Source organism: Miniopterus schreibersii (assembly GCF_964146895.1).
Source record: "Miniopterus schreibersii genome assembly, chromosome: 1".
NCBI lineage: Eukaryota > Metazoa > Chordata > Mammalia > Chiroptera > Miniopteridae > Miniopterus > Miniopterus schreibersii.
This window is the reverse complement of record NC_138101.1, coordinates 184,471,333-184,543,421: the sequence shown is the minus strand read 5'-3', so window position 1 is coordinate 184,543,421 and position 72,089 is coordinate 184,471,333. Positions and strand designations below refer to the sequence as shown.

General features: G+C 44.9%; 1 pseudogene across 1 annotated transcript; it reads left to right on the top strand.

Moving 5' to 3' along the window:
• Positions 1 to 44,059: 44,059 nt before the first annotated feature.
• Positions 44,060 to 47,421, top strand: LOC308552316 (cyclin-dependent kinase 1 pseudogene; annotated as a pseudogene). The gene is made up of 2 exons: positions 44,060 to 44,076; positions 46,795 to 47,421. The product of its transcript is annotated as a cyclin-dependent kinase 1 pseudogene (transcript).
• Positions 47,422 to 72,089: the final 24,668 nt, after the last annotated feature.

Sequence of the window (72,089 nt, the reverse complement as noted above, 5' to 3'; positions counted from 1 at the left end):
CTCTCACATCAGTGCCCCCCCTGAAAAAGGTGACAGGGATTAAGAAGTACAGATTGGCAGTTACAAAATAATCTTTGGGATCTGAAGTAAAGCATAGGAAATATAGTCAATAATATTGTAGTAACTATGTATGGGGCCAGGTGGGTACTAGACTTATCAAGGAGATCCCTTCATAAACTATATAAATGTCTAACCACTATGTTGTACAGTTGAAACTAATATAATATTGAATGTCAAATGTAATTGAAAAAATAAAATAGGGGGGGAAAAAACTATGACTCTACCATTAATTCATAAATCTTGCAAGTGGGCAAGATTAATGTTTCCAGACCATGGCTTGCAGAATATAAACCTGATGTGATGCTCCTTAAGAAAAAAAAAAAAAATAGCCTGGCCAGGCATGGCTCAGCGGTTGAGCATCGACCTAGGATCCAGGAGATCAGGGTTCGATTCCCGGTCAGGGCACATGCCTGGGTTGTGGGCTCAATAAATGACTCTCTCATCATTGATGTTTCTATCTCTTTCTCTCTCCCTCTCATTTCCTCTCTCTGAAACCAATAAAGATTTTTATTTTTTTTTAAATAGTTTTGTGGTCAAGGTCACAGAGGTTTGGGAAATACTGCATACTTCATGTGTACGTCACACTTGCTACCAGCGGGTCTGCAGATTCCTGCTGCGGCACTGTTCATATTGTTCAATGCTGCTCAGCCCAGTAGCAGGTGCCTTCAGGGTCCTCCTGTGCCCACTGTGATCTGTAAGTTTTCAGCCACTGAAACGCCAGCCATGTTCCATCCTCGCAGCAATAATTCTGTTTCTATCTGGGAAGGGGCCTGTTCTTTGGGACCTATTATCACTGAGCATAAATCTGCCTTCTTCAGTGCCTCTCCTCCTCCCTCCTTTCCAAATAATCAAGAGAGAGGCCACTAGGGCCTTCTCCCCTCAAGCCCAAGACCTGGAAAATGGCCCAACAGCAGAATCTCAGTTGTAGAGAGCGGGCCTGGCTCTGCAGAAACTGCATGGGACTGTCTCCCATGGGACTGTCTTTGCTTTGCATACAGAAGGACTTCAATAAAAGTTGGCTGAGAATCTGTGGATTTAGGCAGCAAAACCCAATTTTCACTCTCCAGTTTCACACAAGTCATATTGTCAGAGGGCGCACAGCCAGTGCTGAGAACGCCCTCATGGACTCTAAGGGAAACAGCCACAGAGAGCTATAGAAACTGTCCTTGTGGCTTCCCAGGAGCTCAAAAGCAAGCAGCAACGCAATAGGCTTACAACGTGCTTTATGTGTATAGCCCACTATTCGGCAAAACCTCTTGTAACTTAAAGCTAGAGCAGCAGCAGCACTGAATCCTGGGGCTCAAAGTGAGGGTGGGGGCAGGACAGAGACCAGTAGCCAAGGCCCAATAAAAATCATTTCTTTTCTTTTTTATAATTTTCTTTTCAATGTTGTAGCACAAAACACACTCACGGAATTGATTGTCCTATTAAAACTTGCAGTCATTCCTTGTAGCCCAGCAAAATGACAAATTAATAAATGCAATGAAGTGCATAAACTATTCATTTAGTAAATGACTATCTGGCTCCACTGGGGCTGGGTGAGCTGGGGTGACAGGCAGGGTGGCAGGGTGCGGGGCGGGCAGGGAGTGGGAGAAGATGCTGAGATTGATCAAGCTCTCTGGGGTCACTGAGGGGGAAGGTTTGAGAAACAAAAGTGTGAGGCATCTTAGAGGGTTTTTGACTTCCTTCCTACCCACCCTCGACCAAGAGAACCCACCTGATTTGCAAGCTTAAAAATGTTAGCATCTTTAACAATGAGTTCCCACTCATTCAATAATTAAGGAAACTGGGGGCAGAGCGATCAAGGGACTCACATACAATCACACCGGCAATTAGTGAAAGACTTGGGCCCAGGTGAATACAGAATTCCCTTCTCTGACAGAACTCTACCAAAGTATCTTACTGTCCAGTCCCCTCTTACCCAGTGGCCTCCACTGGGCCCCTGGTCTAGGGAACAGGATTAGGATGGGGGGAAGAGGCCAACAGGTAACAATAGGTATGTACAACAAACTCAGAGTAACCAACATTGTTGCCCAATGCGGCCATCCTTCCTACTTTCCAACCAGATACCAACCCACATAAGCTTCACAGCTGCCATTGTCAGAAATGGAGCACAGGATGAAAGAGTCATGTCCCCTCCAAGGTGAGTTCTTGGGACTCTAGACTGGTGAAATGAGGGACAGAAGTCTAGAGTACAGAACAGCCATCATTCTAACTTACTGCAGTATCCTGACCTCTTTTTCATGTTTCCCAACTTTCTAGCAATTTGAAAATTATTTCAGTTGACTCAGCTCCTTATTTAAATAGAATTACCTTTTGGGAAAGTTAAGTCTATCAGTAACACCTGAGTATGAATTCCTGTTACCCAATCAAACTGCCTAATCTGGAGTTAGGGTGGGGGGGTATCAGAGATTTTAGAACAAAGGCACTGGAGGAGGGCCTTGGTAACCAATTAATAATAGCATCTCTTAGCTAAACTGCTGCTTGCAGTATACTAAGGACACCAAGTAGAGTGGAAGATGTCTTTTCTAACTATGCATAAAGTCCAGAAGATATTTTTTAATTGATAAATATGACCAATAAAAAATATTTTAAATAAAAATAACTTCACTATGGAAAAAAACACTGTTAAAGGCAGTCAAAAGACAAATAATAAACAGCAAAAAAATTCCACTCATGTCATAGATAAAGAGCTTATCTTTCTAATATATAAAGAACTATCAGAATCTGTAAGAATAATGTACACTGAAAAATGAAAAAATAATATGAGAGAGTTCACAGAAAAGACAATGACTCTTAAACATATGAAAATCTGCTCAATCTCCATTGTGATTAAGATAAATGCAAATTAAAATACACTATAATGCCATTTTTCACCCACCGATTATATACTTTGTTGATGAAGCTGTACAGAAACAGGCACTCTCTTACTTCCTGGTAATGATATAAACTCATACAACCCCAGAGGAGGACAACTGAGTAAAATCCATCAAAATTATAAATAAATAAGCCCTATGGCTCTGCAATTCCACTCTGGGAATCTGTTCTATAAAGATGCTTACATATGTGCAAAATGACATGTGTACGAGGTTATTATTAATTGACACAATATTGAAGTAATAGCAAAGAGAAGAAACCCAAATCACCGCTGATAAAAATCGGTTGAATGGACTGTGATACATTCATGCTGTCAAATCTATGAAGCTATTGAAGAATGCTTTCTATTCATAAATATGAAAGGATCCCCAAGATACCTCACAAGGAGAAAGAAGCAGAAACTAGGTGCTATGTAATAACTTTGATTATGAAGCAGGGTAGGAGGCAGGGCATAAGAATCTTGATTCATGTTTATTTGCATAAACATAAAGAAGCCCTGGAGGCTTACCTAAGAAACTGATGACAGGTGGGTTAGAGTTGAAACTGGGGTGGACGTCCAGGGTGAGGGCAGGGGCAAGAAGATTTTGAACTACATAATATATTCGTTTTTTTAAAAAAATGAACTCACACACACACACCAAAAAAAGATACTAAGAAAATAAGACACAGATCCTACCTCAAAGAGCTCACAAAGTACCTGTCAGTGTTCATATAGATCCATACACAAAAAGATCTACTGTAGCTCTACTTAATAATGCCCTAGAAATAAGAACCCTTGTTTTAAACAGAAAATGAAATCATCAGACCCAGTCGCAGGCCCCAGTCCTGTCACATCTCACCTTGCCTACAGCCTCCCCTCCTCCCTCCCCAGTCAGCACCTCAGTGTCTGAATATAGGAAAGTCACCCCGGGAGTGAGGGTCCAGCCAGGTCTCCTCCGAGCTACACTGATCTGCCCATCTTTAGAAACACAGAACGTCAACATGGGCACCATGGATATGGGCCCACTGGCAACCAAGACCCCTGCCAGCCAAGCACCTTCTTCTGGCATCTTTACCATACATACCATGGGGATGGGCTGGAGGGAGGGGGACAGCATAGAGGGTGCTCTGAGTTCCAGGGAGGTCCCTTACCAAATCCACCTGCCCTAGTTCAGACCCCCCACCAAGCAGACCTGGAGACAGGAATTCAGGTACAGGTAGTTTATTGGGAGATATCCCAGGAAGCACAAAAAGGGCATGGAGAAGTAGAGCAGGGATGGGAGGGGTACCAGTTAAAGGTGTGTCAATGAATAGGTCACCACTGTGGGAAAACTGGGGCTCCATCCTAGCCGGGGGACCCTGGGAGAGACTTATAGAACACACAGCAGGGTTGGCCTGCAATGGGGGAGGTAGCTGGGAGACTGATCCACCAACTCCCCTCCCCCATTGGCTGCAGGACACCCTGAGGTGTGATTCCGACAGGATTTCCATCTTGCACAAGTGGGCAGTGTGCTCCTAGGCTTGAGCTGCCTTCGGGCAGAGACACACAGGAAGACATCCCGTCTAGGAGCTACATTAAAGTGACCTAAGGATGGGCCTAGGGGACTTGGCAACAAATCTTCGGCATCTGCTGCACCACACTACGCAGAGCTCAAGAGGCTGAACTTAAAAGAGGAAAGACCCCAGGGGCAATAACAATACTTTCATGTATGCCATAGTCTCACAGGGTTGGTGGGAGTCTGAAACCCTACGGGCACTTTGGAGGGCAGGTGGAAATATCTACTCTAGTTCAAAGTCCATAAACCCATTGGCCAACCCAAGCAACTGTTCACTGTTTCCTGATCCTTCCTCTCTTCCCTCAATAAAAATGTATGTGTGCCACACACTGGGGATACAAAGGTTAAAATGCCATGTTGCTATCCCCACTATGGGAACCTACTTTTCCACCCTCCACCACCCCCACCGAGGTTATCTGTTCTATGCCCCATGCCTTTCAAGTGTTGCCATTTAAAGGGGACCAGCAAGCAAGCTAAACGGAAGAAGTGAGCCCAAGTGATGAGCAGAATGGAGGAAATGGAAGGGCTGTGGCAACTTGAGAAAACAATCCCCCTCTAGAGATCTTTAAATGCAATTTTTAAAACAGCATTTTAAAAAAACACACCACTAGCCCAGCCAGGCGTGGCTCAGCGGTTGAGCGTCGACCTGGGATCCAGGCGATCGGGGCTCGATTCCCGGTCAGGGCACATGCCCCGATTGTGGGCTTGATCAATGACTCTCTCATCATTGATGTTTCTATCCCTCTCTCTCCCTCTCCTTTCCTCTCTCTGAAATCAATAAAGATATATTTTAAAAAAAAAAAAAGATTCTTAAAAAAAAAAACACACCACTATTCAAATTTCTATTCCGAGATAGACTAACAGGAGCAGATTTACCCTCCTGCCTGAAACAACCAAGAAATAAATATATATGTGTGTAAAAAAAATAATTTTCAAGACACTGCACATCAGATGAGGAAAGCCAGTGACACTTGAAAGACAGGACACAAATGAGGTGAGCCCTGAGAGGACCCAGCTCACTGCCTTGGAGAGTTTCCAGGCCATAATGCAAGTGGAACCCAACAGCCTCCCGAGTTGAAGAGGCAGCTGAGAATCCTAAGGCTACTGTCTGAAAGTCAGATTACCATGAAGGAGGGAGCCTGAGACAGAGAACTCTGGAGATCTGCAAAGGGTCCCCCTCAAGTTTTCATGCAAGTCAGGAAACCAACAGAGGCTGGGAGGAGAACCTCCCAAGAGCATGAGAGGAAACAGCACCCAGCAGCCACTCGGGGCTGGGAATAGTGCCTGTTCCCACCAGCCAGACTGCAAAGGCCCGGAACTCATAGGGCATTGACTAGAGTACTCAGAAGAGCCTTTTCACAGCAGTGGGAAGTAATTTGCCCTAAACTAAACTCTGCTCAGGTCCTACGTAACAAAATGTAAAAGCAGCACCCGAAGGAACCACACTATTTTCAAATAACTTGGCTGTATCCCTCTCAGAAGGCCCCTGTACTCTTTTGCTAGGGCTTCTATAACAGAGCACACAGAATGGGTGGCTGAACACTTATTGTCTCACGATTCTGGAGGCTGTATGTCCCAGATCCAGGTGTCAGCAGCGTTGGTTTCTTCTAGCTTCTCCCCTTAGCTTGTAGATGGCCTTCTTCCCGCCTTCACATGGTCTTCCTTCAACGTATGTCTATGTCCTGATCTCCTCTTTATTTTTATTATTAATTTATTTATTGAATTTATTGGGGTGACAGTGGTTAATGAAATTATATAAATTTCAGGTGTATCATTCTATAACACATCATCTGTATATTGTATTGTGTTCTCTTCTTATAAGGACACCAGTCATACTGGATTAGAGTCCACCCATGTGACCTCATTTTGAAGGAATTAGCTCTGTAAAGATCCTGTCTCCAAATGCAGTCACATTCTGAGGTACTGAGAGTTAGGACTTCAACATATGAATTCAGTGGTGGGAACACAGTTCAGCCGATTACTGCTCCTCCTGCCTCGCCCCTCTCCCATATATTTCCAGTGGCTGGAAGACCCAGGCTCCCTGCCAGTTCTGATCACCCTCACAGATCAAGTCAGAAGGAAGCAGGACTGCTCTCTCACACACCACCATCCACTCTGTTCAAAGCCCGCAGCCACTTCTCCCTCAATTCACTTAGCAATTCCCAGCCCCGATCACCAGAGGTTCTCACTCAAGTGACATGCTGGGCCCCAAGCTCACTGTCCCTCTCCCTTCAGATCCCAGTTAAGCACGTCTCCCTCCCTCTCCTCTGCCCAGTTCATTTCAGGATTACCACATTTAGAGAGCCAACATGACCTATTTAGGCTCTGACCCACTTACAACAGAAACACCAATCACAAGCACTGTCCAGGGGGAAAAAATAGATGGCCATAAATGTAACTGATTGTAAATAAAAAGGAGTGATACGAAAGCAGCCTTCACTGGTACCTACCGCTGATGCCACCGCAAAAGGTCCTGACAGGGAGCTGCCTTAGAAATCTGGGCAATACCCAGGGAGCCCCTTTGGCATCAAAGCACTGTGTAGGGTTTCCAGCCTTGTCAGTGGCCTGGAAATCAATGAAAGGAGACCCGTTTACCTCACTTTGCTCGAAGATGGGATGAGCATTTCCAAGTGCCTACAGGAAATGATTTCCTGCCAAGAGATGGAACCCATTACACAGGTGTGAAAATTTAGGAATCAGGAGGGATATTGGCTCAGCCTTCCCTGATCCACCCCAGACCAAGAATGAGTGGGACTGGCCTAGAGGCCTCGGGAACAGGGGATTGTGAAGTAAATAGAATATGGGTAGCAGTCTGACTCACAACAGTGGTTTCTTTCCTTTTCTCTGGGAATGGCCCATTTCCCGAGGGTAGCCGTCTTTGCTGTGTGACTTTTAACCTCTGGTCACAGTTTATCAGTCCCAGGAAAGACACCAAACCCAAGCCTGAGCCAATCAGATTCTCTATTTTGGAAATTTGAGACTTAAGGAGATGTGAGGCTAGAGATCAAAAACTCCTGATAAGGAGCCAACTGGAAACCCTGGGCAGGTCTGCTTCCTATCCTTCCAGAGGCCTGGATAGTCTCCTCTCTGGAAGGCTCTGGCAACCATCCCAGAATCCTCCCTATTAATTGTCCATTTGGCTTACGTTAGCCAGGGTTGGTTTCTATTAAATGCAAGAAAAAGAATCGAATGATCTAATTTCATTTTATTCGTCTTTTGGTCCCCAAACCAACCACAAAATTTCACATGGAGTAGATATTCAATAACTTTGTTTTAAATGTATGAAACCCCATTTCCCCCCGCCAATCAACTTCACATGAGATAAGATTAAGGATAAAGACAAAGTGTCCTGTGGTGGGCAGGAAAAGATTCTTTGGTGCCAACTTTTCCTGACACAGCAAACTATATAAAGACTCTGCTTCTGGTTTTCCCTGAAAGAGGAAGATACACTAAAAATTTTGAGCAGAAACAATTACCTGATGCCAGACACCCAGCAGGGTCAGAGCAGGGGAAGCTTGGGTCCTACTCCCTGCTGACCTGTGGGCAGCATCCTCAGGGCCCCAAGATCAGGCTGCAGGTGAGGGGCACTGCTGTCTTGCTGGAATCTGCTTACCCCCGTGGAACTTCATGCACACATACCCTCCCTGGTGCTCCTCGCATTTACCCATTCTCTCCATGAAGCTTCCACCCATTGGCATGGTTTAGTCTAAGACTTGGGATATCTGCCCAGACATCCACCCACCCATCCACTCAAGCGTTAGTATTCACTAAGCCCCCGGCTGTGCCTCTAGACTCTACAGATAGACGACTGTGCCAATCTCAACAGCACAATGGCTGGGACACCTCTAGGGTCACTGCAGGCCCACCACTCACCCCTAGACCTCTATAGTACCCTTCCATAGCCCTTGACCTCTCGCTTCTCCAGCCCAAACTCCACTACCCCAATACTACTACCCAAATTGCCAATTAAACCGTGTCACTTTCCTATTCGAAAATCTTCGATAAAGCCCAAACCCTTAGTTTGGCATTTAAGAACACCCACAACCTGAACCCAATCTATTTTTTAAATTTTTATCTTTGTTCTCCAAATGTATCTCCTGTGTGAAACCTCCACTGTCACCAAAGCAGCCCGTTCATCTGCCTCAATGCTGAGCAGATGGGTGTAAGCCTGGAGCTGCTGGAAGCCATGCTGCCAAAAAGGGGGTGGGGGGGCGGGAGGGGCAAGGGGGGCAGGACAGAGAAAGCAGGACTGAGCAGTGGAGAGAAAGAATCCTGATAACATCGCTCCAGACTCAAGATCCAGCCTCAAGTGAGATCTATATCTCGACTTTTTGGCTATAAAATCTTATTTTTTTTTTTCTTGAGCCTTCTCCCCACACACACACACGACTGAAAAATTACTAATATACCCATTTACCTCTCACGGCCCATTCTTAGCTCCTGACCCCTCCTCAAAGGACATGGCAATGGCTCTCATTTCCAACGTCCTAAAATATTATGGGCTGTGTTACTCAAGAGAGCTTTTCTGTGAACAGTCTAGTGACAGCTATTTCTTGACCCCTTTATACGGGTGGCGGACTCTTGTTAGTACCAATCCCTTTTCACCCACCCCTTCCAACCCAACTTGCCAAAACCAACACCTGGTTCAGTGATCAAGGAGAGGTATAGGAACTGGGGGAGCAGAGACTGATTCAAGCTCCCCTTTCAGAAGCCACTCTGGCTGAACCTTGGACAGCTTCCAGCAACCAGTCTGGTCAAGTTGTCTGCCCACCAGGACCAGCCAGGGGAAGGAGGTGAAAGGAGGTTTCTGAACAGGTGGAGGAAGAGAGAGGAGAGGTGAAAGTCAGGGGAAGAGAAAGCCATAGTCTCATACAGGCTGTGACTGCTGATGGACACCTCCTGTGAGCTGACACAGGCTCTGAATGCGATCTGCACGCTGGCTAGGAGCCGGCCACCTGAGGACACACTGCACCTTACGCTGGCTGTGCCCGTCCTCCCACTTAACCCTGGGTTGCTTTTGAGACAAACCTGCAAGGAAGCCCTCACAGGTCCCCTGGGGAAGCTGCCTGCAGAAGTCGGCTCCACCCCTTCTCAGGGCACAGGCACCTCGCCCCACTTCAGCCTCAGCAACTCCACATACCTGTCTTAGTTTCTAAGGTTTTGGGTTGTATTTTTTGTTGTTGCTTTTTTAAAACCATTTTAACCATTTTTAAATGTACAATTCAGTGATAGGAAGTACCTACACATTTGCGCAACCATCATGACCATCTATCTCCAGAACTTTGCTGTCTGGCAAAACCAAAACTCTGTCCCATTAAACAATAGCTCCCCATTCCCATCTCCCTGGCTCCTGGCAGCCACCTTTCCGTCTCCGTGAATGTGGCAACTCTGGGAACCTCGTAAGTGGAATCATACAGTATTTGTCTTTTTCTGAGTAGCTTATTTCTCTTAGTACAATGTCTTGAAGGTTCATCTGTGTTGCAGCATGTGTCCAAGTTTTCTCCCTTTTCAGGGATGAGTAATATTTCATTGTATGGAAATGTTTTGTCTACCCATCATCCCTTGACTGACACTTGGGTTGCTTCCACCTTTCGGCCGCTGGGAAGAATGGTGCTAGGAATGTGTGTGTACACAAATTTGTGTCCCTGCTTTCAATTATTTGGGTATATACCTAGAAGTGGGATTGTTGGATCACATGGTAATTCTATGCTTGATTTTTTGAGGAACCTCAATACTGTTTTCCACAGTGGCTGTACCATTTTACATTCCAGCCAAGAGTGTACAGGATTCCAATTTCTCCACATCCTCACCAACACTTGTTATTTTCTGGTGTGTGTGTGTGTTTAATAACAGCGATCCAAATGGATGTGCTTAAGAAATAAAATTTTTCAAAGCCATGGAGAGTATGGTTGGAAACCACTGCTCTAAAAAATTCACCACTCTGTTATCTTCCTGCGCTGAAGAACTCAGTGGTCTGTTATCTTCCTGAGCCTCCCGCGATCCTGTCTATCCTCCACCTACTCTTTGACCCAGCAGACCGAGGCTGAGTGAGCTTTTCTTCCCACTGCCTACTCTGCACCCCCCCAGGTGGATTATGCCAGGGCCCCAGCTCCATCCCCTCTGAGCTTTGGATCCAGCCTGCCCCTCATGCCCCTGAGGCCCCTGCTGGTATGCCACTTAGGGGACATGCCTTCAGGAAGCTCCATACAGCACCTTCAGTAGGTCCTGCGGCCTCACTGAGCTAGGAGTTCCCTGGACGGGAAGGTGGCAGCCTGGTGTAGGACCCGCTCCTCTGAGAGAGGAGGCCTCAGCATTTGAGGACGCCTCCTCTCCCCGGCAGGTGCTGCAGGCGATCATCAGGTCATCTCAAGAGCCAAGGCAGCACCAGGTCAGGAAAAGAGTATTTGAGTCCAGAAATCTCTTCCTCAAAACCAGTCCACACTGCTAACCAGTTGTGTGACCTTGGGACTTGTGAAAGGCTGAATACTGCACCCCCAACCCCCAAGGAAATCCATGGCCTAATCCCCAGAACCTGTGAATGTGTTACTTTGCATGGTAAAAGGGACTTTACAAGAGTTTCCTGCACTGTCCTGGTGGGCCCGATGTAATCACAAGGGTGCTCATGAGAAGGAGACAGGAGCTCAGAAAGAGAGGACGACATGACAACAGAAGCAGAGGCTGCAATGGTGCAGCCACAAGCCAAGGAGTGTGGACATCTCCAGAAGCTGGAAGAGGCAAGGGACAAATTCTCCCCCAGAACCTCCAGAAGGAAACAAACCTGTGGACACCTTGATTTTAACTCTATAAGACTTATTTCAAATGGTGATGGAAGGAGACTTGACTTGGGGTGGTGAAAACACAATACAATATAAAGATGATGTATTATAGAGTTGTATACCTGAAACCTATATAATTTTATTAACCAATGTCACACCAATAAATTCAATAAAAAAGTTTAAAAAAAAACAAACTTATTTCAGACTTCTGATGCCCGTACCTATAAGAGGATAATGTGTGTTCCTTTAAGCCATGTGTGTTATGGTCATTTGTTACAGCTGCAATTGGAAACTAATACAGGACACGTCTCTGGAGCCCAGCTTCTTTATCTGTAAAATGAAGGGCTTTGGACTAAATACTTTTTAACTTGACTTTCTAACTCTTCTGATGAAAAACCAACTAAAATGATAGTTATGTGCCAAGCTCTGTTCTAAGTCCTTTATATGCATTACCTCTTTAAATCTCAAAGCTATAAATCTATAAGATATTAAGATTCTGGTCACCCATTACAACATGTGGGTTTTTCCCCACGCCAGCAAGCAATTCTCTGATGCCAGCTGGATGTCCTACACTTCAACTCCACTCTGGCACTACCTACCTGGAGATAACATTAGATCCCACAGACTGAGAGCTCAGTCCTACAATCCAGCCTTCCCCACCCCACCCCACACTACTTCAGACACCAGTTCACTGGCAAGTCAAGGTTGTCACCTGTACTTCTGACCAACCAGCTATAGATTGGAAGTTCCCACTACTCCCTCTTTGGGTTCAATTAATTTTCTAGGGTGGCTCACAGAACTCAGAGAAGCATTTAACTTATCAGATTACTGGTTTATTATGAGAAGATTTAACTCAGGAATAGCCAGACAGAAGAAATTCATAGGACAAGGTATGGGGAAAGTGCGCAAAGCTTCGATGCTCTCTCCAGGTGCACCATCCCCCAGCACCTCCACGTGTTCACCAATCCAGAAACTCTACAAACCCCATCCTTTGGGTTCTATGGGGACTTCATTACATAGGCCTGATTAATTAACTCTTTGGCCATTGGTGATTGATTCAACCACCAGCCCCTCCTCATCCTTTGCAAAAGTCACCTCATTAACATAACAAAAGACACCTATAGCTCTCATTACTTAGGAAATTCCAGGGGTTTAGGGACCTGTGTGCCAGAAATGGGATGAAAACCAAATACATATTTTTTATTATAAATCACAATATCACAGGTATTAAGAATTAGCATTCCCTCAGAGATCAAGGAGACAATCAAAGCCCAGAGAGGTAAAGTCCAAGGTCGCACAGTTGTAAGCGGCAGAGACAGAGCCAGGAATTGAATCCAAAGAGTCTGGCACCAAAGAAGCTGTGCTCTTAACCACCAAGTGAGCCAATAGTGACGTCCTGTTTACAAAGGAAGAAGTCCAAGACCCATGTCACAATGACATGGCTAGACAGTAGCACATCTAAATCTTCTAAAGCCAGGCTGTTCTCTCACTCAATTGCCAAATTTCCAAAGCACATTTGGACAAAAATGAGGACAGAAGGATCCAACTGCCTTCATATTCCTAGAATCCAATTCTTGTTCAGACACCCAATCTTTGCCTTCCACAGTCTAGCCTTAAATCCTCGGCTCTGTAAATGGAGTGAAATAAATTGACTACATCAATGGGTTTTCTCCGTCTCTTTCTCCCAACCTCACCAACTCAGTCTTAGGTCTGCCACCATAAATTACTGGCAATTCAAAAAATGGTTCCTGAGAAATGGCGTGATAGATGTGTAAATTTCCATCTCCTCCATACATGTCTTACTTTCCAGAGGGAAAAAAATCTTTATTGGTATTAGCACATTTATGAGTTTAAATAAAAATAAATACATCTCTATTGACTGTAGTGATTATGCTCAGTTTCATGCAATGTAAGTGCCTCAAATAAAAATAGATTGGTTGGAGGGAATATGCATCAGTTCCAATAATGATGCCGCAGTTTCCATAGCGTGTGTGTTTCAGTTAATGTTCCCCAGGCTCGAGGAGGGGAAGCACATTGCTGCACAGATCTTTTAGGCTCCATTTTCTGTCTAAATGCTTCGTGTAGGTGTGAATGTTTATTAGTGTCATGAAATGCATCTGGCAGGCAAAGGCTGGCCTTCTCAGAAGAGACCAGAGTGTAATTGCTGAAGATGGGCCAGACGGAGTGGAAAGTGCAAATCCTGTGGCTTGAGAGCCCAGTACCAACCCATCAAATGTGCACGCAGCACCTACTGTATGCCTACCACCTGAGCAAGACTGAATATTTAGAATTATTTATTAAAGCCTCACTCCAGAATGGAATTGCACCTTATGAGAAAGAGAGCACCTTTCCGTTCTGGCCATCACTGATTCTCTCAGGATAAACACATGGGTCTTGGCATCAGGCTACCCAGCTTCATAATTTAAACAGTAAACAAACACTTATAGGATATCAACTGTATACAGAATGCATTCTAGGTGCTAAGGCTACAGCACTGAGTCTGTCCTCCTATGAAGCTCACATTCTGTAGAAGGCAGGTTTTACTCCTACTAAGACCCACCTCCTGCACCTCGGGTTCTTTATCAGTAGGATGGGGATAACAGCACCTGCTTCATAGGGTTGTTTGGATACTTAAATGAGAAAATTCATCTAATGCATTTAGCACAGGGGTTGGCACACAGTTGTGCTGAATGTGAGTTACTAGCACTATCCGTGTCAGTATGGACACCTTGTACGCACCATTCCAGATCCTTTGGTCTCATCTCTTATTCTAGCTGCTGCTGCAGCAAACAGCTCAGTGTGGCCCCAACAGGTTCACACAGGTGCAGCCTGACATCCCATTCACCTTAGGTCCATGTCCAGGACTTCTCACTTCTCACCTAAGGCTCCTCTGTTCATGCCAAGTCCAAAGCCTTGGCACCTATGTACATGTACCCTGGGACTACAATGGAGTTAGCCTGGAGTTAGTGGGGATAACTTTTAACTATGATGCTGTGTCTTCAACTGCATCCCCCAAAAAATGTATTGAAGTCCTAACTCCCTGTGACATAGAAATATATATGCTCCCATTTCTCAGCACACATGTCCTAAAACTCCGGCAATCTCCTAAATCATAAATGTCTGTCATATGCTAATGAGATGACTGGAGGCTGGGGGCTCCTGGGTAGCCTCAGAATGGAGGCTTCTTGCCAGGGAAACCAACCAAGTGACTAGAGGGTTGGAACTTTCAGCCCCACCCACTCACCCCAGACATCAAAGGAGGGGAGAGGGGCTGGAGGTTGAGTAAATGGCCAATGATTTAATCAGCTTTGCCTAAGCTGATGAAACCTTCATAAATATCCAGAAAGTACTGGCTTCCGGGTTGGTGGACACGTGGAGGTGCTGAGAGGCATACCCCTTCTCTCTTACCTTGCATCTTTTCCATCTGGATATCCATGAGCTGTATCCTTTTATAATAAACTGGTGACCTAGTAAGTAAATTGTTTCCTGAGTTCTGTGAGCCATTCTAGCAAATTATTGAACCTGAGAAGAAAGTTAAGGGAACCTTCAATTCATAGCCAGTCTATCAAAAGTGCAGGTGACAACTTGGACCGGTGATTGGCATCTGAAAGGGCGGGGAGAGGTCTTAACCTGTGGGATCTGACGCTATTCCCAGATAGACAGTGTCAGAATTGAGTTAAATTTTAGAACATCCATCTGGTGTTGGAGAATTGCTTGATATGGGGGTGGGGGCACCACACACTGGTTCAGAAGTAAAGTATTGAGGCTAGTTCTGTGAGCAGAGGGAGAAATATAGAATTTTCTCCCCTCTGCCTGTGACCTTATTTGGAAGTAGGGTCTTAGCAGATGTGACTAAGTTAGGATAAGGTCATGCTTGATTAGGGTGGTTCCTAAATTCAATAACTGGTATCCTTACAGGGAGAGAAGCACTTGGAAACACACACACACAGGGAAGATAGCCAGGAAACAGTAGAGGCAGGAATTACAATGATGCTGCTACAAACCAAGGAGCCCAAGGACTGCCAACAACCACTGGAAGCGAGGAAGAGGCGAGGAAGGGTCCTCCCCTAGCACCTTCAGAGGGAGCACGGCCCTGCCAGCAACTTGATTTCAGACTTCCAGGCTCCCGAACTGTGAGAACACATTTCCGTGGTGGTGGTCATTTATTTTGGCAGCGCAAGGAAACCAATACACCTGGGGTGTAGAAGTGGATGGATAGATGCTTCTTCCTCTCCCACCTTGGGCAGGTGATCCCAGGACATGTTTCATATGGCCTCTCAGAGTCATTTATCTGTCACCTCATCCCCCATAGCTGTGGTCACCTCCATGATGCATCCTGGCTGGGACTCTCCCTCCCTCTTGCTTTGCTGTTCCCATCTCTCACTCCTGCCCCCTGGGGTCACCCCACCATGAAGGACTCCCTCAGAAGCCATTTGTCTCAGGCTCTGCTTTCTGGGAAACCCAGGGTAAGACAGCTGGTACCTGGTACATAGTTGACATTTAATAAATGTTTGACTAAGCCAATGAATAAAGATATGAATGAAGACCCGATCCTGCCCTCGAGAGCCTTTCAAACAAATTGTCATCATAAAACAAACACAGTATAAGAAAATAAAGAATAGGGCCATTCGGATGAGAAAAAGAAGAACCTGAAATTCCCAGCTGTTGGACGCAGCACAGACAGTGAGGAGCGGCCACATCTAATGTTTTCTATGGCTTTCCTCTCTGTCCCTTCCACATGCTGGTCAGGGTTCTTAAATGCAAACAATTAAGAAGAAAACTAATTTAAGAAGAAAAAGAATTTATTCAAGGGTACAAGGGGCCTCACAGGATTTCCAAGGGGGCCAGTCTCTGAAGAACAGTATCTAATCGCATCCTGTTTCTCTGGGGACTACAAAGCCGGGAGGGAAACATCAGCCACAAACCAGATCCTGCCGGAGGGGCAAACCAATCCCTGGCTGCAAGCTGAGAAACCCAGGAACTCCACAGAGCAGCCCTGTCCTAGTCCTGGGGGAGATCACTCTAATCCACAGGGGAGCCAAGTAGAGGGAACTCACCCAAACCTCACGCCTCTGGGCCCCGTTAGAACTCCGACCCACAGGGCAAGCTGATTGCAGTCTCTTTGCTAGAGCTTTCAGGTGTGACAAGAGAGCCCAAGCTCCCCTAACTGGTAAGCAGCTGAGCCAGGATTCCAGCCCAGGGCCCGGGGCCTTGATGCTCAGTGTGGTTGGTGGACAACCAGCGACAGCATCACTGGGCTTGTTAGAAACACTAAATGTGAGGCTCCACCCCAATCAATTTAATATAAGAGATAAAGAAAGAAATCTGGGGCTCCAACCAAGAGCTGCTGAGTCAAACCCAAGGTTTAACAGGTTCCCCAGGTGATCTCAGTGCACATTTGCAGTTTGAGAAGCACTGGTCTGTCCCCTTCCTCCACTCTGGTGGTTCCGACATCTAGCTAAAATCATTAGAACCCCCGAGAGAACATTATAGAAATTAAGATTCTCAGGCCCCAACCCAGACAAGCTTATTTAATAGGCTTGGAGTGGGACCCAGGGCACTGTGTTGTTATTTTTATTGTTAAGTTCCTTGGAGGGCCCTGTGATGAGCTAGTTGTGGGAACTGCCAACCTCCAGTGTACAGGTGCTCTTGCCCCTCAGTAACAGTCCTCAGTCAGCACTGTGGGAACCTTAGGACAACAAGGAGACCCATGCCGGTTCCTGCCCAACCCCTGCAGAGAGTCAGAGTTTTCGAGGTCTGGACAGAGCCATCTTAAGACTGCAGGGGGCCCCAGGTGTTCTGACTGTGGGGGCATCACCCCACCTCATCAGGAGCATATTAAAAGCCACCCGCATCCCACACTGAATATAAATGACAAGTAACTACGTGTGAGTGAATTGACTTGTGGTTGACAAGTTGACAGCTACATTTTCTAGACATATAATTAAGCATTTACTAATTTTGACTTAGCAATTTTCTTCTTACATATTGTGGCCAGTATTTTTCCTCCTCGGGGCTCATTTGTCTGCATGGGCCCCTGAAGAGCTGATAAGCTTCTGCACGCCCCATGCCTGAAGCACTGAATGGACATAATGGTGGTGAGCCTGGGATGAACTCAGGACTCCACGCTTCAACAAGAACTCCAGGGTGACTCTGGTGAGGGGGTCCTCGCACCAGACCTTGACCACAGTTGGACCACTGGCCTTCAGAGAAGTGAGGGCAGGTCTCCAGGGCAAGCCTGCATCGGATTGGCTGGCTGGAAGAAAAAAACATCTGAACTGGGGGGAGGAGGAGGGAGGGCCAGAGCTCTGCTGACTGCCTGGAACACCCCACGATTCCAGAGGAGCCCCCTGACCTGGGCATATCCCAACAAGGATCACCTAACACAGAGGACGTGGCATGCAGCCGGCTCTGCAACTGCCATACTGGTCAGCATTGCTCAGCCTCTGTCCCCAGGGCTCCAGCGGCCCCACACCGAGAAAAACCAGCTGAACTTGAAAGGACCAGGGGAGTATTACAAAGTGCATAAGCAGTTTGGAAGCAGACAGTTGTAGGAAATTGGATTATTTAGTTTGGAAAAGAGAAGGCCAGATGACCCATGATGGTCTCCAGGCAAATGGTGAATGACAGTGTGGGCATCAGGCCTCCCCACTAAGCCTGGGCATCTGGGCTTGGCGGGCAGCCCAGCGGCAGGCCTGCCAGAGTGGCTTTGTGGGCCCGAGGATCTTCCTGGGGATCTCGCAATCCACAGAGACCCAGGGCTGGGAAGCAGGGGTCAATCTAGGCGGGAGCTCAGACCTATTCCCAGCCAGTCCTCATGGGAATCAGGTCTGGAGCCGGAGGGTGGGGAAATGCTGGAAATTAAAAGTGAAAAGAGACATCTCAAGAGAAAACCTGAGATCAAAGCAGATGCAGAACTGCTTTAGGACACTACCTCCCATTGGAGTGTGACCTCAAAAGTACATTCAAAGGAATTATCTGCCTTCACCCTTCTCCTGCCAACCCAGGCTTCAGCACAGACTCGGGGACTTCAGAGGAAGGATGGACAGGCCTGAAGAGAGATCAGGAGAAAGGTGGTGATGTCCCCTGGCAAACAGTGAGGGGAGGGTGCCTGGTGAGGGGCTTGGGAACCAGAGCAGCAGCTGCAGAGCCCTAAGGCTGTGGGCCAGTTCTGACACATCACTCAAGACCCCTGCTCCCAGGCACTGCCAGATGTGTCAGGGATAGAGGCACTTTGTGGGGCTGACTCCCAGGTAAGCAGGTAGGTTCAAGAGCCAGGAAACAGTTCATGACTGCCATGTGACCCTTCAGCACTCCTGTAGCTGTGAGGCCTGGGAAATAGGCTGCCAGAGTGAACAGTGAGTGGTGGTGACCAGATGGCCATCACAAGATCAAAAAGGAGCTTATAGGCACTGACCTTGACCCTCCCCTGAATGGCAGAGGCCCTGGGCACCACCTCCAAGAGCACAGTCACAGATCCTACAGACGTGAAGGAAACCAAGAGAGAAAGGAAGCCACGGACACCCCAGTGACAGCTAAAAACCCAGCTGGGTGATTATTGTACATTAAGTCAACTAATCCTTCCCATCCCTCCAAAGACAGGCACTGTTATCCTCTTTTTCAGGGGAGAAAAGAGCACAGAGAGGTTTCAGCTCTTGCTCAAGGTCACAGAGCCAATACATCAAGAAGCTTGTGTTTGAACCCACTTTGGTCTCACTCCAGAGCACAGGTCTCAATCCGTGCAGCTCTGGAGACAGCACTAATGAGAAAGATGGAAGCGGGTCCTGCTGTGAACACCTGGCTCTGCGGCTGTAGGAGCTGCATCTGTAAAGCTCTCACAATGTGGTAGCAGGAGAAACTCATTCTCTGGTATATTGCCCATGCTGAGTGCCACAGAGATCAGGAGACAAGCACACTCTACGCGCCGCTCTACCCACAGCCTGCTCAGCGCCAAGGACCCATTGCCTACCTCCCTCTTCCAGACACTGCCTCAGGGGACTCAGGAGCCCTAGTGTCCAAAGGGTTAGCTCTGCCTGCTACCCAGAGAACAGGCAGGGCCCCCAATGACACCAGACCCCTGCCCTCCACTCTGCACCATTCTGCACCCCCTTCCCACCCCAACACACACACTACCAACCAGTGACCTCACATTTGGCTTCTGCAGTCACACTGGCTCTAGGACCGCAGGGCCCTGCAGCCATAGGGACAGATGTTCCCCTCACACGTGGCTGGACTTGGATCTGGGCGGTAATAGACAAGCATCATTGACCAGGGTGGATGGGCAGCTGCAGAGAGTGAGGCGGCACCAGCTCCCACCCCTACCCCGTCTCCATTTGCAGAACAGTTGCCACCTCCCTTTCATGGCCAGGGAGGGCAAGGGCACCTCAGGATAGGTGTGGACAGCTGTGTCCTCCCTCCCCACCCACCCCCTGCCACTGCTCTCAGGCTGAGCACCAGGCCAGGACACCCAGAAAGCAACAGAGCCACAGCCTAGCACCTCGCATGCCCCTGTAGTTTCTCTCCCCTTCCTTCCCCTCGTCAAACTTCCCCCAGTGCTTAGTGTTCTGTGACAAAATGACCCTTCTCTTACTGCATTGTCATTAGTGCTGAATGGATTTATAATTATGGTTTGGGAAACACACCGAAAAAGTTACAGAAAGGGGCCTGGAGAATGACGTCAGGACGTGCAGTGGCCAGCCCTGAATGCAAGGACTACACCTGATTTTTATTTTCTTTCTTTCTAAATGGACTCTATTTGCCTTGTACCATTTACATGCTTTATTTATTTAGAGACAGTTGGCATGTCATGGCCATGGGTCCTCTTTGCATGTTGAGAATCAGGTCCACCATGTAGGTAGTTCACAAAGATGAACACCACGTGCCACCGCGTGCCTCTGATTACCTAGGGATGGGGGTGTCCTCGGGCCTGAAGCAAGAATTAACTAGAAAGTACCACAGGAGTGTATGGAAAAGGAAAGACTCTGAGACCCATGGAAACAATCTAGCTGGAGTTGGGTCAGAAATCTGTATGTGGTAAACTCGATGTGCTTACATCTTACACTGTGTGAATTTGTCCCCTTGGTTTCCTGTAAATGCCCTGAAAAATCTTGAATCTCTGCATCTTTCGGCTGCACTTGGACTAAGAAAAAAGTTTTGCCTGCACTGGGGCCTGACCTTTAAACAGGGAAGACCATGTCCCTGGAATCCCTGTTTCAGTGACCATGGGAATCTCACTCCCCAAGGACAATGGAAACTCAAGGGGACCTTGAGTTACAGGATCCTTCCCTCCTTGCAAGGCTCTCCTGACGATGCGGAAACATTTGCTTTCATTTCAGTAATGATTATTGAACTAGGATGGTTTTAATAAGGAATATGACTCATTTATGTGAGTACACACACACATACACACACACCCCAGCTTCATTCAAACCACCTGACCACTCTCTCTCTCAGGAATATTCCTCAGTCACCCAAAGTTAGGGCTCCCCCATAGCCCCCCTCCTGGGGGCACCTTCCACGTGGTTGTTTCCATGAATGTCACCTCTTTGACAGCCACAGACCTGAGGTCCACCGTCTTCAGCCTGCTCCCTGGTTGTAAGTAAAGTATAAATGAAATAGAGCCCTGTCCATTCACTTACAAGTTGTCTATGGCTGCTTGCATGCTACAACAGTGGAGGTGATTAACTGCAACAGGGACTATATGGCCTGCAAAACAACAGAGACTATATGGCCCTACAAGTTTGCTCACAGCCCAACTCCTGGAAATCAAGGTGGGCTTGGAAGCTTCCCTTGGCTGCAGGGGACCTGTTAGCAAGGTGTTAGTTCTCTGTCAGGTTCCCTAATCGCACAGTACACATGCATGCACATACATGTACAAAACTACATAAGAAGACACAGAATACCTTCAAATTCCTTATGTAATAGTTATAAGTCCATAGGCCAGAATTATACTACATTTTGCTATCACCCATCATTTTCAAGATCCTCAAGTTAGGCTCTAATTTTTTTTAAGTGAGTGTATTTTGTAAACTGATCCTGTAGACAGGATCCAAGATACCCTGTCACAAATGGGCACACACCCTGCCCCTGCAGACAGATAACCCCCCAGGAGGAGGGGGACTTTTTTAAGGAAGAAGCAGGCAGATGAGTGGGATGAAACAAGCAACAGGGGTTCTGGAGGATTCCAGACCAGACACACTCCTAAATATTTTTCCTTCCCATGAAACGCTTTGCATGTTATCTATCTTTCTGCAAACCTTCCCCTTTTTTCAATATTGTTTAATTTTGCTCAATAAGCTGCTAATATACTTTTAATACCTGCTAATCTCCCTTTTTTAAAGAGGTTATTGGCCCTGCAAATCTGTAAATCGCTTCTTTTCCCAGCTGAGGGCTGAGAAACAGAACTCTGTGGTACCACATTTTCTCAGGTCTGAGAAACTCTTAGTTCTACAAGTCAACATTGATTTAATAACCTCTCTTGGGGAAAGACGAAGCAAAACACTACACCTAAAGTAAATATATTGATTGTAAGACACGACATGATTTTAGACACATTACAATGGGGGGGGGGGTCTTAAAATAGAGGAGAAAATAGAAAAAATGACAACAGCAACAATACTAACAATTTATTGAGCAACTACTATGTTCCAAGGACTGTGCTAGGTGCTTTTCCTCATTGAATCCCTACCCCCTTGTAAAGTAAAGATTATTGTCCCATTTTACAGATAAAGAAACTGAAACTCTGGGAGCCTCACTACCTAGAACAGTTGAGCCCCAGAGTACCAAAGGCAGAGCAGCAGAGGCCCACCCTTTTCAGCTCTCACCACACCAAGCTTTGGCCACACGGTTCCACCAGGATCTCAGCCAGAAACCAAGTCCCTAAACTGAGGCAGCCAATCCCTTTTTCCAAAGGGAGAGGCTAAAAGCACAGACACTCCCTGATGCCTGAGCCATCCTTACCCCTACGCATTCCAGAGTCTCCCTGTTCAATAAAATATTTAAGAAAATGCACTCACGTGATGATTATTAAAACTAGGATTGGAAGAAGCAGGTGTCAGCAAGACACAGTAAGACTGTGGGGAATGTGGTCATAGCCCTCTCCCCTCAAGAGGAAGATGGCAGCCCTAGCCGGTTTGGCTCAGTGGTTAGAGCATCAGCCCACAGACTGAAGGGTCTCGGGTTAGATTCCAGTCAAGGGCATGTACCTCAGTTGCAGGTTCGATCCCCAGCCCCAGTCAGGATGAGTGCAGGAGGCAACCAATCGATCTCTCTCTCTCTTCCTTCCACTCTTTCTGAAAAGCAGTGGAAAAAATATCCTCGAGTGAGGATTTAAAAAAAAAAAAAAAAAAAAGGAAGGTGGCAAACAACACCCATCCCCCAGAGCAGTCCCCTCTGCAGACACCACCCAGTCTACACCCATCCCTCCCCCTTCCTCCGCAAGCTCCCTGCTAGTCACTAGGCTTTCTCTAATGCCACCTCCCCCACAGTCCTCTGGAGCTAGAAATTAGCTCCAGTTGGTCTCCTAATTGCAAGTGTCAAGCAGGTATCCGATCAATCCAGCCACAGGCAGGCAGAGAAGGGATCAATTCCAGCCCTGCCAATGTCCCCAGCTTTTCATCCACATAGCCCAAACGCAATGTCATAAGACCCGTGGTGGCAGGGAAAGGCCGGTGCTTGAAGAAGGCTTACAGTTGCCCCTTGAGTTATTGATACAAAACCTCCTGGGACTTACCCCATCCACTAATTGACCGCCTCCCCTCCCCTTACAGCCTCAGGAAAGAGGCACCACAGGGAGGGGAACAATCCCAAGGGCCTTTAAACAAGCTTATCATTGTGCCCATTACCACACTGGTTTCCCAGGTAAGGAAGAAATCGCCTGCCAGGTACTCAGGAAGTGGCCGAGCTTAAGCTCAAGTCCAGTTCTGCCCAACTCCTAGCCTCTTCCAATTTAGTTAAAACATCACTTATTGGGCACCTACTGCATGCCTGCTTTGCACCAAGCCCTGGGCAGGGAGTGCAGGAATAGGGAAATGCTTCTGCGTAGTACCGACCACTGAGAAACATTGGTCTACTGCTCCACTAGATCCTACCCCTGTCTGCATATTTAGAATCACTGGGAGAGGATACTTTAAAATAAGGATTCCTAGCCCCCATTCCAGAAGATTCTATTTCTGTAGGTTCAAGAAGAGACCCAGGAAATCTATAGTTTAGGGGGGAATTTTGTTTCCTTCATATATATATAACATTTACTTAAATGATGAGGTTGCGTGAGTGAAATTTAGTTTGAATGGGAGGGGGTCAATAGTTATCAAATGAAATTTTTCTAATTCAGCTAAAGGTGCCCCTGGTGCTGAAAGTACAGCCAGGTTTGGGACTTCGATACTACACAGGGCTGCCTCCAGCATTTCTTTCAAATTGATGCCCACTTTGAGGAGGAATGGCAGTGGAGCAGGGAGAATGTAGCTGGCAAGTTCATTCACACTGAGATTTCAGAGGCTTAGTAACATGCCACTCTCCCAAGATACTCCCATTTTAAAATAGAATCTCATGGAGAAATCACTGTTACCCCAATGGAATGAATCCCTAATGGTAAAATATAGGCACCAGTGGAGCTGTTTTGAGGCAGGAGAGTCTCTCAGCTTCTAATAGAACAGCAGCTGCACAGGAAGGAAACCAGGGCCTGAACGAGTTCTATGAGGCCTTGTCCAGAGCTGGGGGTGGGGCCAGTCGCTTCATCACTGCCAGGAGATGCTGTTTACGGTTCAGCTTTATCGAGTTTCAGAGAGGGTAAGGCCCAGTGATTTATAGGCCAACCACCGGGTGGCAGCTGGGCCTTCAGCAAGGCCAGCCAGCTCAGGGCTGCCTCAACCAAAACACTTGCTAATCTTCAAATCAACCAGCGAAGTCTGAGCCCTCCACTTTGAGGGTCAGAGGAGTTTCCCATTCCCATCCCCAGTTCTCCCACCTGTGTGCAGGGGAGTGTTAAATAAAGCAGAACTCGCTGGCCAACAGGGCCAGTGCTGAGCTGAGGATACTTTGCAAAAAAGGTGATACAAGGCCGACCTCGGAGCACCACACACGCACAGAGACACCTGCCCTAAGAGGGAACTTGCAGAGGAGGCCTGGGAGGCAGGGCTGCAGAGCACAGCGCCCCAGCCAGGGCTCAGGAGGCCGAGGCATGCGGGAAGAAGGCCCACTCAGAAGTTAAAGAAGCCAGCCCTCAGCCTTTGACCTTGCCCTTCACTAACTGGGAAATGTCCTGAACTTGCCCGACTCCATTCCCTTGCCTGTAAAATGGAGATACCATCCATGGTCGTTTTAAAAGTCACGAGAACGTAAGTGCAGGACACATAGCAGACAGGCAGTGAATAGTCATTGGTGTGGATACTGAAAACTGGGCGGCCATCGTATTCTTCACTCTCACTCTCACCAACACCGAAGAGTCCTTCGGGACAAGTTGTTGGCACCCACTACCTCGAGCAGCCAGGCTTGGTGACAGATACACCGAACCCTGCCTCGCTTCGCCCTCCCTCACCTCTTCCCTCACCCCCTCAGGGAACTCGCTTCTGGTGCTAGTGGCTTCCCCTTTCTTGCTCCCTCTCTTTTACTCTTTTCTCTCCAGAGACCCTCCCTTCTCATTCCCGGGTAAGGGGAATTCCTTCTCCCCCTTCCCCCAATACCTAAGATCATTCCCGGCTCACTCTGTATAGCTCGCACACAAAGCATAAGTGAAACCGATAAAGAATAGAGGACTATCTAGTTCCATCGGGGGGTTTTGCTTTTTAAATGTTCAGTCTACTTATATTAAAAATGGAAAAAACACTTAAGGAGCCAAGATAGGCTCAGACAGCTTGGAGATCAGAAACAAGTAGAATTAAGAAGGAAAAAAAAAATACTTATCCCATTAAGAATGACCCAGAAGAAATAAATGAGTTCAGCAAGATTGCAGGATAAAAGATCAATAAACAAAAATCAATTGTATTTCTATATACTTGCAATGAACAATCTAAAAATGAAATTAATAAAACAATTCCATTTACAATGACATTAAAAATAATAAAATACTTAGGAATATACTCTAAAAATGTGCAAAGTTTATACTCTGAAAACTACAAAACATTGCTGAAATCAATTAAAGACCTAAAAAAATGGAAAGCCATTCCATGTTCATGGCGAAGATAATATTATTAAGATTATATTATTAAGCCATCCCATGTTCATGGCTAAGATAATATTGTTAAGAAAATGTTGTTAAAATGGACCCCCAGATTTAATATAACCCCATCAAAATCCCAGCTGCCTTTTTTGCAGAAGCTGGCAAATTTATCCTAAAATTTACATGAAAGTTCAAGGGACTCAAATAGTCAAAACAAAACAAAGGCCGAACAAAGTTGGAGAACTCACACTTCCCGATTTTAAAAGTCACTTCAAAGTGATACTAATCAAGATGGCATGGCGCTGGCATACGGAGATATAGATCGACGGAGTAAAATTGAGAGCCCAGAAATAAACTTTTTTATGTCTGACTTAATAGGTGTGTGATTCATGTTAGCTCCTCAGAGGTCCTCCTACCCATTCCCTGCTCACCATGCCCTTGGGGATTCGTCTCCATGTGTGGCTCCTCCAGAGCACTTGGCCAGAGCATTTCTTGACTGAATGAACAGGGAGTTTCAGTTTCAGTTTCAGTTTCAAGGGAATTTTTTTCTCATAAAAGGGAAAATAAGGAGGGAAATCAAACAGAGCAAAACACACCAAGGAAGACTGATCCTGAGCCAGGACTGTGAGGCCCCACATTAACTTCCTTTGCACAAAAAAAGTGAGGTGCTAGCCAACCCATGGGCCTGAATCACCCAACACTGGTTCTAGAAGTCAGCTCAAAAAGTCTGAACCTTCTAAAACCCAGGAATGCAGCCCCCAAATTTATGCTTCTAAATCAGTGAGGACCATTTCGGCTGCAAGGAGTAGAAATATGACAACAGGGGCTTAAACTTTGGGGACAGTTATTACTTACTAGACAAGACGCAGAGGCAGGCAGCCCCAGGGTAAGTACCCCAGCTCAGCTATGTCCCTGGTATCTAGTTCCATAAACCCTCTGCCGTCCTCATTACAGTACATTCCCCCCATCGTTGCAACATTGCTGCCACGCTCCAAGCATCTTATCACACAACAGCTTCCAAAGAGTATTCAAAAAAAGAGAGAACGGCAAAAAGGGCTTTTTTTCTTTGAAACTCCTTCCTTATCAGAAAGAAAACATCTTGCCTAGAAACCCCCAACAGTCTTATTTTTGCAGCTCATTGGCCAAAACTTGGTCACTACAGACTATCCAACAAGGAAGAAGAGTTGGAATTCGCCTACCCTAGTCCCAGTGTAAGCACCTTCCTAGGTTCACTTGGTCTCTCTTGCTCAAGGACAGGGCTCTGACCACCAATTCCTTCAACTCATCTCCTGAGAGGACCAGGCCAGCTTACCCTCCCTGAAGGCGATGGCTGGGCCTTAATGTGGCCCCACCACACCCCCCAGCAGCTCCGGCTCCCAGGCCTGGCCTGAGAGGACCATGGACACTATGGCTCCTGCCACTATATTGTGTTTATTTACGGTGTGCTGATATCAAAGGTTGTTCTTACTATGGACCATGAGCAAAAAAAACACACATTTAAAAGCACCTGCCTCTCCTCACTTACTTCACCTAAAACCAGGAGCTGTGGAGACACGTACTGAAAAAAGGTTCCAGACCACCCACGGGTAATAAATGTGAGAGACACAGAGAAATGGACAGCTCTAGGTCTCACTCCTTACATGGAAGTTCATATAATTACACACTTCTTTCACAGAGCATTGAGTTCACTGAGAAAAATCAATCTGTTCTCTTGTTTCTTGCCTGTTTTTAAACCCTTTTGACCTGTCTCAGCAGGGGCCCCTGGCCCTGCCAGCCTCCCTGGAGAAGTGTGGAGGGCACAGGGCCGGCTGGCGGCCAAGGTCAGGCCCTGCCCACAAATCATGCTCTGGCCATGCTTCAGGCAAATTTCCACCTGGTACTCAGAGAGCTGAAACCTTAGATTAATCCTGAACCTGTCAGTTTCCATCATGTTCACAAGGGAGAGAGCCTCGGGGAGATGAATGCCCTGCACCGTGTTCTGACTCAGCTCACACTGCCCGTCTGCCCGAGGCCCCATGTGCTGCCCTTTCTCAGTCTGGTTCCCTCCCGCACCCTTTCTTTCTTGACTCTTTCGAATGCTCCTCCTCACTTCTCTTGTCTCCCTCTAGCAACTCCCTCCTTTGCTACTCCCTAGAGGGTAAGAGCATGAGCTCCGGGGTCAGACAGCTGGAGGTTCAAGCCCTGGGCCACCACCATTTACTTGCTGGGTTACCTAGGCAAGTTGCTTGGTCTCCTGGTGACTTGGTTTCCCTATCTGCATCACAGTAATACTGCCTCTCCCAGGGGCACTGTGAGGATTACATGAAATATTAATATAGTTAAAGTGTTCTGAGCCGTTACAGAGCGCCTGTCACTGGTCTAGATTTACAGCTGACCTCAACAGACAGGTAAAAGGCTTAAGATGGTGTCTGGAATATATAGGTGCACAGTAAATGCTAACTATGGTTATGACATTATTATTATTCAGAGGCCCTCCACCCAGTTCCCCTTGCCATGTGGGCCCTTGGGAATTCATTCATTCCTTCCTGCATTCACTCAGCGGTTGTCTGCTACCAGTCTACTCTCAGGGTGGCCCTAGGCTGGAATAAGGGAGGCGCTGTGCCATAGAGGAGCTTGCAGACTAGCCAAGGCTCCCCCTTCTTTTGTTGGGCTGATTGATAACTGTTAAAGCCTAATCAGAATTAAAGTGTGTTGATGGAGCTATATCATTACTCAGCGTGACAGTATTGTGATAACTGCATCTCCAAACAAGAACCAGCACAGGCCACTCTCCACAGAGCTATCAATGAATCCTGTTGGGGGCACCCCAAACCTGTGGGTGGCACAGAGTGAGATTTCTTCATCCCATTGACATGGCCTCTCTCCTGTATCCCAGGAGAGGGGGAGAAATAAAGAGAGGGGGTCCTAGGCAGGGCAGACAATACCCGGCTAGAAGGCAAAGGCCTGAGAGGGAGAGCTCTTTGCCATTCCCTGTGGCTTCATAAGAGTCCCTCGGGTCTCTGTTTACTAATCTCTGGAATGGGTGCAGCAATTTCCCCTACCTTCTTCCTGGAACATCATGATCATTAAAAGAAATGTTAGGTAAGACAGGGCTTTGAAATGTCCCAGTGCAGTGTCCCTGGAAGGGATGAGTGATATCCATCCGTGTTACTTTTCAATACAGGGCAGGTGAGCAGAAGGCAGAGGTTGCAAACTGCAGGCCCCATGCAGCCCGCAGCTGTGTTGTCCTTGGCCTGTGCTCTGTGTGGTGTGTTTTTTAATGTGGATTTGTTGCCAGCATTTAAAAACCAGTACATTTCACATAAAAATCCAGATTTCTGGCTTGTCCTGAAACAATCCGGTAACAATTAGCCACAGCTGAAGAGCATCTGCCCCTTCAGCCAGGACCAAGAGGGAGCTCAGTCCACCAAAAACTGCAGCCCCACCCTAAACACACACACACACACACACACACACACACGAGCCTCCCCCTAATTAAACACACACAGAGATCTCCCCCTAAATACATACACACAGGCCTCCCTCCCAAACACACACACACACACACACACACACCCTTAGCTACCTGGACCAGTGTGAGACCTTAACCTTTGAAGACCATCAGACCTGGAGGATAATTTCAGCACTACCCACTTACTCACCCTGTGACCCTGAAAATGACTTCACCCCACTGAGCCTCAGTTTCCTATTCTGCTAAATAAGCATTCATTTATTCAACAAATATTTATCCAACGCCTGTTTTAGGCCAGGCGTTCAGCAAACAAGAGAAACAACACAGACATGAAATACACAAGTGAAAAAATATGCAAACAAGATAATTTTCCAATTACAATCAGTGCCACCAAAGAAGTTAAACATGGCAAGGCTCTAGAGTTGGGGCACAGTGGGGGGTTGTAGGGGCCCCTTCAGCTAAGGTGATCACGAAAGGCCTCACTGAATTGCAGGGGGAAGTTACTGTACTCACTGCCTAAGGCTGTTTTGGGGGATTAAATGTGACATATTTAATACCTGGTGAGGCTGCTGCTTGCTGGGTCTGGTTAGGAGGCCGAAGAAAGGGAAAGGGAGAGTGGGGGAGGGGCAGCTCCCCAGTGCAGGTGGGACCCAGGCCTCCCCACCCCCACCCAGCAGCCCTGCTGCTGGAAGCGCTGCTTTCAAAGCCCCTGCAATTATCCCATCTATAAATACCGCCTGTGTGCAGAGAGGGGTTGAGACATAGGCAGGAGAAATTAACCCTTGAGTGGGCCTCCCTCGAGTCTCCCGACAGTTTCCCCTCCCGCTTCCCCTCACCTGCACCTCTGAGCCCCTGCTCACCAGCGGCTGAATGAATGTTTGGCACAAGCAGCCACTCCACCTCGAGGGGGAAGGGATTCGAAGGAGGCGGTGGGCATCTGCCTTCTTGGCGGGGTTTATTCTACAAGCCTGGGATGCTCACAGAGCACCACCGCTCCTCTTGGAACCCAGGCAGGGCCACTCTAGAGGCCTCCCTCTAAGGGCATGTCTGTCTCTAGTGTCGCTCTCCCTGGGAAAGGGAACCATTTGGTGCAAGCCTAGGATTGGGTTACATTGGAGAAAGTCTTTGTTTAAATTAAAGCCGTGGTTAGGTTTCCAATTTGTTCGATGTTACAGGAGCGCCTTCTAGACACCCCTTCTCCCTGGTTCCCAGCTCACTGGCCTTCTCCGGGTTCCAGAGCATCCTGGCTTCCTCCCACCTCAGGGCAATTCTGTTCCCACTGTGAGAAAAGCAGTCCCGTGACAGTGAACATGTGCTTCTCATTCAGATCACGGCAGCCCTCCATGGTACCCCGGACTCCATCAGACCCCTTCATTCAGCTTGATATTCTTGTGATTTGTTTATCTGTCCCCTTCCCCTACACACTATGAGTTATTGATATTGTCACATCCATATACCAAACCCAGTGCCTGGAACCCAGTTGTTCCTCAAATACTGGTGAATAAGTGAGCAGGTGAGTGAGTGAGTAAATGAATGTGTTAACACCATGAGATGTGCAGAAGACCATAAAACATTTCCAGGATGTCAGCACAAGGGGTCCAGGGTGGTGCCTGCCTTGTCCACACTGTCCCCGGCACTTTGACCAGTGTCTGGCATGGGTTATGTGCTCAGTGAATATCCAGTGATTGGGTTGAGTGAGTGACAGTTCCTGCCACCAGGGGCTCATAACGGGGTATTACAGCCCAGCGAGGGGCTTTTCAGCAACACTGCAGCACAACTCGATTTTTTTCCAGCAAAACTACCACTATAAACATTACAAAATAAACTGTAAAGTTGGTGTTTAAAACACACTCAATTAATTTTAACCATTGGTATGAAGGGAATCACAACAGGTGAATTATGATCTGCAGTAAGTGGTGTGAGGGAGGGTTAGTGCCACCTGAATACTCTCCTAGAGGAGGCAGGACTAGACGTGGGCCAGATTTGTATGTGGAGGCAGAGGTAGAGGCCGGGAGAGGGCTCCCCTCCTTAATTTAGTCAACAAATCTTAAAACAAGACAACACAGGAATGCTCCAAGAGGAGTGCCTGGCCCATGGCAGCCCTCAATCAGACCTGGTGGTCACTAGCTATTATCACACAGGAAGCCCCTGATGCAGGTCTAGACCATGGCATGCAATGGTGGAGAAGATCCCAGCTCTCCTGGAAACCTCATTCTAGCATAAGGACAAATAAGTAAATTAAGATAATTTCAGAAGAGCAGAACCACTATAGAGAAAATAAAATGACTGAGGCTAACATTAGACTGGCTGCTCAGGAAAGCCTCTGTAAGCGGGTGAGGTGAGATTGAAACTGAGAAGGAGCCAGCCACTGAAGAACCAGATGGGAGATAGGAGGGGAACACCGGACAGACAGGGTATTCTGGGCCAAGGGACAAGCTGCGCCACTCATGCAAAGGCACTACCTAGCTAGAACAGCTAGGACACCATAAACACAAAGACCAGTATGGCTGGACTGCCAGAGAGCATGATATAAAGACTGATCCCCAGACTCTCACTCAAAATTCTCTTCGGGACTGCACGTTTGTGTCTCCACCCCACGCCCACGCCCACGCCCACCCCCACCCCCAGCTGTTACCTAGAGGGGCTATCAGTTTCCTGTAGCAGGGCAAACTGAGGAAAAGCTAGATAAAGTTAAATAGCTCTCTCTATTGCAGGTTTCCAAGAACTTTTAACATGCTAATTACTCAACATGGGGATGCAGAATGCACAGTCTCCCAAACTTATGTGACAAGGGAGGAAAAGCGCCTCACAGGACTATGCTCTAAGGAAGTCCCTTCTGGAAGAGCTGCATCTACACTGGACCCTGCAATCACACCCTTCCGGGCCCTCCTGGGGAAGGCCAACTGCTTCACAAGTTTCTGAACCAAATCCAATGCTTTCTGGGAGAGGACACGATTGCTAAAGAATATAGGGTGTCCTCAAGCTAGAAGTCAAACCCAACTCCTCAAACCCATTCTGCATCTTTAACTGGACTCATTCACCCTCCCATGAAGAAAGAACTTCTGGTGCTCCAGGCCTGGGCAAGGCAACAGTCAAGGGGCCTCGCCTTCTGCTCCCCACCTCTGCTCTGGCCTCCTCCCTCCTTCCAGTGCTTATCCGCTGCAGGTATTGTGACCACCCCCTACCATTTGGCCCCAGGCCAGGAGGGAGGCTGGGCACTCTGAGGGAGGCACGTGCTTTCTTGCAGAGAAGAGATCTTTGCATTGTCTTCAAGCAAAGGGGAGCTCTAGCCCTTAATAGGGAGGAAGGGGTCATTCCTGCAGGCTCAAGGGTGTAGGGAAGGCTGCGGATTCAAGATTTTCAGATACACCAACTGGAAGTCCCCACCCCTTGTGTCAGAGTCCCATTCTTTCCTAACCAGGGCCCTGACCTTGGTTAAACTCAACCTAAGCACTTGCTTTCTTTGAACCCAGCTCTTCTGATGATTGAGTCCTGGAGGAGCTGAGAGGCTGAGATGACCTTTTCGGGTTATCCCGGCTTGGGGGCGGGGCCAGAGCTCTGTACCCTATATTTTGTCAGTCATGGGATGGAAGCCACCCAGAAATGGGTGTGGTTCTTTGAACCTGAGGCCATCAAATGCGGCTGACCTGCGAAGAGGGCTCTAGGCCACAGCACTCCCAGCAGATGGCGAATCAACCTTTCAGTCCTGCGGGAAAGCTCCGAGTGGTGCATCACCCTCCCAAATAAACTATCTGCACCCAAGTCCGTGTTTCAGGCTTTATTCTCAGTGAAACTGAGACAAAACCAACTAGTACCAGTTGGAATGTTTAGTTCACTCATAAGGGAGAATAAATTCCCATTGTCCACTAAGTTGTTATTTAGGAAACGAAGGAAATAAGAGCTTTTCTATGGGGGGGGGGGGGGCTTTCTAGTCTCTGGAAATATCTGAATGAAGCCTTAATGATTTTCTTCTCTATTTCTTTTCCAAGAAAGTCCTTTATTTCACCCAGCTTGAACCTAGTGTTCAGGGCGGGCGTTCTGAGCCCCCAAACACTGAACACCATCAGCCTCTGTGAGCAACACTCTGGGCGTCCAGCAGGGAGCTTCAACATTCTGGTGGAAAGCGCTGTACCAAGTGTGAAAACAGAGCGAGGCTGGGCTGGTGATCCTGCCCTGACAGAGGTCTGGGCTTGGAGCAGAGCCACACCGGGAGGGCAAGTTCAACTCAGCTGTGCCCAATAGTTGCCTCCTCCTCTGCCTTCCTAAACACCTTTCCAGAATGCAACCTATCTCAGGGCAACACAAGAGCATAGGGAGAACTCTCAGAGCTTCAAGCAGCTTGGAAATGAGGAGAGAATTGGTTACATTGCAAAGCAAAGGCAGGCCTAGGAGGACAGCAGGCTGTTAAGAGATGATAAATGACCTGGGGGCAGGAAAAGGCACATTTTCTGGGATGGCCTCATGTATAGCATAGTTCTAGCCAGAGCTCCTCCACTGGGCTGAAGGGCTGCCTCGGCCCCACACAGCATCCTCAGCCAAGGCCTCCAGCAGCTACACGTCAGCAGCTACACGGGCCGGCCTCACCCTTGTCCCCAACATGTACCCTAACCCGCCCTCTTCCTTTACCGAAGCCACTCTCTCTTTATATTAATGAACAGATCTGTTGGAACCGTGAGTGAGGAATGGTATAAAAACCATTGCCGTTGGCATCAGACTCACCAAAGGTCTAATCTCATTACCACCTACCCCTCTGGGCCCTCGGGCAACTTCTTCTGTGTGCCTTGCTTTTCTCATTTGTAAATTGTAATTACTACTTCCTAATTTATAAGGTGGCTGTGAGGATTAAATGAGATAATAAGGTTGAAACTTGCCCAAGGTACTTAATAAAATCTGCTTCCTCCTCCCACAGTCAGATGACTTGCATTGCCCTAACCTGTACTGAGAGCTACTGTAATACAACACATGACACTGATCAAAGAACTTAAAATCTGTAAGCTCCACAAAGGCAGGGACCATGTCTCTCTTTTCCTAAACCCTCTCCTGAGGATATGTTTTTACTGACTTTAGAGGAAAGGAGAAAGAGAGGGAGAAAGAAAAAAAAAAATGATGTGAGGATCATTGATCAGTTGTCTCCCATACACACCCCAACTGGGAATTGAACTTGCAACCTGGGCATGTGCCCTGATTAGGAATCGAACCCACAACCTTTTGGTGTATGAGATGATGTTCCAACCAACTGAGCCACCTGCCAAGGCAGGACTATGTCTCTTTCATTCACCATGTATACCCAACGTGTAGCACAGAGCCTGACACATGAAGGTACAGGAATATTTGTTGATTGAATAATGGATGAATTGTGCCAACCTGAATCTTAAAACCTTAGAATTTGAAGAAGCCCTAAAACAGCATCTAGTCCAGGGGGGCAAATCATTTCCTTGCTTGCTCACCCCAAGTGATATGTAGTTAATTCCTAGAGCACTATGTTGAGAAGGATGCTGTGGCCACACAGCAATTAGCAATATCTGCCAAAAGTCTGAAAGGGGGTGAAGCATCACTAGTGCCTATACTTGCACTTTTTGGTTCAAACCAACATCATTTTACAGATGAGGAAATGGGAATCAAAGATCACATAGCCTGTTAGTGGCAGACTTGGACAGAAACATCAACTCTGGATGTGAGCAGCAGAGAAACCAAGGCTGGCAATAGCCTGATTTACATGATAATGGCAGCAAGTTGGGAACAAAAAGCCAGAGAGACTGCACAGCCTTTCCTTCCAGCCACTGTCCCAGGATAAACATTTCTCCTCAGCCCCCATTAGCAGAGGTGCAAGCAGTAATCCAGAAGAAATGCTGATGGATGGCACAGACTGAGAAATGCCACTTAGTCCCAGAGACCAAACTCCCGGTGAATTCCCTCTTAACCATGCTGTGTCCCTTTAGGCCACTTGAGTCCTGCATCCGATTCTCTCCGCTTCATTTTTGGTAAGTAGCAGCCCCTCCCTCTTCCTCAGCCTCCCGGGCTCCTCAGTCGCAACATTTACCTTAGATTTGAATAATGGATGAGCTGTGCCAACCTGAATCTCTCAAAATCACTGCTTGGGAGAAGCAGAGAAGAGTAATTAGCAAATTCAGCATTCTGGTAACCTTTCTATAGGGAAGGATAATCGTTTGTTAGCTTAAGTAAATCCCATGCCTTCATTAGCTGTCTGTCGTTGACCAAAGGAAAAGCAACAATGGGCTCCCTTACTGCACCTGGCTCTGTAAGATGCTTGTGAGACAAGTCAAAATAAACTATGGGGCTGTGAAAAAGAAGAATCTCTTACCCTTTGGGACAGCATGGATGGAACTGGAGAGTATTATGCCAAGCGAAATAAGCCAGACAGAGAAAGACAAATATCATATGATCTCATTTATATGTAGAATCTAATGAACAAAATAAACTGGCAAGCAAAATAGGCCCAGAGGGCATGAATTCATGGAACAGACTGACAGCTGTCAGAGGGGAGGAGGGTGGGAGCGACAGGAAAAGATTAACCAAAGAACACATAGTATATATGCATAGCCCAGGGACACCGACAATGGTGTGGGGAAGGCCTAGGGTGGGGCGGGGGCGGGGTGGAGGGAAGTAAAGCGGGGGATGGGGAACATCTGTAATACTGTCAACAATAAGCAATAAATAATAAATAAATATTTTTTAATCTAAAGCTGAAGACTCCCAAGGAAGTGATGCATAACTTCCCACTCCATAGTGTGGGCTGTACATAGTGACTTCCTCCTAAACAGTACAGTACAAAAAGAGGCAAAAATACCAAGAATAACAACTTTACATTGGGGAAAACCTGGCAAATGCTGCAAAGGTATTAAGAGTCATCTCTAAATCTGCCCAGGTGGGTGGCACTGGTAACACTTCTGGGGACAGGACTTGTCCACATTCTCCCTCCCTCTGAAATGACTTTCTCATTGAGCAGCCAGCTGGCCTCTCTTCCCACCCTTTTGGTCTGAGTTCTGCCCTCTGAAATCTACAAGAAAATTCTGGAGCCAAGACTCTCTTCTCCAGCATAGCCCTCAAACGTTTGAGTTATGCTTTATCAAACCCAAAGAGACCTGCAAGCATCTTCCAGTCCCAAACCTTCATTTTCAAGACCAGGAAACTCAGACCCATGGGGCAGGAAATTGATCCAGTCACACAGGCACTGAAACCCAAGTTTAAAGCCCCTTTCTTTGTAGCACAGCTGCTCTTAAGAAGAGGGTTGACATGTGTACCTGGTTTGCTCTCTAGTGTCCACATCGCCATTTCTTTCACCACTCATGGTAATTCGGGACATCCAGATTCTGCAAGACCCTCCCAGGAAGACTGTCATCAGCTGTGAATGTCTCTCTTGCCCTCTCCGTAGTCCTTTCCAGAAACAGTCAGGGTTAGGGAAATTAAAGAAACCAATATCCCCTCTCCTCCTAACAGCTCATGTCCCAGATTGAGTAGAATGCTCCAGATGAGAAAGAACCAATGTCACTCTGTGGCACAGGGCTCCAAATAAATAAGCACCCTTCCAGCACAGCTTTCTTAAGCAAGCTTCGCATATACACTGGCTAATTGTCACAGGCATGTGGCATGGATCCTCATGCAGCCTTTAGCCAACTGAAAGGTCAAGGTCAAAGTGACCATTACTCTATGGCTCTACTACACCTTCCTATCTCTTCCAAAAAGCTTTTACCGACTGGGGAGGGATAAGAGAAGGTGCCAGGTGAAAAATAATAGTCACTGATACTGCACAGGTGTGTTATATAAATTACTCAATGACTCATTCAATTGGCATTTATTGAGGGCCATGATGTGCCAGGAACTGGGCAAAGAACTGAGAATACCAAGCTCATAGAAAGGCATTCATGTCAACAACAAATTACAGAACCATGTAACAAACAATGAAAGTGTGACATGAAGAGGTAGCACCAGTAGTTGTCATTATTCAGAAAAATAAAAAGACAGCAACCCTTTGTAAGTTACCCTGCTTTTTCCTTTTTCTTAACTTTTGCTCTGTGAAATCCAAAAATCCATGACCAACTGCTTAAATAGAGAAAGTGCAGGAAAGGAAAGAGGGAGGGGCCAAGAAAGGCAGGTAAACAATTAGGAAGTAATGAAGAGTCTGCGAAAGTACCTATCGACAACAAATAGGCTAGGGAATACTTGGAAAATGGAACACATACAAAATCAGCAAATTGTAAGCGTCCACATTACTTAGTCTTTGGGGAAAATACACTAACACTGACATTTTTGAAAAGTGCTGGAGAACAGCCCAACTGGCCACGGCTCAGCGGTTGAGCATCGACCAGGATCCAGGAGATGGAGGTTCGATTCCCAGTCAGGGCACATGCCGGGGTTGTGGGCTCAGTTGCCAGTCGGGGGCGTGCAGGAGGCAGCCGATCAATGACTCTCTCTGGTCATTGATGTTTCTCTCTCTCCCTCTCCCTTCCTCTCTCTGAAATCAATAAAGACTTTTTTTTTAAAGTGATGGAGAACAGAGGAACAAAAGGAATGGGGGATGTAGGTAGAGGTATCCACCTTCCTAAGTCAGAAAAAACAAGAGCCCTAAATGGTTTGAGAAGATTATCATTAGCATTCAGAAGAAACAATGGAATAGACTTTAAAATGCTTAAATAGCTCTGGCTGGGTGGCTCAATTGGTTGGAGTGTCGTCCTGTTCACCAAAAGGTGGTGGGATGATTCCCGGGCAGGGCACATACCCAGGTTGCAGGTTCAATCCCAGTCAGGGTACATACAGGAGGCAGCCAATCAATGTTTCTGTCTCATTGATGTTTCTCACTCTCTCTCTCTCTCCCCCTCCCTCTCTCTCAGATCAATGTTTTTTAAAATGTTTAAACAACAAAGATAAGTAGAGGCCACGTGGACCACCAGGTTATAGAGCAGAGACACAGCTGCCGTTTTGAACCAGGAGGCAGAAACCACGAGTGTCAAAGCCCAGAGACACCCACTAAACAGCAGCAAGGGTTATTAATGTTACTATTAAGAGTTCCTCTGGCCTTTCCCTTTCTCTTCCTTGACCTGAAGTAGTATCACATGTGGCATTTAAATGCAAGCCTTGACGAGAACCAAGCTGGTGGCTAAGAAAGTTTCCCGAGGATTCTGTCATTGCCATTTGCCAGAGAAAACCAAGAGTGACCAGAGAAAGGGCAGCAAATGGAGCTCAGGCCAGTCTGTTGCAAAGGGCACCTCTGTCTAGAGTCCATACACTTCTTTTTTTTTCTCATACACTTCTAAACACACATCAGGACACACTCCACCACCCTCTCCTTCATTTACGCTGCAGCCACCCTTCATCCACCCTTGCCAGCCACCAAAAACTCAGGAATCTGGACTGAATGCCAGTCAAGGCCTCCCCAGTGTCGAAATGGGCCCAAGAGCCATCAGCCCTGTCAGGAAAAGGAGTGGTTGCTCCTTGTATCTGGGTGGGTGGAGGGTGCAGGGAAGATCAAGACCATCCCCACAAGAGGCACTAGTCAACCTTAGGCAAAGTGTTAAAAGAAAAACAAGAGACCTTAAAGAAGAGATAGCATTTTCTCAGCGAAGTCTAAACTTTGCCAAAGAGGCACAAGGTCCTTGACACAGTTACTTTTAGGCCACAGCTCTGGTTCACGCAGCCCTGAGAAAATTGGAGCTTCATGCAAGAGTGGTCCCTAGGCCCTGGGAAGACGTGTGTGTATACACCTGTGTATTAGCCTTAATTTAAGTGTATTTCTTTATTATTGGTCACTGTCAAAAGAAATTTTTGAAAATCATTGCTGTCAAGTAAACATCAAAGCTCTAGTCAAACTAATCATTCATTCATTTACTCACTCATTCAAAAATATGCATTGAGCACCTACTATATGCCAAGCCTCTGAGAATACAGTGCTAATAGTCACAGTAGCAAGAATTTCCACAGTTCTTGTTCTACTCTTGGCTCGCTCCTAAATTCCTTACATACGCTAAAGAACTTGGCCATCACAACAAGCTTATGAGCCAGGTTCCGTTATTACAAACATCCCATTCAGATGGGTAACTTGCCCAAGGTCACATAGCTAGTTAGTGGCAGAGCTGGCATTTGGCATGCAGTCTAGCTGCAGAGTCCCTGCTCTTATCCGTGAAGCAAAAGTGGCCAAGGGCTTCCCCTGTTACTCCAGAGACATCCTTGTTAGAGCAATGGATTGTCTTAATCCGAGGCCACCTCAGACTGGAGCCAGGTTACTAGTTCCCCTGGTCTAAATTTATTGTGCCAGCTATTCGAATGGAGGCTTATACTCTGGCTTCCTGAGAAAGTGCTGCTCAGACTGTCCATCCCCCTTGACATTTCTCACAACACAAATCAAGAAATCAATGGACTGGCATTTTCTTGATATAAATTATGTGCCTCAATGGCAACACAGGGATGACAACAATATCTACCTCAGAGGATTGTTGTAAGGAATTTCTTTTATATCTAGCTCATAAGATTGCTGTAAGGAATTTTTAAAATATTCTGTATTTCAATCCTCACCCAAGAACATGCCTAGAGAGGAAGGAGAAAGAGAAGCATTGATGTGAGAGAGAAACATCGATTGGTTGCCTTCCATACGTTCCCCAAGTAGGGATCAAATCCACAACCCAGATATATGCCAAGGTATGTGTACTGACCAGGAATCGAACCAGCAACCTTTCAATGCATAGGACGATGCCCAACCAATTGAGCCCTTCCAGCCGGGCTGTTGGAAGGATTTCATGAAATAGTATACGTAAAGTGTTTACCCAATGCCTAGTATATACTAAGTGCTATTAAATGTTAGCTAACTATTATTTACTGAGCACTAAGTAGTATCAAATTTATCATCCAGTGGGAGAGACCGTGCAAGCAAGACCATGCCTACAGACGGCTGTACAGGGGTAGAGGAGTTCAGGGAAGAGGAACTGCACTCAGCAGGAAACTGCAGAAAAAAGACATCCTGAGGTGAGTCTTGAATATTGAACCAGTGGGTGAAGAAGGGAGGAAAGGATGTTCCATCTGGACGGAGGGAACAACTTGGCAAAGACACAGAGGACTTTCGTGTGCAAAGTAGACAGGGATAAATAAAGGTATGTCAACACAGTTTCCCCTTACGCAGCCATGCCCATGGGCAATGTCACTCAAAATGTCTCCAGCAAAAATTCCTGCAGCTCAAGTTTTTCCAAAGTTGTTTCAGGTGTTGAAATATACATGTGACATAGTTTTATAGACTCACTTCTAGGCAGGTAAAAATGTCAGCCCTAAAATAAACTTAAAGGAAAGAAATCAGTCCCTAAATGCATTAGAAGTGGGGCTCTTTCCCATCAGACTGGGCATGCTGAAGAGACGTGGTTCTCAAAGTGAGGTTCCCGAGCCTGGGAATCTGTTAGAATTGCAGATTTGGGGCCTCACCCAGACCAACTGAATTAAAAATTCATGGAGGTGGGGCCCAGACCTCTGTGTTTGAGAACCATGCTGTAGAGAAACTTCCCAAGAAGAAAGCAAGGATAAAAGCCACAGCAGTGCAGGCAACAACAGCTCGGATGAAGCTCTGTGTTCACTGCACCGAACGCTGGGCACCGTCTTAACAAAGCAGCTAAAGAGCTCGGCTTCTGTAAACCCACAACCCTGGCTTTGAACCCCGGCTTTGGTACAGGATGGCTGCCACTTCCCTTAACCTATGCACCCTCATTTGCAAAACAGGATAGTATTTCCTCCCTCTTAAGATTGTCCCAGGACTCAGTGAGATGTGATGGTACCTATAAGGCCCTTAGCACAGAGCAGTTCCCTGAAAGCCAAAATGCTGGAGGGAAAACTCAACCAAAGCCACCCTCTCGAGGAGTGTTAACATCTCCATGAGTTCTAACAGCCTCTGGATCAGCAGTCTCCAAGCTGGGGTACACATGTTCTTGTGGGTACAAGCAAACTTGGCTTGAGGGCATGGATAGATTTATGAGGATCGATTTCAGAATCCTCAGTTTTCCTTCAGATTCTCCCAAAACTGATCTGCCTGCAGCTGGGGCAGCAGGCAAACTCTCTTCCCCTAGCTTCTTTCTTTCCTCCTCCCACTTAACCCAAAGAAAGACACAGTTTTCTCTCCTCTTAAAGCTTAATACGATGTGTCCTGGAGTACAGACTTCCAGGGCTCCAAACAGCAACATCAACAGAAATGCTGAGGTTGCCTGTGTGTCTAATGAGCGGGTAAGAAATCCACTTGCAACTGAACTCAAATGACTGTTTACAAGTTCTTTTCCAGGTCAGGTGGTTTCCAATAACCAAAGGAGTACCTAATTGAGCTGTCAGCTAACACAGCGTTAAAAATCATTTTTTATGATAAATCACTATGAGATTTTTAATATATGGCTTAGCTCAAATAGTTGAACTCAATTCGAATGTAACAATAATCCTTACATTTCCATTTACTTATATGAACAATGTTTTCAGCGCTTGTGTCTGTTTTAAATTGAGGTATAATTGAGATATAACATTACATTAGTTTCATTTCAATGTAATGATTCAGTACTTCTATATATTGTGAAATGATCACCACAATAAGTCTAGTTAATATCCATCAGCACTTATGTCTTAATAAACAAAAAATAGGCTTGCAATTGATGCCAAACTTAGTCTCATTCTAGCAATAAGTGATATTCACCCATAGATACACGAAATAATTTTTTAAATCCCATCCATCTCATAGCAGATGCATTTCCAATGAATTTCACTTCTGTGTTTAATAATTATATATCAAAATGTAAAATATATTTAGGTTGTTTTTCTCAGTTGTATAATAATTTTAATAATTCAATCCAGAAGAAATGTTTCAGTACTTAAACCCTTTTAGTCACGTAAATGTTTTAAAATGCTATTTCCATTTATAAGTATGTTTTTGTTGCACAAAAGTATGATACAGAAATCAATAAAAAACTTTCAAGCATAAAAATATATTACATTAGGAAAAATTCTGTGGGGAATGTGGAATAAAAATATAAGTTCAAGGAGCAAAGGAATGATGCTAAATTCTGACTACTAAAGCAAAGCTTATTTTTGTAGTTTTAAACGGAAGGTAATCATATCAAATCACTATCACATTTAGATTTCATTGGGAACTTTTTAAAAAGCAGTAAAAAGGTTTATTTTTAATGTCAGTATTTACGATATGCCAAAAATTATATTCTTTGCAACTTTGTAAAGTTATAATGAAAATTGCAGGTATCAACTTTAAAATGTACAAGGGGGCCCTGGCCAGTGTGCTCAGTGGTTAGAGTGTAGGCCTACGCACCAAAGAGTCTAGAGTTCCATTCCTGGTCAAAGGCACACACCTTGGTTGCAGGTTCGCTCCCCACCCCGTCGGGGTGCATGCAGTAAGCAACTAGTCAATGTGTCTCTTCTCACATCGATGTTTCTCTCTCTCTCTCTCCCCCTCCCTCCCTTCTACTCTCTCTGAAAAGCAATGAAAAAAAATATTGGGTGAGTATTAACAGAAAAAAAATGTACAAGGTGGGAACACTATCTCTTACACAATTCTTTCAAGGGGCATGCAAAGTAAAAACAATGTGAAGACTTCCGTTATGGAAAACCTTCTCCTTCTCCTTCTCTGTCATCAATAAGTGAACATATTAAACAGACATGGCCTTTTTGGTGCTATATTGGAGGCTAAGAAGCATTACAAAGAAGTAACCGGCCTTATCTCTGTTTTCAAAGACTTACCATCTAATTGAGCCAACCAGGAAAAAAAAACATGCAAAACAATGGAGGCATGTGGTAGACAATGGTCTTGCCCACACGGTGCTCATGTTCTCCTGTGTCCTTGCTAAGGGAGCCCAAGTTGTATTTAGGACAGCAATGTGCCAGGTAAACACTCATTTTCCCAGACTCTGTTCTCATCACAAATTTTGTGACAAAATTCTAGCTGATGAGACACAAGTGGAGACCTGGGGATTTCTGGGCAAGTTTTGCTTTTCTAATAAAACCATGTAGATGGCTCTGCCTGTCCTTTCTTCTTCCCAACTTGAATGCTGACCCAATGCCTAGAGCTACAGCATTTATGCCAAAACTCTGAAGCAACAAGCATGGGGGCGAAAGCCAACATACTAAGGATGGCAACACAGACATATGGAAAGATCCTGGGTCCCTGATGGCCATGCTGAGCAGTGACCAACAACAGCCTACCTCCAGATCTCTCACTGTATTAAATACACACACACACACACACACACACACACACACACTTCTACTGCTGTGACTCACTGCTAGTTGGATACTCCAGTTACTTTTACTATGGAACAAGCTACTTCAAAACATGGTGACATAAAGAAGTCATTTTATTAAGCTCGTGGACTCTGTGAGTCAGGAATTCAGACAGGGGTCAGCTGGAATGGCTTATCCCTACTCTGCAATGCCCGAGGCCCCACCAAGGAGACCCAGGTCGCTGGGAGTGACTTGAACACCAAGGAACGAGAACAGTTGCGCCTGACGCACCCACTTCCAGGTGGCTTCTCCACTCACGTGCCTCATGCCTTAACTGGGATGACCACAGCCTGGACTCAGTGGGACAGCTGAACAGAGTCCCTACACAGATGGCCCCTCAGTACGGCCTAGATTTTTCACAGCTCAGTGGCAGCATTCCAAGAGCAAGCATCCTGAGAGACTGGAGTAAAAGTTGCACAGCTATTTATGACCCAGCCTCATGCTAGAGTCACGCAGTGTCACTTCTGCATGACTCAGTTAGGTGAAGCAGACACCAGATTCAAGGAGAGCTCACATAGACCCCACCTCTCACTGGGGGGAGTATCAAAGAACTTGCAGCCATTTGTTAAAGCCACCACATTGGTGGAGGTTTTCTCCTTGCGACTGGACGCATTCCTAACCGATACAATGGAACATAATAAGAAACATGAAGTTGAACAGCTCAGTTACGCTGCTGGGCTCAAAGGAGGAAAATTACTAAGAGAGAAGTAGTCAAGGAACCTCATCATAAACGGACACGGCCCGAGGGTCCGGAAGTGCACAGAGGATCGCAGCAATGCTGCTGCCCACCCCAGTGCTAGAGATGAGCTCAAATTCCAGCCTTCTACGCAGAAGCAATGCGGCTTTGGAAAACCCTAGCTGAGTCCCATTTTTTAGATCAGCAAATGGAGACCACATGCCAGAGTTACGGCGAGGCCTAAATAAAACAGCACGAGAAGGGCGTACCATGGCGCACGGCACTCAGTAAGTGCTCAATAAACGTTGGGCATTGGTCCGTTCATTCAAAGAACTGACACGTGTGGGAAAATTGCACGAGCATCAACCATAAAAGCTGACAGAGAGTCAGTAGTCCTCAAGCACAAGTTAGAGCCCCAACCCTCCCTCGCGGGCTCAGCAAGCTTTACTGACATTTATGTAGTGCAAAGCGTAGAGGGTTTAGGCCAAGTTTCCTGAGGAAAATTAGAATAGACTCTAAAAGATGTGATGTGCCGTGGCCGGCGCGGCTCAGTTGGCTGGGTACTGAAAATCCCCGGTCAGGGCGTATTCCCAGGTTGCAGGTTCCATCCTGGGAGGGGGCATGCAGGAGGCAGCCGATCGATATTTCACTCTCACATCAATGTTTCTATGTTTTTCTCTCTCTCTCCCCCTCCCTTATTCTCTCTCTAAAAATTAAAAAATATATATTCTGATGTTCAAGCTAAGAGTTAAGTTTCTTGCTGATAAAGCCCATCCCCACTATTGCTGCCACTTTGGAAAAATCTATTACATTTCTCATGAGAGGTCTACAATCCCAATCTGGGATATGTTTTCTAAACATCAGATCTGAATTGATTTATTTTATCCCTAAATGCATTGGGCCACTATCTTCCTGAATGGATTAAGTCAGACCTTCTATTTTTATCAGCTGGCTCATTCAGTCCAATTCCTTACTATAAATACCTGCGTGCACTTGTTTTAAAGTAGAACTCTTTTGTCATCTGATTGTCCCAGTCTAGATTAGAGAGGGATAGGGGAGAGAAAAAAAATTTTAATGGGATAAAAGAGAGAGAAGATGAGGCTGCATTGCTCTACTGCATTGCTCACCAGCTATTTTTAAGGACTCCAGGATCCATAGCTGACTGGGTGCAGGAGAAAGCCAGGAGGGTCTAGCCCTTCTTTACGTGTTAACCTTGAGAAGTTGGCAGCTGTTTGGGAATCGGTGGAGCCACTCAGACTCTTTCCTATTATCTCATCCGCTGAAAGTTTCCTTTCCAGAATCCCCTGTCATAACATGTGCATACTGATGCCAGCTTCCAAGGCAGGCAAAGAGAGGTTTCTCCTGGTCTTACTGCTCTTGAGTAAAATGAAATTTTCATAATATCTCATATCCATCTTCTTGGATTCCCAAAGAAAGGCACACTGAGCTTTCAACAAATACTGACCAAACTCCTACTGAGCTCAAGGCACACAGAAGAAATAGTCAGAGGAAGGGGTGGGCCTCACATGCAGCTGCCCAGTGCACTATACATCAGGAAAGGTGTACTCAAACGTCACCAGAGAGCTAGTGTGTCACTGGAAACTCAAGGAGACAGAGGAAAAAATGTATTTTCAAAACTCTTCTCTGGAAAGGAGAGTGTGCAGCTGAAGGAATACTGTAAGGTGGTCCTGGAGATATGGCCTTCAACAAGGAATATTTATCATTTTAGGGTGGCCAGTGTCTAAATAGTCTCCCTACCTTGAGGTTTCTACCAGCGGTCCTCTATTTTTACACTCACTGTCCCAGTTTTCAGGTCCTTCTCCAAATTAAAGTTGAACAAATATTTGATTTGAACAAATATATTGATTCAAGATAGCAGGAAATTATCAACAATTTATCCAGATTCCCACCCTGGCCGGGTAGCTCAGTTGATTAGAGCATTGTCCCGATATGCCAAGGTTATGGGTTTGATCCCCAATCAGGGCACATACAAGAATCAACCAATGAATGTATAAATAAGTGGAACAACAAATCAGTCTCTCTCTCTCTCCCTCTCTCTCTCTCTTTCCCCAAGGATCTCAGAGGGTTACAAAAACCTAGCTGTGCAAGTGTCAGGCACCAAGGGGCCACTGTGATCCCATGTAGCAGCCAATGGGAAGCAGCATCTCCTGGCCTCGTTCAGATGCACGAAATGCAGGTGTGCCTGAAATAATAGACAAGAGAAAAGTACTCATCGAGTATTTTCAAAAACAATTTATATGTGATGACTAAATGTGGCTTTTCTCAGAAATGCAAAGCTGGTTTAACATTCAAATATCAACCAATGTAATTCATCATATTAACACAACAGAAAAGAAAAAATACAATTATCTCAATAGATTCAGAAAGATTATTAGAAAATTATTCATAATAAAAATTCTCAGGGTTCTTGGAAGTTTCGGAAAGAGCGACACAGAAGTGGTAGCAGCCACTGTTGTCTTCACCACTCCCCCAACTTCCCCAGCCCACCATCGCAGAATAATAAGCTGGGATCTACCATACCTATTGAATAACTATGGAATATTATATCCAAATAGAGAAAATTGGAGAAAGTACCAGTAGAATTATATATCAGGGTAGACACAAAATTACAGGTCAAGTGGTAGCCATGAAGAAAATCAGATGAGAAAGTAAAGAGGAAGAGTTCCTAGTACTGTAATTCTGGAAATTTCTCTATTAAAAGAACTTTGTCATTCAAATATAGTCAGTCTTCAAGAGGTACTTATGGTCCTGGCCAGTGTGGTTCAGTTGGCTGAGCATCATCCTGCACACCGGAAGGTTTCGGGTTGGATTCCCAGTCAGGGCACGTATGGAAGGCAACCAACTGGTGTTCTCTCTCACATCCATGTTTCTCTGTCTAGCTCTCTCTCTCGCTCTCTCTCTCCCCCACCCCCTCTCTCTAAAGTCAATACATGTAGCCTCAGGTGAGGATTGAAAAAAGAAAGAAAAATTATGTGCTTATGAAGGATTCCAGGTTACATCTCATCTCTGAACACCTTGGATCTCCAGAAATACTTGGATTCTATCCCTTCCAGTCAGTCCAGGGATCCTGCACTTGTTAAGAGTTGTTTGTACCAAGTCGTGCAAGGGGTTGTGTTCTGTCACTAGAAGAGATCTCACAGAGACTTGAAACCTCAAAATCTACTGATAACAAAGGAATAATTAAACTGGCTGGCTTGAGCCTTGCCAGAGCTTTTGGAATACCTATCAGAGGAAATGCACATGCGGCAGCGGCCCTCTGACACCGACCTCCAGGAGCATTGCTGGGCCCAGCTCACAGCTCAACTCCAGCTGACCTTTGCAGTGTAGACACCATGCTTGCAGAATTCGCAACTAATAAGCGACTTTTCCATGGGGATTCAGAATTTAATCAACTCTTCAGGATTTAAGGGGAATCTTTACAGGACTTTAAGAATACATTTCCCAAGTGGAAACCGGGAAACCTAGCATCCCATGGCAAAAACTGGGTTGAAAATACCTCAGATTTGCTTTCAAAAATGTTCGTTTGTGATCCAGCCAAACAAGTTTCTGGCAAAAGGGCACTGAACCATCCATATTTTAATGATATGGACAATCAGATTAAGAAGATGTAGCTTTCTGACAAAAAGTTTCCGCCTATTGTATAAAGAACAGATAGTGATATTTTTACTGTTAACCCTACTTTTGTTCTGTGTATTTTTCTTCTCTTTGTTGTAAGACAAGCTGTACTTCATCTTCTGATTTCAAAAGTGTAATTTAAACATGTAAATATCATTCTATATGAATTTAAATATAGTAATTCTATGAATGTGTACAGGTCTTGCTATAACAACTGTTGCTATAATAAAACTATAAGTCTAGTATTGATGATAGGAATTGGGAAAATTTCTTAAGAAGAAAACTTCCTCAACCCAATACAGAGCATCTGTGGAAAAACAACAACTAACATAATATTTAGACTGAAAGGCTAAATGCTTTCCCCTTAAGATCAAGACTAAGGCAAGAATATCTGCTCTCACCATTTTGTTCAACATAATACTGAAAGTCCTTGCTCGTTTAATAAGGCAGTAGAATAAATCGAAGGCATCCAGATTTGAAAAGGGTAAAACTCTTTGTCACAGATGACATGATTGCCTATATCGAAAATCCTAAAATATCTGCAAAAGAGCTGATTTTATCAAGGACACAGGACACAAGGTCTATATAAAAACATAGAATTTCTGCCCAGCCAGTGTTTCTCAGTGGTTGAGTATTGACCTATGAACCAAGAGGTCACCAGTTCAATTCCCAGTCAAGACACATGCCCGGGTTGCGAGTTTGATCCCCACTAGGGGTGTGCAGGAGGCAGCTGACTGATGTTCCTCTCTCATCTGCATTTCTATTTCTCTATCTCTTTCCCTTCCTCTCTCTCTAAAATAATCATTAAAAACATATATTTTTAAAAAACAAAAAAAAAATAGAATTTCTATATGTTATTTGGATACTGAATAATTGGAAACTGAAATAAAATAGATACCATTTGTTTGAAAAAAAATACTATATTAGTTCTAGATTGCTGAATAACAAATTATCAGTTTAGAACAATAAACATTTATTATCTCACACAATTTCTGAGAATCAGGAATCTGGAAGTAGCTTCCCTGGGTGGTCCTTCAGCTAAGGGCCTCTCATGATGTTGCATCAAGATGTTGTCCAAGGCTGCTGTCATCTGAAGAACTGACTGAGGCTGAAGGATCCATTTGCAAGATCAATCACTCACATCTTGCTGATGGAGGCCTCAGTTCCTCATTTATGGAGGTCTCTGTTCTTTACCACATCGGACCTTCCAACAGAGCGGTTCCCATGTCTTCCAGAGCAAGCGAGAGCAAAGAAGCCGTGATGCCTTTTTTTACCAGTCTCAGAAGTGGCATTCCACTTCTACCATATTCTATGGGTCACACAGACCAACTCTGGTACAATGTATGTATGGGGGCTGGAGCAGGGTGCCAGGTATTATATACAAAGCCATTAAAATCAGATGGAAAGGTTCACCGGGAGCCAATTTAGAGGCTGGCTACCACAAGTACCATTTATAATATCATCAAAAGACATAAAACACTTACGGATAAATTTACCAAAACATATATTAAATCCCTACACTGAAAATGATAAAATAATCACTGAAAAATTTAAAAAAGACCTAAATAAATGAAAATATATACAATGTTTATGGATTGAAAGACTCAGTATTGTTAAGATACAGGTATTCAATATAATCTCAATCATAATGTCACCAGATTTTTTCTTAATAGAAACTGATATGCAATAAAATTTATATGTAAATGTTAAGGACTTAAAATAGCCAAAAAACTTTGAAAAAAAAGAACAAAGTTGGAGGACTCAGACCACCTCCTACACTACATCCTAAAATAGTGCAAGAATGACACTATTTTAAGATTTACCCTAAAGTTCCAATAATAAAGACAGTGTGCTATTAACATAGGGCAGACACAGAGATCAATGGAACAGAATAGAGTGCAGAAATAGGCCTACTCGTACATGGTCAGTTAATTTCTGGCAAAAATACTGAAGCGATGCAATGCAAAAAAATTTTCAACAAATGTAGCTAGGACAATTGACTATCCCAGGAAGAAAATAAACCTTAAACATTGACTCACACTACAAACAAAACTGATCATTGGCTTAATCTGTAAATGCTAAACTAAAAATTTCTAAAAGGAAACACAGGAGAGAAATGTTATGATCATTGTATAGGCAAAGAATTCTTAGGACACAAAAAGCATATATTCTAGAAGGAAAAAAACTGATAAATTGGACTACGTCAACATTAAAGCAGGAGGCAAGAACCCTTCAGAGGAGGGCAAGGAGAGACAGAACCATCTGGATTACACAGGACCCCAAACTGAATAGGGAGCACCCTGTTCCCTCCAGTCACCAGAATATGAGAGTCCAGCCACCTGGACACAGTGTCAACATAACGGATTCAACTCCTCAACTACTTACGGAGCATCAGAGCCAATAATCACTCGGCTGGCTGTCATTCACAGGGGCAGGATAGAGGAGGGGTTAGGGGTGTAGGCTCTGCCTTTAAAAGAATGAGGGCAGTCTCTAGGGCACAATCTGTAGGATAATAACTGGAAAAGTGCAAAACCGAGTAGCGAAGGGCACCACATGTATAAAGAAGGGGGTATGTCCGCTGGTGGTGCGCAGCATGTCTCTGGAAGGACTCATAAAAAACTGGTCAAAGTAGCAATGGGAGGGGCGAGACTAAAAAAGCAAGCAAGGAAAAATCATTTGCACGGCGTGCCCGAGAGTTTGGATTCTGTGTCGTGGAGGTTCAAAGACAAATCAGAGATGTGATTAGATTTCTATGGGAAGAATAAATTAAAAGGCAAGACAGGGAGGGGAGACCAATTAGGAAGAGTGGGAGTAATCCATACTTGAAAGTATAAGGGACTGAACTAAGAAATGAGGAGTAGGGCTGGAGAGGAGTGAATGAATTTTAGAAGCGTTGGGGAGAATTGGCTGCACCTGATGCTGAAGGATAATGTCTTTCCATTTGGAACGTTAAAATAGGAGTAACAGTTGACGTTTGTATAGCACTTGCTCCCCACCAAGTCCTGTTCTAAAGTGCTTTACACAATCAACTCATTCAGCCGGCTCGTGGGGTAAATACTATTGTGACTTCTCGTTTTGCAGGGGAGGAACTGGGCTGCTCGGGTTGAATAACTTGCCTGAGGTTACAGTCCAGCGAGTGGTATCATTGCAGCTTAAACTGAGGCAACCTAGGACTCGAGCCTGTCCACGCTCTGGACCACTCCACTCTGCTGCTCATCATTTAAAAAATGGACCAAAAAAATAGGAGGAGCTGGCCAAGGAAAACAAATGATTAGGGCGGCAGAGGAGAGCCTAGAGGCCACAGCACCCCAAAAATAAGGGAGGCCAACACCTGTTTCTTACCTCAGTTGTAATTAAATACTCAATCCTGTACAGTTGACCCTTGAAAAAAAAAGCCCATAGCCCTTTTCTCTTTTATGAACCTTACTTCATTATACACCCAAAGGTGACAGTTAAACTCCAAGAATCCAAAGTTGGGGTCTGTCTGCCTTCCCCAAAGGATAGGAGGTGGAAGGTGCGATCGGGATAGACTGCATGAAACTGGCTTTAACCTCAAATGTATCTCAAGAGGTGGATAACATTTTTCCTACTGGCATTTGGGATAGTGCACGTGGGAGGAAAGGGACCCCCCCTCCCATGTGAAGTCAGAGGAATGGAAGAGTGGAGGTCATGTTTAGGATGCAGCATGAGGTCAGATCTGGCCAGATGAAGTGATGGGGGGCAGCTGTGAAAGGTAAGGTTGCAAAGGTACATTGGAAGCCTCAGGTACAGGAGGGATGCTTGAGGACACTCATATGACAGTTTCATGGGATCAGAGACATTTTCTCCCCAAGACCTCTAGAAGTGTTTGGATCCCAGGGATACCAGGGCAGGCTCTCAGGATGGTATAAAGCTGGAAAAGAGCTAAGTGTCCACGTAAGAGATGAGACAGGTAACTTTGTTCTCTGGCCCCCACTCTGCCGGGCAGGAGACCATAGCATATTCTCTGAGCTTGGATCCCCTCCTCCTGGTTCCTGCAGAGCCCAAGACAGGACAAGAGTGGGATCCTCACACAGGTACCTGCTGGAGGACCTTCCCCAGCCAGGGCCCCTGTGAAGACTCCCCAGTCCTGGGGAAGGGGGAGCCGGCTAAGTTCCTGGCTGCTGAGTTCTGGCAGGTGCCCGCTCCCCTCAGTGTCCCCTGCTGCGCCTAAACAGCACCTTGCAGCAGCCTTGCGGAGGGGATGCGTCCTGCTGCTTGAGTTAATTACAGTAATTATACCTGCTCCCTCTTGGGCTCTGGTTTGCTTTGTTCCCAGTTTTCTGCCCGCTCATTTGCAAATCTAATCGCTCTGTGGATTGATTTTTTTGAAAAAAAGAGATGGCATGGAGAGACAAAGATATGGAGCAAAAAATGTGAGAGAGAAAAAGTGGGGTGGGAGTAGGCTGGGAGTGGGCTGGGAAGGGGGGTGGGGAGGAGACAGGCGGAGGGAGAGGAGTGGGAAAGCAGATGAGAGCTTCAGCGAAGGGAAAGAACTGGGAGAGCAGGCTGGGTTCCTCTCCCCCATGGGGGTCCCAGAGTCACCAGCTGAGGCCTGGAAGGTAGCACTGTGGACACCGCTGTCCCCATAGCCCTCAGGCCTTTCCATGGAGTCCCCAACTTCTCCCAGGCCTGGCTGGTTTGACACAAATGACAGGAAGCTGAAAGGGCACTAAATTCAAACAATACCAGCAGATATTCATGCTCCCTAAATACTGCTCTCCCGGGGGTTATGGGACTTCTGCTCACCCGGATCACCTGCACAAAGCTTCAGCGTTAGGCAGCTGAGAGGTAGGGGGGAGCTCAAGTAGGGAACAGGAAGAAGCAGAAACTGCTCTGAGGAGGGAAATTGAGAGATGGGTGGGGAGTCTTTTCTTCTCACCCCTATCCCATCCTGGAAACCCTCAGGAAAGATCCTGGTACAAGGGTTTTCCAAATGTGCTCTGAGGAGCACTGAGAGTCCCCAGGGAGCAAGAAAGGACAAGTGGGCACATATATGCTCAAAACCCCTTTCACTGGCCCTTATTCAGTTCATATATTGGGTTCCACCTAAACTTTGGTTTGAAAAATAATACAAATTAAAAAGGAGAAGAATTCACTCATATAGAGGGTTATAAAACAACTGATTTAGTCCAAACTTCTCACCTGTCATATAGGGTAAACTGAGGTTCATATTAATCAAGTGGCCTGTCCTGTATCACATGACAATCTGATCACAGGCCTCTTCACTCCCAGTCTAGGGAGAATTCCTCTACAGCATGGTGCTTGTCAGGGTGCAAGGTAGTTTGCCAAAGCCCTGGCTCTTCCTGGGCCCTCTGGAATGAGGGGCATGTGGCTGATGGCACTGTCCTGCCATAAGTCCTCAGGGGATCTAGGTGAGCCACACTCACTCCTCAGTCCTCTGGGTGAGCCACCACCACCATCCCATCAAGGGGTAGAATCTATTTCTCCTCCTCTTGAGACTGAAAGGGCCTTTGTGATGGCCACAAAGAACAAAATATGGTGAAAGTGATAGTTGTGACTTCCCAAGTTAAGTTAGAGCTAAGGCAATGCAGCTTCCACCTGCTGTCATTTGGGGAAAATTTGCCATTAGAGCCCAGCCTCCATGCTGTGAGGAAGCCCAAGCTACAAGAAGAAATCACATGTAGATGTTCCAGCAACAGCTCCAGTGAGGGTCCCAGCCAACAGCCAGGATCAACTGTCAGACATGAGAGTTGGGGAAAATTTCAGATAATTCCAGCCCCCCGATGCTGAGTCACCCCCAGCCTCTGAGCCTTCCAGCTGAGGCCCCAACATTGTGGAATAGAAACAAACCATCCCCACTGTGCCCTTTCCAAATTCCTGACCAACAGTCTGTGGGCACAACAAACAGTTATTTCATGCCACCAAGTTTAGGGGTAGTTTGATACATGGCAATGGATAGTTGGAAGAGGTAGTATCCAGACGCCAAAGCAGACATTCCCCATATGAAGTTAGATTTGGTTAAGCAATCAACAGCCAGGGATCCCAAGAAGAGAGCTGATGTCCCTCATCCAAGTTCTCAGCTAGTATTTGGATTCACCTCCAGTACTTCCAAGTAAGAGAATGTCAGAGTTCAGGTCATTTTGGAGGTGGAAGTGGAAATGAGAGTGGGTGTCAACTCCCCACACTGGAGTCAGCCAATGTTTACTAAGTACCTACCATGAGTCAGACACAGAACAGAGTCCCCGCCCTAGAGGAGCAGGTGTAATTGGGAGGCAGACACATCTATACTGAGAAGTAATTATAAAGCAATGAGTTAAGTTGCTTTTAAAAATAAAGTGCTTTGGGAGTTCTTTGGAAACAGGAGTGTCAGCCTCAAATATTTTATATCCTGGGATGGTTCCTATCCACTCAGAGGAACCACCTGGTGTTGCTCACCTTGTGGTTCTCAGCTCTTGGCATCCAAATCCCTTAGTCCAGTCCTTGGAATAAAAATCCTGTGGTGTATCTTGCTTAGAAAAAACCAAGGGTTGATTAAATGTGTTTCTTATTTTATATAACCTTGTGGAAGAGAATGTTAGTTATTCCCCCAAATCTACTCTCCCATTCTCCAGAATAACAGGAACCTCTCAGTTTTGCTGGGTTTCATGAGCATCTGGAATTAGGATTATGTTTCTCAGCCTCCCCCTCTTTGAAGCTATCTGTGGCTATGCAACTGGTAGGATTATAGTAGATGGTGTAGGAAACTTCTAAGTTGTATCCTTAAAGGGAGGGAAAATGCCCTTATTGGCACCACTTTTGCCTCCTTCCTAGGTGGAATGAGGATGTGGTATTTAGCTATTTTTGTATGAGAAGACAAGAGGAACAGCCCAGCCGGGCGTGGCTTAGCGGTTGAGCATTGACCTAGAATCCAGGCAATCAGGGTTCGATTCCCAGTTGGGGCACATGCCTGGGTTGCGGGCTTGATCCCCAGTCAGGGGTGTGCAGGAGGCAGCCAATCAATGACTCCCTCATCACTGATGTTTCTCTCTCTCTCTCTCCTTTCCTCTCTCTGAAATCAATAAAGATATATAAAAATAATAATAAAAAAAATTTTTAAAAAGATGAGAGAAACACCTTAGAAATGGCAGAACTTGGGTCCCTTACACCTTGGAACCCCATTCCAGCTCTGGTCTGTCTAGTAACAGACTGTTCCATGAGAGAAAAATAAGCCCTAGTCTTGTCTAAGATACGATTATTTGAGGGGTCTCTGTCACTAAATGAAATCCTACCCTAAAAAGTCTATTATCTTACACTATAGCTTTTTATTCATTTCTACATGCACACACACACACACACACACACACACACACTGTGGCCTAGCCCAGTAGATACTCAAGAACCAGCTGAGGAAATTGATGGATGAGATCAATTGCACGTTACTGCACCACCGCTTCCTGCTGCCTGGTACCAGCTCACAGGGGCATAGATCAAGCTTTCCCATGGGGCTCTGATGCCCCTGAGGATACCTGGTGGTGCATTAAGTGATAAACAAAGCAGCACTTTCCTAGAGGCCATTTTGCTCAAAGATTTGGTGAGAAGGGTTTTGGATTGTTTGTCTCTTAAAAGGTTTAGTCATCTGAACAAGACACAAGCAGAAAAATTCCACTTTTCTGTGTCAGTCAACCTTGGGCTTTTTATGAACACTAGGAAAGCAGGAAATGTTTATGTGCAGCAAGCGACTAAAAAGGTTGTTCTTTCTGAGTTATCATGGGAGCCTCAGGAGTATCCAAGTGAACCAGGCTATGACTTTAGGGAAAGGAAATCATGCCAGCCTTTCCCTAAGCATGCTCTCTGTTGGTGGACAGTACATGGGGGAAAGAAAGGAAAAGTTTCATAGTCAAATGAGTTTGGGGAAAGATGAATTTAAAAAAGAGAGAAAGAGATAAACAAGTTTCTTTGCTGTGCGATTTCTTGGGGTTTTCAATATGGTGATGTGTATTATAAATCTCCAACAGGTTGCTCACAGTACATCTTTGCATGGACATTATCATGGTGAAGAATTTCCAAGGAATTACTTGCTGAGTTATGTAAATGTGACTGTTCTCACTGTCGGTCATGCCTGCCAGAGCAGAGGAGCAGAAACATGTTTTCAACCGTTTAAATTCTGGAGGGAGTAACATGCCAAATCAACCCCTCTGACATTTTGCCCTTTCCTCCCTCTCCGTTCCCCATTTGTGACTGTTAGTTTTATATGCCAACGTGGCTAGGCGATCATACCCAGTTTTCCAATCAAATGCTAACCTAGGTGTTGTGCTGAAAGTGTTTTGTAGATGTAGTTAACATCTACAGTCAGATGACTCTAAGTAAAAATTATACTTGATAGTGTGGGTGAGCCTCATCCAATCCATTGAAAGGCCTTGAGAGCAAAACTGAAGTTTCCCGGAGGAAGAAGAAAGTCTCCAAAGTTTCTGCACCCAATGAAGAGAACTGTTAGCCAGGTGCAATACAATGGAATGCAAAATCAAATAAGCAAATCTAAACATTGCTTGAAGCCCTCGAAGAGGTCAGTTTCAGAATTGTCTGGGAAGGTGAAGTTCACGTATTGAGAAAAAATGTGGTAAACCTTACTCTCTCTATATTAGTCCCAATCTGTTTTCACATAAGCAGCCAAGCAGGGTGGTCTTATTAAACTTATTCATACAGGCAGATATTAATGTACAAAAAATCATAAAAGAACAATTGGTCAAAAAACTAGAGATTACCAATTCTACTTCTTCTACTTTAATAGTCTTATAGCATTGCATTTTCTTCTGATTATAAACATAATACAGACTTCTGGGTGGAATCACCTGAGTAAAGCAAAAACACAGAATCTCTCCCTTCACATACTTGAAGAAATAAAACAAAAATGTGAAACACCAGCAAAAAGTCACAAGCAGCAACCAAAGAAGGAAAGGGGTAGAACTGTATACCACAGAATTCTCCAAAATGGTAGCCAAGAAAAAAAACACAAAATATTCTGGTGTCATCAGAATGCTTCCTTACATCACTCTTAACAAGAGTAGAATACAGGACAGTAACCGAGTCCAAAGATTCCTAAGAATTCTCATAAATACCCTACAATTTGGGGAAGCATGGCCTGAAAGAGTAAGTAGGCAGGTCTAGGGTAAGCTGTGGGAAAACTCCAGTGAGAAGAATCCCCTTCATCACACTGTGGGGTCTCAGCAGAGGCAGAAAGGACCACGGGGACTTAACATCTTTCCAGGAAGAGAGATAACAGGAAAAAGAAAGATTATAAACAAATCCAACAGTAGGGGGCACATAAAGTAACCCAGAAAACAGAAGTCGTTTCCCCATGAGAGTTTTACTCTATAGAAAAACTTAAAAGATAAAATCAATAAACAGGAGACGATAGAACAATAAAATGAAATTACAAGAAATTTCACAGAGCTAAGGAAACAAATTGTGAACCAAAATAACTTATTACAAATCTAATAAATAAATTCGAAACTGCTGAATGAAATGAAATAGAGGCAGCTGAAAAACAGAATGAATAGGACTGGGGGAAAGCCTGACATAGTCACAGTGATGAGGAAAAATAAGACAAAGAGATTAAAGCAGTTAGATAGGGAATGATAGAAGCAGAGGAAAAAGATTGTCAAACATAAGGATAATTGGTGTCGTTAAGGTTTAAAAAAGTAAAATCAATAAAAACTCCGAAACATAATACAGGAAACTTTCATGAAGAATCAGCAAATCAAAATGGTCCCCCACATTTACCAAGAATAATTATTCCAGAATAAAACACATCACTATATAGCCTAGTTATTAAACATCAAAGAAGAAGAATAACCGAAATATGTCATGACAGACATCATGAAGACACATCCTAGTTAAAATATTATACCTCAGAGATCCAGAAAGAATAAACCAGAGGTAAAACATCAGACTGGCTTCAGACTTCAAACAGCAACATCCAATGCCTGCAGGGAGTAAGGAGATGTCTGCAAAGGTCTGAGGGAAGCAAGTGTGACAGAATTGCAAATTGCAACGGATTGTTGTTCAAATGTAAGATCATAATCGGATGTTCTCAGACACGAGAGAACAGAGAGAAGAGAGCACCCCAGCACCTTCTTTTTAAAAACTACTCAGTGAAACAAGGAGAGAAGACCAGGGCAATGAGTGCCTTAGGAAACACCCTCAGGAAGATCCCTAAATGGGGCCGTGGATCTCTGGCCCGGGAGCCCACATGGAGATTTTTTTCTTCTCTGGGGGAAAAATGAGACCAAGTGCATCTGCATGGAAGCAAAATGAGGCTGCCTGCAAAGCCCTCCCTGATGCCTCGTTTTTGGAATCTTGCTCACCTAGTCGCTTGCATGTCACTTTCTGATATGAAGCAAGGCACTGGATTTCACTCTGGGCCCACAATCTCTGCCCTAAAGCAAGTACCTAAATCGGGCTGCACCCTTTATTTTGGGGGAACAACTGCACTGCAAGCCCTGCTGTTGGCTCCCTGCTACTGCATAACCAAGCCCAGCTCTAGAGTCCAGGACCTTTAGACAACAGGTCTTCCCACCTCCAGAAACAAGGCTGGAAGCAGAGCGGCTAGCAGTGTCTAGACAGTGTATGGGTGCTGCACTTCGTCAGGATTAGAGGGCACATGAAGTACTTCGCCCCATCTCCCTCTTGAGGTGCTGAAATTGCCAGCTCACTGCAAGGAAAAGGAACTGTGGCATGCCTGGCCTGATAGGGAGGCATCTCAAGCAGGAACACCCACCCCCAACACCCTGAGTGCAGGGAGAGACCCCCGGAGTGTGCCCCTGGAACAAGATGTGCATGCCGGTTAAATTCCCCTCTGAGGCAGCCTCCTGCGTCCTGCCAGATGAGAGAGTGAGGGACTGGACCTAACGAAAGAGGTGGTATAGCAGAGTGCTTAGGAGGAGAACCTTGGCACAAGATGGCCTGAGTGTGACTCTCCTCTGACACTTTCTGTGTGACTTTAGGCAACTTCTTTTCATCTGTCTGTGCTTCAATTTCAATATCTGGACAATGAGGCTAATAGCAGTACCTACTTCATAAGGGAGCAAGGAAAATTAAATGTTAGTTCACGAAGTGCACTTAGAAAAGCCCCTGGCAGGCGCACTCACACACACACACACACACAGTGCCACCCCAGGCAGGGATACTTCCCCTCTTATAAAATGCTCTGAGAAAATGGGATTGGGGTACAGGGGACTAAGGTTTCTTCGTAGACTGCTGAGAGAACCTATGCCCCAGCCCTAGGATTCAGCATGGATCAGGGCGACATCCTTTCTCTTAATGTCTGGTTGACATTAGGTAACATCCATTTTATCTAGAGCTTTGTCACTTGCAAAAGGACCTCCTCCAGGCCTTCTATTCGATTCTTATCACAGTGGTTTAGATGACGTGTAATTATACCCATTTTCAGATGGGAAGACTAAGGCTCAGAGCAATCTACTGACTTTCCCAACTCCACAGAGCTTGAGTAGGGATGAGCTGGGAAGCAAATCCATTCTTCTGCCTCCAAATCCGTACCCGCTGCCAGTGTATGAGTCACACTGTCTCTCATTGTAACTCTTTCTCTGTGTCTGTCTTTTGTCTTTGTGTTTCTCTATCTAATGTCTGTTCAGCTGCCTCTTCCCTCACATTTCCTTCTCTCATATCCATCTCTCCTACCCCTTCCTTCTTTCTTCCCAGTTCAGACCTGAGATTCCCCACAATCCATCTAAAACAAAAGAAAGGGTTCAGAGCAACGGGCAGCCCAGGAGGCCAGCAGGACTGGGACTGAGTCTGCGCAGAAACACCGGACAACTTCGTTACTCCAGGCACGAGAGCAGAAGGGCGGCTCACAATAGGGAGAGAGAAGCTATCAGTGCAAGAAGCGCCCCTCAACCATCCTGTCTTCTTTTCCATTCCCGCTCTGCCCCCATCACAATCCCGCCCTGACCACCCCCAGCACCCACTGCGCAACCTGCGGGCAGAGAAACCCAAAGAAACAGAGGTGGCAGCAGCACCTCGGAGGGAAGAGAGGAGTGGCTCCGGAGCTGCAGAACTGAAGCCACGCGGGCCCCTTCGAGAGAGCCGTGCGTGCTTAGAAGAGGAGCCCTGCGTGTCGGAGCCTCTGAGTGGCAGTCCGGCCGTGGAAGCTCATCTTCTTACCTCCCCCAGCAATGACCAACCACTACCAACTGGGAGGGAAAGGGTGCCACCTCCTGGCTAGACACGAGTGTAGGGCCAATACAGGCAGCCGCACCTGAAGGGAAACTTGAGTACAATCTCCAGCACAAGCCTCACACTGCAGTCACCGACGGCTCCTTCGGGCCCTGGGAATGAGCAGGCTCCGCTGACCACGGCCCGACCACGCTGCCTCCACCCGACGGGCAGGGTCAGCGAGCCCACCACCCTCACCAGAAAGGCCACGCTTAGCTGGACAGCAGCTTAAACACGGAGTTAAGTTTGCCATTTATTTTTAATAACTGGGAAAGGAGAGGGGAAAGTGTTGATACCAGTGTGAAAGTGAAAAGTCTCGTAGACTCAAGACCATGGAGCAGGGGTGACTCATGAGCCTTGACGGCCCACCCAGCGGCCTCCAGCCAGCCCAGTCTGTGTTCAGCCACGAAGGGGAAAAGGGTAATGACAGGCGCTCTGAGGTGCTAGAAATAGAGCAACAAAGGTTATGTCTAAAAGGAAGGTGTAATTAGGGGTTATATAATTTGATCAGAATACTCTTGATACCGTGTAAGTCTATTGTTCAGCTCCCAGACATTCTGCTTCTAAATGTTTTCAAAAGTATAACAAAAGCAAAAGTGGCTGCAGTCTCCTGGCCCATGGCACAGATGACGTGGTGAATGTTTAGGCCCTGTTTCCCCAGTTTGGGCATTTTTGGACAACATCAGAATAGCATGATCAGAAAGGAGCTAGAGGCAGATGCTGGGAGGAAACAACATGGGGGAAAAGCCTGAATTCAAAACCCAGCTCCCCTACTGGAAAGATCTATGGTGTTAGGCAATTCAGAATAAATCTCTCTGGTCTCAGTTTGCTGTCTGTAAAATGGGATGATAGTAATACCAGTCAAACCTACCTCCCAGAGTTAGTGTAAGGCAAATGAGATAAAGCAAAGAAAATCAATGTTTATCGAATGTGTAGGTGCTGCAGTGGGTTAAGCACTTTACATAACCTTATTTAATCTTATGAGAAATCTATTAATGCCTGAAGTTTACAAGTAAGGACATCTGTAGAGGTTTAGTAAATTTTCCAAAGGTCCCACAGGTCATAAGTGGTAGGTGGAATTCAAATTTAGGAGCACCTGACTTTTCGATGCAGTATTTTATAAACTGTAAAGTGCAGTTTTAATCTGGGAAATTTGTGGACAGACAATAACTGATAAGGGGGAAGTCAGGAATATTCAGTATGTGAGATTTCTGGGCCCATCCTCCTACTTCTCTTGCTCCCCTAGGTGCCGCACATAAATGGAATCACACAGTATTTGTCCTTTTGTAACTGGCTTATTTCACTTAGCATAACGTCTTCAGGTTCACCCATGTTGTAGCCTGTGTCAGGATCTCCTGCTTGTTAAGGATAAATAATATTCCATTGTGTGCATGTATCACGTTTTGTTAATTCATCCATCAGTGGACACTTGGGGTGCTTACCTTTGGCTGTTGTGAAAAATGTGGATATGCACATGGATGTACAAACATTTGTTTGTGTCCTTGATTTCAATTCTTTGGGGTTTACACCCCAAACCCCAAAGTGGAATTGCTGGCTCATCTGGTAATTCCAGTTTTAATTTTTCTAGAAACCAACATATTGTTTTCCATAGCAGCTGCAACATTTTACATTCCCACCATCAGTATACAAGAGTCTAACTTCTCTACATACTCGCCAACACTTGTTACTTTCTGGGTTTTTTATAGTAGCCATTCTAATGGGTATGAAATGGTATCTCACTGTGGTTTTGATTTGAATTTCCCTAGTGATTAGTAATGCTGAGCTTCTTTCCATGTGCTTAATTGACTGTATAACTTCTTTGGAGAAATATCTATGCAAGTTCTTTGCCCATTTTTTAACTCAGCTGCTTGGTTCTTCTTACTGTTGAGTTTTAGTTCTTTATATATTCTATATATTAACACCCTATCAGGTATATGATTTATTAATATTTTCTCCTATTCTGTAGGCTTTTTCACCCTGTTGATGGTGCTCCTTGATACACAATAGTTTTTAATTTTAACATAGCTTAACTTATTTATTTTTTTGTCTGTGTTTTTGGTGTCATATATGTAGAATATTTTTTTAAGTTATTCTTGCTTCCATTTTGAGACTTGATTATAATGAGTCAAGGATGGAAACAGGGAGACCAGGGTGACCAGGTAGGAGATGACTGTAATGATACAAAAGAGAGTACATGGTGTTATATATGGCCTAAAGTGGTTGGGAATTGAGAAGAGTGGATAGATTTAAATATGTTTCGAAGAAATAGATACAACCTGATAAATTGGATGAGAGACACAAGAAAATTAAGAAATAAAGAATGGCCCCTACTTTTCTGGCCTGAGTTACCAGGTGAATGATGGTGCCATTATGATAAGGGAACAGTGAGGAAAGGGCTGCTTTGTCAAAGGCTTTGGTCATGCTTTGTTGGACCTGTCTACTATATAACCAACAGAGTTGTCTGATGGGTAGTGTGATATATAAGCCTGAAGTTAAGAGGAAAGATCCATGTAGTAGATATAAATTTGGGGTTCCCCAATAATCTATTGCTACTATGCTACATAAAAAAAACAACCACCACGAAACCTCCACTGCTCATGTATCTGGAGTGGTTGGCGAGATGGTTCTGCTGATCTTGGCTCAGTTCGCTCCTGTGTCTAAGGATCAGCTGGCTGTCAGTTTATCCAGCCCAGCCCTCAGCTCTCTGCTTCACATAGGTCTCATCCTCCAATAGACCAGTCCAAGGGTATTCTCATCGTAATGCCAGAGGTGCAAGAGGATGAGACGAAGCCCAGAGCCCAAGCATTTTTCAAGCCTGTTCTTGCATCATACTTGGCTAACATTCTACTGGTCAAAGAGAGTCCCTTGACTAAGACCAGAGACCATGGGAGAGCAATGCAGTTACATGGCAAACACACAGATCCAGGGACGGGGGACAAGTTGGGGTCAATTTTGCAGTCTACTACACCACAATTTTGTAGAGATTGTATTTAATATCTTGGGACCAAAGGGAGTGTAGACATAAAACAAAAGGAAATGAGCACTGTTTTCTTTGCCAAGAATTGAAGAGTAATAATGAAAGGAACCATCCTCTTGCCTGAACTCTGCTGATTTACATCCCTCACCTGGACCACTGCAAGAGTCAAAGCAGTGAGATCTAAGGATGAGCTGACCTAGGCCAAGGTTGCTGACAACTGTTCAGATTTGGCTATGTTTTGAAGGTGTATCTGGCAGACCGTGATTGGAGTATGAGAGACAGGTAATAAACAAGGAACCTCGGGGGTTTTGTCTGAACAAGTAGGTGCCACTACTAGGATAGGGAAGACTGGGAAAGAAGCACATTCGTGTGGACAAGACAGGAGTACAGCTTTGGACATGGAAGTTTGGGATCCCAGTGAAGATGTTCAGCAGGCAACTGGATAGAAGAGTGTGACACTGAGGATAAAAGTTGAAGGCCAAAGATACAACTTTGGGAGTTAGAAGCACCTAAGAGTATTTAAAACCATGGGGATGGGTGAGATTACCCAAGGCATGATATACCTAGAGAAAAGAAGACCAATCGGCTAACTGATTGCCTGTCTTCTCCTCCTTTACCTCAACATGCAGTAAACACCCACTACTTACTTTATACCTCTCAAATGTGCACCCTCTTGTCCAGCCTCTTAGTAAAAATATTTATCTTTCACCTAGACCACTGCAATTGCTTTCAGATGAAAGCAATCTGGTCTCATTACCTCCAAAATCAGTTCATTAGATCATGCTTCATACAGTCAACAGGTTGATCTCTGTGAAACAAACCTGTCTTGGCCATTCCTGCTCAAAAACCATAATACAAATTCTCTAATGTATGGATTAATCTAACATCACCTGAACCCAGTGACCAAAGTTAACCTCACTAACCATGAACAACGATTACTTGTTCGTTGAGAAGCATGCAACACCACCTTTGAAGTCTTCCTGCCAAAAGAAAGAGAACTTGAATCTTATCAAGCCGCTAGCTCTACCTACCAGTGATTTTTTATTAAAAATATTTTTTAAGTTGGGAGGAGGTAAAGACCTAATATAGATTAAGAGAGACTCAAGAGGTGAATCATCCACATGCTGTATGGGGATGGTGCTTGGATTCTGATTTAAACAAACCAATTGTAAAAGGACATTTCTGAGATAATCAGTGAAAACTGAACATGGACCAGATTTTAAATTATACCAAAGAGTTTTTATTTCATCAACTGTGAAAATGATATTGTGCTTATATTTTTAAAAAGAAATTATCTGGTATATTTTCGTGGTTCTACTTTTTTTAAAGAAATTATACTGAAGTATATATGGGTACCAGATTTGCTTCCAGACACTCCAGCAACTAAAAAAGCAAGTTGAAGGAATCAATGAAACAAAACTGGAAGAAAGCTGGTGGTTATTAAAGATGGATGGTGAGTAAATAAGGCTTCATTATGCTAGACTCTCTAATGTGTGGTGGAGACTTTTCCATTAAAAAAGTAGAGAAAAAAATAAAAATCATAACACGTGGAACAAGTCAAGCACTGAGCTGGCCCTACTGCCATCCCATTCTCTCTCTCTCATGACCTGTTATGTTCCAGATACACTAAAACCCCCAGTTATCTATTAAGATATATTCATGATTTATCAACACACATTTTATCAAGATGTTAACTAGTATCTATTTTTGTTTCCTTAAAGTCACATATAGTCAGAAAGTCCAAGACCAACATCAGTGTATTGCTGACAAGTGCATTTATTTTGTGTTGTTAATGCATACATTTCATTAGAACGGGACACGCCCCATTTCCTGAACACCTGTCCAGTCCTGGTTTCTACCTCCAAGGCTTTCTTTGTATTGTTTCCTCTTGCTGTGTGCCCCTCCCCACTTCACCACCTGGCAAACCCCTCCAGGCTTCATCTCAGGTGCCAGCTCCATCATGAACCACTCCCTGAGCCTCCCTGTATCCTCTCACCCTCGGCCCCACCTCCCGTTCTAAGCACTTAGCTGTTCCTTCCTCTGCTCCCCTAGCTCCTGGCATGGGCCTCATTATCACTCTACGTTGTAATAGTTGGCTATCTCCCTATTAAACAGAGAATTCCTTGGTGTGTTTTCTCCATGGTATATTACCCAACTCTAGCACACAGTAAGTGCTCAATAAAATCTTGGAGAAAAGGGGAGGAAGGCAAGAACATAAAAGCACACCTTTCCTTCCTCCCTTCTAATTGCAGAGAGTCCCAATACCTGTGTCCTTAGAGGTCCCAGAAGTATTTTATCCCTCACTGCTCACATCAAGCATCTCAAGGAGCCCGCTACCCACCCGGCTCACGCCTGGCAGAGTGAACAATCTCTAAGAACGTAAACTTTCTTCATGGACCTCCCATTTCTCTGCCTCCTCCAATCCCAAAATCAACAGTTACACAACGGACAGCATTCAACCTCCAAGTTTCTAAAGAGCTTTGTGTTCTTGTCCCATATCATGTAGTCCACAAAACCCCCATAGCTATGTTTCTGGTCCTTTCCTGAAAGCTCTCTCTTGGGAAACCTCCAACAGGATGCTTTGATGTCTTGTAGGTTCTAAGGCCCTGGTAGAAGCAGGAAATGTGATTATGGCCACTCTCTCCAGCCAATTACTGGCTTGGGTACTCTAACAGCTCTTAGCAAAAATTACCTCTCCATCATGATAAAGACAGAAACAGCAGCCACAAATGAGTGCCAATTCCTGCAGCATGTGGCCTGCAGAGTTAACCCTTGGATGTCCACAGACCTTGACCCAGACTTTTAATAGCTAGAAAACCATAGGGTCCTACAAGGTACTCATGCACTCACCACAGAGGATGCTCCTGTATCCCTCACAGGAGAGCTGTACTCCCTTCAGGAAGGTGACTGATTCTGGTGTCCTGTCTGAAGCCACTCCTCCTCAGGCCAATTCCATGACCACAAGCTGAGGTCAGTTCCCACTTAAAATATGATTAGAACCCAAGGATATGTTTCAGTCTATTCTGCATGCCCCACAACCTTTCCCAGAATCTAAACACAGCCCCTGTGCCCAGTTAGGTTTTGTCCCCCAAGAAAGACACTCCCCTGTATTTTGGTTTATGGGACAAACATAAAATTAATCTTATACACACAGACAGCAGAGCACAGATGAGGTAATGTGTTCAAACTGGAGGATTTTCGCTTGAGTCATAAGGGAAGGGGATATATCCCCCAAATGTCCCAAACCTGTGTTGAAATACCAAGTGACCTCAGAATCATCCTGCCCCTCCAACACCCAGCCCTGAGGTGTGTGCACCACTAGTATTTCGGAAGCCCCACCTAAGAGAGGCAGCATAGAGGAGTGGTTCAGAGCAGGCCCCTGGAATTGGGCACACCCAGGTCCAAATGCTGACTCCATCCCTTGCTAGCTGTAGGCCATGGGAGATTTCTCCAGCCTGATTACTCACCTGCCAAGTCCCTTTTTAACCTTCCTCACCAAGTTGTCAGGAGAGGTAAATGAGAGGACGTATAAATTACCCAGTGCCTGGCACATGGAAGCCATTATGGCTCTCACCCCTGATGAGTGGTTTTTGTGATTAGTCCAGGGGAACAATAAAAGCCGACACTTACTGAGTACACACATTAATGAGAGCGCTGATCTGTACCATGCACGGTTCAAGTGTTTTACGTATATAGTGTTGACTCATGTAATGCTCATAACAGTCTTAAGAAGTAGATACTATTATGATTTCCCTTTTATAGATGACAAAACTGAGTCATCATGATGTTAAATATTTTCCTAAAGGTCACACAACTAATAAGAGACAGAGTCAGGCAGGATTCAAGGTCGGGTCACCTGGCTGAGTCCAGCTCTCCACCCCCCCCACTCCACTACCTCCAATGGAATGCCCCAGCAACATGTGCTTTCAGAGTCACATTGATGGGCATCCCACATTCTAATTCCAGAGACATGTCTGGTGGGAGCAAGCTCACGAGCCAACGAGTGGGCCTCCCTATGTTGTCTCACTTCAAAGGAGTCAGACCTAGTGGGCATTTTTCTTGTTGATTTTTACTGTGTTCCATTTGGTGTCTCCATTGGCTTACAGATGATGTTTGGATCCTCCATAAACTGTCCCCTTCCTGGCCTTCTCCTTCTGGGCAATTCTTTCTTGACTTCAGGGTTGAGCTCAAACATCAGTCCTTTCTGGAAGCCTAACCCAATTAGCACCCTGGCTCTAGGCTTCCAGAGCACCCTGAATGAACATCTAACAGAAACACTTATTGCACTGCATTGTCATGGCTGGCTGACATCTTCGCCATCCCTCAGACATACATGTTCTGTGAGGGTGCGGTTAGTATTTTATTTCACTCAGTGATCCAACCAATGTGATCTCCTCCCTCTAGCACCACATAGGAAGTGTTCAATAAATGTTTCATGATCAAATGAGGACCTTTACCTCTACCATCCCTAGTGAAAAGACTTTAAAAACATTGTGTGGGTGGGCCATAATCTTGCTATATGATCTAGATTAAAAACTAATCTTGATCAAGATCAACAATCAAATCTTTCCATGTTCTTCTCCCTTCCAACCTCCTTAGGAGTGAAAGGTTAAAGGAAAAGAAGTAGCAATGTGGGACACGTGTGTTACATTGTGTCAAATCTGAGTACAACCACCTCATTCAAAAGAAAGCAGACATGAAGAGGAATGAGGTACTGACGTATGCTACAACTTGGATGAACTTTGGAAAATGTGCTAAGTGAAAGAAATCAGACACAAAAGGGCACATATTATATGATTCATTTTATATGAAATATCCAGAATAGGCAAATCCAGAGAGGCAGAAAACAGATTAATGGTTGCCAGAGGCAGGGGGTAAAGGTGGGGAATGGGGAGTGATTGCATAAATGGTATGGGGTGTTCTTCTGGGGGAAAAGTTTTGAAACTAGAGAAAAATAGTGATTGCACAACATTGTGAATGTATTAAATGCCACTGAATTGTACTGCCAGAAGATTTCAGTATCAAAATTTTTGATGCCAGCCTGGCCAGGCATGGCTCAGTGGTTGAGCATCAACCTAGGATCCAGGAGATCGGGGTTCGATTCCCAGTCAGGGCACATGTCCAAGTTGCAGGCTCAATCCCTAGTTGGGGGTGTGCAGGAAGCAGCCGATCAATGACTCTCATCATTGATGTTTCTATCTCTTTCTCTCCCTGTCCCTCTCCCTTTCTCTCTCTGAAATTAATAAAGATATATAAATAAATAAAAAGTTTTTGATGCCATTTGCACAAGCGTTGTCACCAATGACTACTATTTTAATGACCTTAGGCTGGTAAAGGAGGAGGAGCTGACATATGGAAATGCTGCTTTGAGTTAAAGATAGATAGGCCCAATGATATTGCATCACACGACAAGTGGAAGCTTCAGGGAGGTGCAGTGGTAAAACAGAAATTAATGGGAGAATTGATTCATCACTCAGCATGAGGGAGCAGTGATATGACAAAAGAACCTGCACCACTGTCATCCACTACAATTCACAGTATGAACAGCTATTTAGTTTCGGTAAACATCGTCATCCATCACATTAAATAAATGATGCTGATTTGAATTGTTTTGTATTGTACTTTTGTTTGCATTTACTTTATAAATTTCCTTTTGTTTTAGAGTTGTTTACACACTGTAAGCATCAGAAGCTGAGACCTGGTTGTGTCGATACATATTTAAGGAACAAAATGATAAAAAATAATAACTTAAATCAACTCTAGGAATCCATGAAAGAACGCTTTTCCTTTAAACGGAAGCCACATATTAGTTAGATCATTAAAACACAAGATAAGTCACATGAAGGGTTTAGGATGGTGTGTAGAAATGGCGCTTATGATTAAATCTGAGCGAATCCTGATTCCAGGTCCAGGTAAGATGGAGTAAGAGCACATCTCCCTGTTTCCCCCTTTGAATGCAGCCAGAAACCTTAAACAGGATGCATGGAGCAGCTACTTGAGTGCTCTCAAAGGGAAATACTACGCTTACCATTTTTTCCACCTGGTATCCCCCAGTCTAAACTCAATGCAGCCCAAAACCCAGAAAAGGCCCTGGGACACAGAAAGTGGGCCCCAGGAGAAGCCTCAAGCTCTGCTTGCAGATCAAGAAAGAGAACACCTAATGCTCATAGAAAGTACAGAAATTTTCCCAGATATTTTTCTTTTTTTTTCTCCATTCTCTCACAGAATCACATGGGAACCAAAACTCAGAGAGAGGAGCACCTCCGTGACTGGTGGAGCTATGGCCTCAAGAGAACGGTGTGAACCTCCATTGTTTTTTTCTCTGTCTTGCTACTCCTTGGATCCAGACATGGCACACTTGTGAGTGTGGGTGGCAAAATAGGGTAAATAAAGCCCCGGATTTCTGACTGGAGGACAGAAAAGGAGCCCCAGTGACCCAGAAAGTAAGAGGGTGGTCACAGGGAGGGAGGAGCTTAGGGAAGGGACCCCATAAAATTCATTATAAACTCCTGGGCTCGCCTTCAAGCTGCACATGCGTGGATCTGATTCAAGTCAGCATTCCAAAGACTTGAGCACTGAATTAACAGACAGATCACCACCCAGGTCATGACTAGTCACTGAGTGGTAACCACATGGAAGAAATCACATAAAGGATTTAAAAGCCAAATTGGCATGGGAACAACAGCCCACAGAAAGTGAGTTGGAACTTGTAGCGTGAACCTGATAAGATCAACTGCTGACTAAAAAATATCAACATTGTCCATAAGACAAAAAAATAAATAAATAAAGCCACAGTCTCATAACAAGATACTCAAGACATTAGGGATATAGTCCAAAATTATTTGCCAGAAAATTTTCAACTCACTTTGGAAAAGACAATAAGCAGATGCCAACACCTAGATGACACAGGTGTTGGAATCATCTGATAGACTTTAAAGCAGGTATTATAAAAATGCTCTAACAAATAATCAATAACACTCTGGAAATGAATGTAAAAATAGCAAGCCTGAACAAAGAAATAAAAAATGTTAAAAAGAACCAAATGGAAAGTTTAAAAATGAAAAATGCAGTATGGGCTCCATAGAAGAATAGTGATGACAGAGGAATAAGTCAGCAAACTGGAAGATAACTGAATAAATTACCCAAAATGAACAACAGAAATAAATGAAACAAAAAATGAACAGAGTCCTAAGACTCTGTGGGATACTAACTGAAGGTCTAATACTTGTGTTAGTAGAGCCCCAAACAGAAAGAAGAAATAGTATACTGCTCAAATTTTTTTAGTAAACAATGGCTGAAAATTTCCCAAATCTGGGACGAAAATAAACCTAAAAATTCAAGATCAGCAAACTCAAAACAGAATAAACCCAAAGACACCCATGCCAGGACACATCAAAATCAATTTGCTAAAAACTAAGTACAAAATAAAAGTCTTGGAAGCAACCAAAGGAAAAAACACATTATCTATAGAACAGTAATTCAAATGACTGTGGATTTGTCATAAGAAATCATGGAGGCCAGCAGGAAGTGGCACCATTTATAAAGTGCTAAAAGTAAAAAGTTGTCAACCAGGATTCCATACTCATCAAAAAATATCCTTCAGAAGTTAAGATGAAAGAAAGACCTTCTCAGATGAAGGAAAACCAAGAAAATCTATTGCCAGCAGACCTGATCTAAAAGAATTGCTAAAAGAAGTTCTTCAGATGGAAGAGAAATAATACCAGAAGAAAATCTGGAACACCAGAATGAAGGAAAGCAACAGAAACGGTAAATAGCTAGTTAATACAATAAACTATTCTTCATCTCTTAAGTTCTTTAAAATGTCTGATAATCAAAAGAAGAATTATGACATCATCTGGTGAAGTTTTCAGTGTATGTAACTGGGCTTTGTAAGACATACAACAGAAAACAGGGAGAGAAAGAGGAATGATGTGGTAAGATTTCCACATTCCGCCTGAAGAGGCACAATACTGACACTCAGAATTATGTGAAAAGTCAAGATGCATATGGTAATCCCTAGAACCATCACCAAAAAAAAAAATGTAGAGAAAGATAAACTCAAAAAATAAGTTAAAAATGAAACACTAAATATTGTTTAAATAGTCTAAATAAAGGAAAGAAAGGGAATCAGCAACAAAAAAAAAGATGGTACAAACAGAAAACAAATAATAAAATGGTAGACCTAAATCAAAACTTATCAATAATTACATTTAGTGAAAATAGTCTAAACACACCAATTAAAAGACAGTTGTCAGAATAGATTTTTTAAAACCCACGACCCAACTATCTGTTATCTACAAGAAACTCACTTCAAATATAATAATAAAGGTAGGTGAAAAAAATAAAGGGAGAAAGGTATATAAGACAAACACTAAACAAAAGAAAGTCAGAGTGGCTATGTTAATATCAGGCACAAAACACTTCAGAAATGAGGAAATTACCAGGGGTCAGTTCACCAAAAAGAAATTGCAATCCTAAACAAGTACCTAACCACAGCTTTAAAACGCATGCAGAACAAAATCTGGTAAAAACTGAAAAAAGTAGGCAAGTCTATAATCATAGCTGGAGACTGCAACACTCTTATTGATAACTAGAACTAATAAACAGAAAATCAGCAAGAATGTAGGAGAATTAAGCAAATCATCAAACTGGATGCAACTGACATTTATAGAGCACTCCAGCCAACAACAGAAGAATTCACATTCTTCTCAGTGCTCCATCCAAGAAGCCAGGAATACACATTCTTGGAACATTCACAAAGACAGACCATGTTATGGGCCATAAAATAATTTTAACAAGTTTAGAGGCATTGAAACCATACAAAAAATGTTCTCTGGTCATAACAGAATTAAACTTGAACATAAGAGAAAAATAACAGGAAAATCTCCAAATACTAGGAAATTAAACAACATTCTTAAAAATGAGCCACAGAGGAAGCTCAAGGGAAATGAGGGCATCATTTTTAAATAAGCAAAAATGAAAATACGTATCAAGATTTGTGAGATGTAGCTAAGGTCATACTGCTAGAGAAATTTACAGCAATAAATGGTTATAATTAGAATACAATCAAGGTCTTGAGTCAATAACCTAAGTTTCCACAGTAAGAAACTAGAGAAACAATAAACAGAGAGCAAGCAAAAGGAAGGAAATAATAAAGATAAAGCAGAAATCAGTGACATTGAAAACAGAAAAAAATAAATAAAGGAAACCAAGAAAAACAAAAGCTGGTTATATGAAAAGATGAGTAAAACTGAAAACCTTCTGGAAAGACAGACAAAGAGAGGAAAGACACAAATTATCAATAAGAGGACTGAAAGACATGCTATCTATCACTCTTAATCCCGAGGACAGTAAGAGGTTACTATGAACAATTCTATGCACATAAATCTGATAACTTAGATGAAATGGACCAATTCTTCAAAAACCACAAACTGGAGAGGAAGCCGGCGGACCTGTGAGAAGCAGCAGCGCCCCCGCCCCCAGCCACCGACTCGA